The following is a 72089-nucleotide window of genomic DNA, read 5'->3' on the forward strand; positions in this document are numbered from 1 at the left end:
AAATAACAATGTCTTCTTTCTCTAGTAAAATCTGATGAAAGAGTTCTGCTCTGTTTCATCACTGAGCAACACAGGCTTTGTTTATTTTGTGATGCTACCATCTCAGGTCACCATGGTGGGGGAAGAGAAGAATGGAGAAGCGAGTTTAACTCTTACTTGCTATGATACATGTCACAGGCTGTTTCTGCTCACAGATTTATTCCTCAGTGGTCATCATGTCCCAGTTGTAGCTGAAGGCTGAAAAATGTAGAAGTCGCACATAGATAGTAGATAGACGGTCATAAGGACCTCTATAATCTTGTAGTAAGTATCCCCACCTTATCTTTCAAATCTAATAAAGATTTGAGGCCTCTTAACACCATTGTAATTACTGGTTGTACATAAAAGACTTTCATTGCTTACTACAGTCTATTTGGCTCTGTGGAGGAAACAAAGAAATATAGACCATAACTCCTATCCTCAAGGAACTTATAATGCAGTTAAGGAAGTAAGAATAGTCAAGAGTATAAGGCAATGTAGAATTAATTGCAGCTGAGTGCTACAGATAAGGAATTGTATACCCTTGGGCTCACTAGAGGAACCAATTTAATATGAAATATATGTATGATTATACAAAGAATTTACCAGATATACTTATAGCATTAGAAGTAGAAGAATGCCAGTGACCATCTGTCAGATCAGAAGAAGAATGCAAAATGGTCATCTATATGCTGGGGGGCCAGAAGACCCGGTGGAAGGCCTGGAGCTCACTGAAGAGTCCAGTGGAAGTCTGGATAAGAAATCCAAAGATTTTGCATTGGAAGGGTGAGAGTCTACATTGGAAGGCTGAAGAAACTGGACATGAATATCTATAGGTCAATGGTGGTGAACCTATGACACACGTATTATTTGTTTCTTTTGTTTCTTTTTTAAGATAAGAGATGTTAATGTATGAGTTGTTATATCTAAACTGAAACCTCAGTATTCATGTTTAATTGCACTCTAGGCACTTTGTGATAAACAAGTGGGTCTTAGGTTGTAGTTTGGCCCTGAACTCTGAAAGGTTCACCATCACTGCTATAGGCGATGGTGAAGACCAGGGCTCCTCCAAAGAAAACAAAGGGAAGACTTCCTTCTTCTTTCCCTTTCTAGTTTGTCTAAGACACAAGCCTATCAGTCATTGACACCCACATCTAGGGTAGGCCTTCTTCCCCTAGTTTGTAACCTACATGTCAACCTTCCACAGGCACACTAAACTTTACTAATCTGCTAGGTGGTTCTTATTCAAGTTGACACACCACAATTCACCGTTGCAGGTACTTTGATTGGAATCCATCATGGGCCCTAATGTTTGCCACTGTATTATCTTAGGTAAGTCACTTAATCTCTAACAGTATGTGTGTCTAAGTGTGATTTCTGTTGTTATAACATAAAATTTGAGACTATACAGTTTATAAAGAAAAGAAGTTTTATTTGGCTCATGCCTCTGGGACTGGGAAGAAATTGGCATCTACTTGGACTCTGGTGAGGGCCTCACGTAGCTTTAATTCATGGTAGAAAGTAGAAGAGTGTGTGGGTGTAAGCAAAAGAGGTAAAATGCATAGGCCACGCTTACTAAACTTACTTTCATGGTAACTAATCCAGTCCCACAAAAGTGAGAACTCACTCACGTAAGAAAAATTATAATTCATTCTTTGGGTCTCCAGCCTCATGACCCAAACCCTTCCTAGAAGTGCTACAACCTCTCAATATCATTACATCGAGAATCAAGTATCTACATGTTTTTTGGTGGAGATAAACCATATACAATCTAGGTGAGTGTGTATGTGTATCCTTAATAACTCAAATAATTCAAGAAGTAGTACTGTATTTCTTTTTTGTGTAACAAAATGTCCTCAGTGAAAAATAGCTTCTTTTATGTATGGGATAAAATAGGATGATCCCAGTTTTCCCTTTGGAAATCTATCGAATGGCAGACAAAAAGCAATAGGAAAAGTTAATTAATCTGAAATAGTTTCTTCTAGATGCTGTGTATCTAGCTATCTCTCATAAGTGATTTAGCACTTCCTCTCCCTTGGTGGAAACCCAGACCATTATAACTCAAGCTAAGCTCACAAGACAGTTTCTGTTGTGTTTCAGGGGAAAAACAATACTACAAGGGGCTGGAGATTTAGCTCAGTGGTTCCAGTGCCTGCCGTGCAAGCGCAAGGTCTTGAGTTCGATCCCCGATACCAAAAACTAACAAACAAACAATACTACAAAACCTATGGACACAACACTGCATTAGCAGTCAGCTAAGGATGCCCCTGCAGTGGTAAGCAGCACTAGATTTTATGTCTCACCCCTGCTGTCTACTGGTTCCATAGGGCACCTTCTCAGAGCTATAGCAGTTAGGATTAATTGTGCAACAGGCCACCTAAAATATGCAAGTAGCTAATGAGCTTTCCATTTTAACAACCACGACCCAAATTAGCAGCCTCCTAATCCTGGGGACAAAGTTTTACCTTTTCTCAAGGCCATTGCTGAAAGCGACCAAGTCATACTTTATTGAATTATTTCAAAACTTACAGAATAGGAGTTACTATCCACTTGGTCCTTTGGAAGATTCTGATTTCCAGTCTCAATTTACAACAGTAGATGTTATATCTCTGTTCCCAAGCCTTATCCATTCCAGATCAGAGACCCTGGGAACTGACTGAGGTGTTGACAGATATCCCATGTGCATTCTTGTCTTGGTCATTTTTGTGTCGCTGAGACACAACACCCAACACGGCAATTTAAAAGAAGAAAGGAATTTTTTTTTTTATCCTCATGGTTTATAGAGAGCTGCTTACCTCATAGCCGCCAGGGAGCAGAGAGAGAAGGGAGGAGTTGAGAAGGGAGATAAAACTGTCCTGGCCATGCTCCCCCTGCCCCTGGCACCCTTCTCCTCTGATCAGACCTAGCCTCCCAACAGTAAGCCAGCTATACCTCCCCATAATCCAATCACCTTCCAAACACGTGAGGCTGTGGGGGCCATTTTAGATCTAAACCCCAACAATTTTGGTCTGTGATAAAGGGGGTCTGATTGAGAGTTCTCACTGTCTGGTATCATACTACTGATCACAACAAACACTCCTGGATCCCTTTTTATTCGGCAAATATTTTCTACTGTTATGAATAAGAATATCCTCCTACCATCTCTCTCTGACCACAGAAGCAAATAGAAAAGAATCCTATCATTTTCACTGCACAAAGCTATCCATGACATTGTTCATCAGAGAGTTCAATTTTGCTGAATAATTCTCCATAGACACGAATGATAAAAGAGAGAATTATTACCCATCTGTTTACCCTCTTGGCTTTTGTCCAGCACTTACTGTCTTTTGAAGCTGGATGCATCTGATTGCTTTAGCTATGCAGGGAGACATCACCAAACATGAGCACATTCCCAGGACCTGGGAGTCTCCTGCCACACTGAGGCAGAGTGACACAGAGTATTTTGCCTTGGAGCATTTCAGCACATTGGGGCTAAAATAAGATGTTGAAAGTCAAAACCATGACATCTGTAGCTGGGAAAGGGCCAACAGAAATCATTTCATCTTCTGCTGTACACATGCAGTCTATTCATCACCAGGCACTAAGATTTTGACTGAGCAGCCAGGAAGGCACAGAGAGCTGAGCCTGGTCTCTGCTGTCAGGATTGCTGTTTATATTAGTTTGCCTTGTCTTTTTTCCTGCAATCTCATAGAAAGTTCTTTCAGGCATGGACAGAGCTTGGCTAAGATATTTGTGTCAAAAAGAGAAGTTTAGGAGTTGGACAAGGAAGAAGAGACTTGAGAGTATTATTTCTGATTTTGAGTTTGTAGAATTCATAACCGATTCTTTTTTGGGGGAAATGGGCATGATTGCTAAATTGTATAATCTAAACCAGAAAATAAAATAATTGCTTTTGATCAAACCACTTTCATTTAAACCCCATGTGAAGAACTCATCAACAACTCTCTTCTAACCTTCCATTCTTTGCAGTCTGAGCAGAGTTACAGATTATGATATACAGTTTAAATTACTCTAAGAACATTTTCACTGGTGAAAATTACTTTTCATTTATTTTGTGAAGTCTACCAGTCTTTCTATGGGCATTATTATTGATTGGAAATTGGATCTGTGCTTAATGTTTTCAACTCACATTCTTATAGCCAAGAGATGTGAAAGGGAAGTGATCCTGAGAGGTGTTGGAGAGTCAGGGTTCAGTTTTCGGCTGTGAAACTAGCCATTCTGTGTCCTTTAAATCTTAGGGCTTCCTTTACCTCTCATGTAAAATGATACAAGTCAGACAACATCGTTTGCTAAAGTCCTTTCTTATTCCCCAAATCTCTTTTCCTCCAAAGTATTTGCTTCCGTAGCATTTGAACTAGGTATTAACCATTTCTCTGTATTGATTTTGCAGCTAACCTATTAACTAGAAATGTGTTTATCTTTGTCTTCATAAGTGTAATAGAGGCTAAAATGGAGAAAGTGACATGACCTAGTCCCTTTAAAGACACACTATGCTGAGAAACTCCTGCACCACGCTCCTAATCTACTTTTTATTATACCTGTTGTTTGACTAAAGACTTGGCCGTAACAAACTCAGAAAGATGTTTATTATGATTTCATTTCCCAGTCCACCTATTTCCGCTGAAGAATGTATTGCTATGGTGTATGTACTTTGTAATTTACGTTTAATCTCTGTGACACCACCCTGACCAGGATTTCAGAGCATTTTCAAAACATCTTTGTCTTTTTTTGCAATGAACTGTTTTGATACTACCCATTTTCAAGGTGCCTGAAGCACACTCACAATGAGTCATAGTGATCAGAGTTAAAAGCAACCCAGCAACACCAGATTACTCACCCAAACTTTCTTACTGGGATCTGATTTTTCTTTTCAGACTCAGAGAACTGGCTTCAACCTGCACTTCTTCAGGGCTGAGAGAAATATGTAATAAAGCATAAACATCTTGCCTTGGATTTCTGCTCTTCTAAAGTTCTATATGATGATACTAGTATTTACATTTCTGAGGAATTAAGGGACAGAATTAAGGGACTGAGTGATGTACATTTATTAGTCTCTTCCATTATATTTTCCAAATACCATATTAGATGCCTTATAAACCCATTTATTTTCTAATTCTTCCCCAGCAATCTATGAAGTAGGAAGTGTTGTGTCATGCTATAGATAAGACATAAAGACTTAGAGAAACTGAAAATTTCTGAATATTATAATACAGGAAATGGAAACCAGGCTTGAAGTCACATCTATTTAGTTACCAAATCTATGTGGTAAGTTTGTGATTCTCTCATTTCAAAACTGTTTGCTCTCTCTATGTACTTCGTATCTTACATTCACTATTTCAATATCTAAGACATTGTTTTAATTTTCTACAATGGAATCATCCACAAATATGTTTACATCTTTTAAAGTTTGGTCTTCCCCTTTCTTGCAATTTCACAAGGAAGATCAAGGTTCTGCGGGCATTTTTACATCTACCAGGAAGTCTTGGCTGAGTCAACAATAAAGACCTATAATTCATGAGCCTAGAGTCCTTCCCTGATAAAGAGCTCATGTTTGCCCTATACTTTTCATGAAAATGAGGAACACGCTTCTTCTTTTCTCTTTTATTGCATCCACCCATCTGTTTGGATTTTATTTTTGGAGCAGTTTTATATTCACAGCAAAATGAAGAGGTATGCACAGAGATTTCCATTATGCCCTCTACTCCCACACATTAATAGCCTCCCTTATTATCAATGTCCTCTGCCAAAATGATATATGTGTTACAATTGATAAATCTATAATGACACTTTGTCTCCTAAATCCATAACTTACATTGTTTCACTCTTGCTGTTGTACATTTCATATTTTGAGAGAAATTTATAAAGATATGTATCTATCATTGCAACATTGTACAGAGTTCAAAATTTTCTGTGCCCTCCCACCTATTCATCACTTTCTCCCCAATGCTAGTAAATCTTGATCTTATTATTACCTCTGTCATTTTCCCTCTTGTAGAATGTCTGATAGTTGGAGTCATGCAGTACAGTTTTTCAGGTTGACTTTCTTCACTTAGCAATATGTATTTAAGGAAGATTTTGGGGTCCTTTCATGGTTTAATAGCTCATTTCTCCTTGGAGCTGAACAGTATTTCACTGTCTGGATATACTACAGTTTAGCCATTCACCTACGGTAGGACATCTTGGTTGTTTTTAAGTTTTGGCAATTATGAACAAAACTATTATAAACATCTGTGAGCAGATTTTATATGGACATATGTTTTCAACTCTATTGAGTAAATACTAAGGAACATTATTGCTAGATTGTATGGTAAGCACATGTTAGCTTTATAAGAAATTTACAATTGTCTTCCAAAATGGGTATATAAATTAAATTTTCATCAACAATAAAAGTGTCCGTTACTCAACATCCTTGTCCATGTTTGCCATTGTTCATGTCAGTACTTAAGAATTTGGGCATTCTATTAGGTGTGTAGTGTTATCTTCTGCTTGTTTCACTTGGCATTCATCTGATGATAAAAGTGGAGCATTTTTTCATATGCTTATTTTCCATCTATGTATCTTTGGTACTATGTCTGTTGAAATCTTTTGTTCCATTTTATTATCAGATTGATTGTTTTCTTATTGTTGAGTTTTAAAGTTTTTTGTGTAGCTTAAATAATAATCCTTCATCAGATATGTCTTTTGAAAATATTTTCTCCTTGGTTATTTTCTTTCTGTTGCCATTGTATTTCTCAGACATTAAGCTTTTGTTGTTGTTGAAGTTCAGTTATCACTTTTTCTTTCATGGCTTATGCCTTTGGAATTTTATCTAAAAAGTCATCATGATGCTCATGACATCTAGATTTTCTGTTATTTTATCTTCTAGGAGTTTTATAATTTTTCATTTTACATTTAGGTGTATGGTTCATTTTCAGTTAATTTTGTGAAGAGTGCAAGATCTTTGCCTACTTCAGTTTGTTTTTTGGGTTTTTTTTTTTTTGCAAATGAATATCTAATTGCTCCAGCACTATTTGTGAAACAGCCTATCTTTTGTTCATTATATTCCCTTTGCTCTTTTGTCAAAATTGGTTGCCTATATTTGTGTGGGTCTACTTCTGGACTCTCTCTTTTGTTCCATTGATTTTTTTAACTTTAAAAATGTATTGTAATAAAAGATTCATTGTCATTAAACCCCCTCAAAACATTACCTCTCACTTGGAACACACTTATACCATCATTTTTGCTATTTTCCTTCTTTTAATTTTTATTTTTTATTAGTACATGTCTCCTGTACATAATAATTATGTAGTTTTCTTTCCTCATGGTGAGCTGTTATATGTACATAACACGTTTTAATTGATTTTTTGTCTATTTCCCCTCTGCCCTCTTCTCTTCCCTCCATGTGTTAATCCTCTTCTCATTTGGAAAAAGATTTATCTCCCTACTTTCTATTATCTATCTTTTATTTTGCTCTTGATTATGTTTTACTTTTCTTATTTAAGAGAAATCATATGATTTTTAAGCTTGGGTATCTGATTTATTTAATATTATTGTCTCAAGGTACATAGGTCATTGTGTATAAGTACCACATTTTCTTTATCCATTCATCTGGTGATGGATATCTAGGCCACTTTCAATACATCTCCATTTTGACTTGTGCTGCTATAAACATGGATATGCATATATTACTATAATATGATGTCTTTATGTCTTGGGGAAGATACCTAGAAGGGGAACAAGTGAGTTTAATGGAATTTTCAGTTTTAGTTTTTTGAGGAATCTCCATATTGATTTCCATAATGGTTGTACTAGTTTATATTCCTACAAACAGTGTAGAAGAGTTCCTTTTCTCCACAGCCTCACCAGCATTTGTTATTATTTGATTTCTTGATGATAGCCATTATTTCTTGAGTAAAATGGAATCTTAATGTTTTAATTTGCATTTCTCCAGTGGCCAGAGATATTGAATAGTTTGTCATCTATTTATGGACCATTTGTACATCTTCTGACAAGTATTTATTCATTTTAGTTGCTTATTTTTGCTTGGGTCTTTTATTTTTCTTAATCTATTCTTTATCTAATATAAAGTTGTCTTGATCTCTGTAGCTTTATAGTACATTATGAAATCAGATAGTATTAGTTCTTCAACTTTATTATTTCTCTTTAATATTATCTTAGCATTTTTGTGTCTTTGCCTCTCCATATAAACTTTAGAATAAGTTTCTGGTGGGAATTGTGTTAAATATATAGATCAAGTTGGGAACAACTGTCATCTTGAAAATATTCATCGTTTTTATTTATGAACATGAAACATCTCTCCATTTATTTGATTCTTTGATTTCATTTACCAGAGTGTTATAGTTTTCCTTACATAATTCAGGAACATAATTTAGTAGATTTATACCTCAGTATTTCATTATTGGCATCCTAATATAAATGCTTATATTAACTTTGTATCCTGCATCTTAGAAAAGATTCTTGTTTAATTGTTTCAGTAAATTTCTGTTTGTTCACTTGATTCAGTTTTGTTTTAGTTTGCTTTTTAAAATGTTTTTTTTCATTAAGTTTATTAGTACATTTTAGATATAGAATACGATGACATATTGGAAATTTGTACCTTTACATGATGTATCTTGGTTCCTATTTTTTCTCCATTCCTCTGCCTTCCCTTCAACTCCTCCACCCTTCCCTATTTACAGAGACTTTGTTTCCATTTTTTTCTTTTCTCATATTTTTTCCTTTCCCTTATTTCCTTTCCACTAATCCTCGCACTTCCCCTAACCCTTTGCCCTTTTTTCCTATTTCACATTATCTATTATACCTTTTGGTCCTTATTTACACTTTCAGATTCTCACACCAGAAAAACTATTCAGTATTTACACATGTGTCCTATTTATTTCACTTAAGAGTATGACCTCAATGTGCATCCATTTAGCTATAAATGTCTGTAGTTTCTTGTTCTTTATGGCTGAGTAGTACTCCATTTTATAAGAAAAAACCCCACATCTTCTTTATCCAGTCTCCAGTTGATGGGCAATTGAGCTGTTTCCAAGCTTTAGCTATTACAAACTGTGCCGTTATAAACATGGGTGCACATATATTGCTGTGGTATGATGCTTTTATTTTGGGGGGAAAATACCCAGCCGGGGAATAGCTGGGTCAATTGGGACCTCTAATCTTAGTTCTTTGAGGTATGTCCATATTGATTTCCACAGGGCCTGCACCAGTCTGCACTCCCACCAACAATAGAGAAGGGTTCCTTTTTCCCACTAGCCCCTCCAGCATTTATTATTGGTTGATTTCTTGATAGCAGCCATTCTTTCAGGGGTGAGGTGGAATCTCAGAGTTGTTTTCATCTGCATCTCTTGAATGACCAGTGATGTTGAACATTTTTTCATATATTTATTTGCTATTTCTACTTCTTTGTCTGAGAAATGTCTGTTCATTTCAGATGCCCATTTTTAAATTGGGTCTTTATATTGGGGGAGTCTGATTTTTTTCAGTTCTTTATATATTCTAGATAGTAGTTCTTTGTTGTTGTAGATTGTCTCTTAGCTCTGTTGGCGGTTTCTCTTCCAGTGCAGAAGTTTTTAATAAGATGAGATCCCAGTTGATTCTTTTGACCGTTCTTCTAAATGTTTTATAGGTGATCATGTCATTTATAAACAAAAACGATTTTATTTTTCTTCCCAACCTCTATATTTTTATATCCTTAGTAGTATTTCTAGTGTTAAGTAATACATCCATCTAGTATAATCTTGAAAAACAGTTGTTTAGAGGGATATTCTTGTCTGTTACTGATATTCAAATGATTGAGAAAGCTTCAAGTTTCTCACCACTTAACATGATGTTGGCTGTAAGTTATTTAATAGATATTCTTTATAAAGTTAAGTAAGTTTTAGTGTCTTTAATCATAAATGGGGATTAGATTTTATATAATGACTTTTCTTTATGTATTGTCCTGTTAATGTAACAAATTATGCCCATTTATTTTTGAATGCTTATCCAGCCTTGTATAAATCTCACTTGGTGATAGTACATAATTCTTATTATCCATTATTGGATTTGATTTCCTATGATGTATGTATAGGATATTGTGTCTTTATTTCATAAGAGACACTGTTCTGTAAATTTTACGTTTTTTTTCTAGTTTTGGTACTGACGTGATTCTAGTCTCAGAATGAGTTAGGAAGAACTCCTTCCATTTCTATCTTCTGAGAGATTGTAGAAAATTATTATAGCATATTTCTTAAGTGATTTGTAGAATTCACCAGTGACCTATCTGGGCCTTGTGCTTTTTATTGGAAGGTTATTAATCTTGTGAGATTTTTGGTAAATTGTATCTCTCAAGAGATTGGAATATTTCAATTAAGATGTAAAATCTGTGGGCAAAGAGTTATTTATACTTTTCCTTTATTATCCCTTTAAGATCAATAAAAACTGTAGTGTTATCCCCTCTTTAATTTTTGATGTTTTAATTCATTAATTTCCTTTCTCTTTTTTCACTGTTTTGGTAGAGGCTTATCAAATTTTATTGGTATTTTTCAATAATTAGCTTTGGATTTTATTCCTTTTCCTTATTGTTTTCAAGTTTTCCATTTCATTGATCATTGCTTTAGTTATTTTAATTTCTTATTTTCTTGCTTATTTTGTATTTAACATGCTCTTTTTTTTCTGTTTTCCTAAGGTGAAAGTATAGATAGTAGATTTTAAATGTTTTTTATTTTCTAATATATGTATTCAATTCTATAAATTTCCACTAAGCTCTGCCTTTGCCACATCCCACAAATTTAAATAAGTTGTGTTTAGTTTCATTTAGTTCAAAAAATTTTTTAAAGTTCTCTTGAGATCTCTTCTTTGACCTATGCATTATTAACAAGGGTCTTGTTTAACTGATACATATCTTGGGATTTTTCCACTTATCTTTCTGTTGTTGATTTCTAGCTCAATTCCTTGTAGTCTGAGAACAGATGTTGTATATTTACATCTTTTTTAATTTATTTAAAATTATGTTTTACAGCCAAGGATGTGGCCTATCTTTGCGACTATTTCATATAAGCTTGAGAAGAATGAGTCTGCTGTTGTTGGGTAGAGTAATCCGTAGATATTTATGATACTCAGTTAATTTATGGTATTGTTGAATTTAACTATGTCCTTACTAATTTTCTACCTGCTGGATCTGTCCATTTCCAGAAGAGAGGTGCTGATGTCTCCAACTATGATAGTGGGTTCATTTGTTTCTCCTTGAATTTCTATTAGTTTTTCCTTCACATAGTTTGGCATTCTGTTATAAGGCAAATATATGTTAAAGATTGTTTTTATAGAATTGACTGCTTTCCTATTATACTTCTTTTTGTTCTGGACAACTTATTTTTCTTGAAATCAGTTGTACCTGAATTTAATATAACTACTCTGCTATTTTCCCATAAGGCAATTATGACATATTTTTCTCCATCCACTTACTTTAAACAGCACAGTTTATAATAGCTAACTCTTAGAAACAGCCCAAATGCTGATCAATTGATGAGTGGGTAAAGAAGATTTGGATCTTTTATACAAAGGAGTACTATTCTACCATAAAGAAGGACAAACATGAGACATTTTTAAGTAAATGGATGCACCTTGAGACCATACTCTTTAGTGAAATAAATCAGACATACATATTCAAATATTACATGGGTTTAATGATGTGAGAAACTGAAAGTGTAAATAAAGACCAACATGTATAATATATATTGTGAAATAGGAAGAAAATGTTCCATTGGGAAATGGAACTAGGGAGAGGGGATGGGGGAATAAAAGTAAGGGAAAAGCGGAAAGAAGGAAAAAATGGAAGCAAAGCTTTTGTAAATAAGGAAATGAAGAGAGGTTAAAGGGAAGGCATAGGAATGGGAAAAAAGAAGGATCAAGATATATCATGTACAGGTCCAAATTCTCTATGATGAATGTGATCATTATGTATATCTAAAATGTGCCATTAAAATTAAAAATTTTTGAAGAAAAACAAGTACAATAAACATGTAAAAAATGAAGTAAGAGGTAAGATTGCAGGATTTTTTTCTATCTTGGATACAGTTTTTATAATGTACAATTGCATATCAGTAAAATATTTGTTACTGTTTTCTATTTATTTTTTCTTATTGTTTGTTAATATTTTTCTCTCCTATTATTTTTCTTCCTTATATGGTTTTAATCAAGCATTGTATATGATTTCCTTTTTTCTCCTTTCTTAACCTATCAGCTAATTTTTTTTTAGTGGTTATCCCCAAGAGCTTGCAATGGATTTTAAAATGGATCCAACTCCACAAACGGCACTGTACTACTTCACAGATGGCACAATTACCTTATGATAACTAAATAATACTAATTCCTTCCTCCCATCTCTTAAATCAGTGTCATTTATTTTTTACTTATAATAACGTATAAATAAACATAAACAAATATATAATTGTTGACAGCCAAGGCCCCCCATCCAGCCCACCATCCTGCCTGCTGTGAGCACATTGTTCTGTGAACCCTGGATTCTCTTCCACTATGGCCAGTGGCCTGTACTGGGGGACTAGGACCCTGAGTCTGAGGGTAGAAGATGGCCAAGGATGTGGGGACCAAATCAAATGTTGACCATTCCTCAGGCATTTCCACCATAATGTTGGAACTGAACACGTTGGCTAAATAATGCTGAAATTTTACTACTGAAAAAAAAGAGAGCAGTGGCATGATTCTTAAGGGTGAACACACTTCCTCTTTTATCAGTCACCTTTTACCCATGTGAGAATAAGGTATTTCTGCCCTCCAGAGGAGGCAGCAAGCAAACCTTCACTAGTACCAGTATCCTAACCCTGGACTTCCAGTGCTCAGAACCATGAGCAGTAAATTTCAGTTCATGATGAATTACCTAATCTGTGGTAATCTGTTATAACACCACAAAATGGACTAAGGCACTGATCAAATACATTATTGCTATTGTTATTTGAAACAAACTCTGGTCTGTCAGGCTAATTAAAATAAGAAGCAGAATAGGTTTCATCCTGTGTTCACTTATTGCTTCTTCCATACCTTTCCTTTCTTTATGTAGATCTAAGATTCTGACCTACATTTTTTTTTTGTCTTCTCTTTTTACATTTCTTACCAGGCACAAATTTCTACTATATATTCTACTGTATAGTAGTTCTACAGGCAACAAATTTCCTAATTTTTCTTTTTCTGAGGAAGTCTTTATTTCTCTTTCCCCCTTTTTTTTTTTTTGATACCGGGGATCAAACTCGGGTCCTTGAGCTTGCACAGTCTCTTTCACTTTTGAAGGATAATTTTGCAGGATGTCAAATTCTAGGTTGATACTTTTTTTCCCTTTTTCAACACTTTAAATATCCCTTCTACTTTCTTCTTATTGTCACCGTTTCTGAGGAGTAATCAGATGTAATGTAATTCTTTTCTATATTTTTATATAAATAAGGTAGTTTTCCTCTGAACTTTTTCAGTTTTCCTTTCTTTTCTTTTGATAATTTGAACATCATATGCTTTGTATATAGATAAGTTTGTTTGTATATTTGTTGGTTTTTTACTGCTTGTTGTTCCCCAAACTTTCTGGAGCTGTTAGATTAATTTGCAAAGATTATCAATTGTCATTGTTTCAAGTATTTCTGCTGTTCCTTTCTCCTTCTGATGTTCCCATTACAGATATGTTACACCTTGAGTAATTGTCTCACAGACCTTGGATAATGTGTCCTTTTTTACAATTTCCCTTCCATTTGATTTTTTAGTTTTTGAAGTTTCTGTTGTTATATTCTTAAGGTCAGAGATTCTTTTCCTCATGCCTGGAAAGTCTAATGATCGATCCATCAAGCCTATTATTCATTTCAGCTAAAATCCTTTGGTAACTTTAGTATTACTCTCATTTTTTTCCTTAGGATTCCTATATCTTTGCATGAGTGGCTCATCTATTCTTCCAAGCTGTCTACTTTAGCCATTAGAAACCTCACCAATATTAATCATGATTGTTTTTTCCACTTATTTATTTGGTTTTATATTCATTAAGTTTTCGGTACATTTTAGGTATACAATATGATGACATTCATCATTGTGAATTTGTACCTTTACATGATATATCATAGTTCTTATTTTTTCCCCATTCCCCTGCCCTCCCTTCATAATTTGATAATTCCAGCATCCCTGCCATATCTGATGCTGCTCTGAGTCTTCAAGTTGGGTTGTTCTGTCTTCTAGCATGCCTTGAAGTTTTTGTCTTGATATCTGAATGTGATGCTCTAAGTAAAAGGAACTTCCATAAAAAGGCCTTCGGTAATGTGGTAGTAAAGTGTGTGTGGTTGGGGGGAAGAAACATATTCTGTAGTCCTACTATTCTCAGTCTTGTAGCGAGCCTGTGTGTCTGGACTTTGAATTTTACACAGTTTGTTGTGCCCCTCCTTGGGTGAGACAGAATGGCTAGATTGGGCTGGAGTTTAACACTTCTCTTTGTTTAAGGGTAAAGTTGTCTGGAGTTGAGTATTTTTCTTCTGCTGAGTCAGTTGAGAGTAATCAGTCAACAAGGTAAGCTGTCAGGAATTTTTCTGATATTTACTGTGGGCACTTGTTTAAGCTCCTGGAAATAAATCTCAAAAAAATTGTGACGGTCCCCTATGACCATGTTCCCTGAAATTTAGACTTGTCTGATCAGGGCCTCCAACAATTCATCTATACAAGGTCAGATATTCCTGCACAGGTATGGATATCCATGAAGGTTCTGCTCATGAGTCTCTAGTAAACCATGACCCCCTACACTTACCTGTCTCTCCAATCTTGGGGAAAGTGGTTTGCCTGTGACCTCATAGATCCAAGAAGAGTTGTGGCTGTTTTGATTTATTCAACATTTTACTTATTATTGAGTCAAAGTGGTGACTTCCAGGCTCATTACAATTATTACTGGAAGGCAATATAATTCTTAGGAATGAAGAACCCAGACAAATATATAAGAATTTTTGGTGCAAAATAACTACTGGACTCCTGTGAATATACTGCATCAGTTTAAAATTTTAATTTTTGAAATCTTCACAAAAGAGGTGAGATTGCAAGAATTTTTTCTACCTTGCGTATAATTTTTAAGATATATATTTGCATATAAGTAAAATATAAACATAGAGACTGAAAAACCTGATCAATTGACTTAATAACGGGGGAACTTTCTTGCAAGTGCTAGACCATGGAAAATCAACACAAGAGGATTCTACAAGCTGCATGCATGCTGAAAATACTAAAGATCACATGCATGTCATTTCATAAGATGCCCACATACATCAACAGAAACAACTTTCTTGGCAATGACTATGACAGGATGCTCTGGGGAAGAGAAATTTATACTCCACCTAAAGAAACATCCCTTGTCTTGTGTCATTGAATAGTCAGACTAAATATTCTTTCTACTCTTATTTAATTTCAATTAGAAAATATTCTAGTCATAATACCCATTTCCAAAAAATAGTAATTTGTATTATTAACAAGGTCTCACATGTACAGGAACAAGAAAGTCTTTGCAGTCTTTTTTCATCATGTCATGTTCTAATGCTGGAGCACTTTTTGGGTTTTCTACCTTTTTAACATTGCTAGTTACACTCCAGATACAGCAATGACCTTCTAAGATCTGCAAGTATTCTAAAGTTTCAGTATTTGGAAGCTGTTCTTATGAATGCAATGTATTTTATTTTTCTTCTTAACAGACTCGTATATCTGAGTTGTTTAGAATGGCATTATTGGCACTCACATTAAGTGATTTCCCAAGGGAAATGCTCTTGCTGTTTCTCAAAGAGATGATAATAATTTTTTTTTAATCTAGAAAGGAAAAATGCCAGATTTGTTTAAGTCCAGATTCCGGTTGGTATTTTGATACTGGGCTATGCTGTTCTTTATGCTAGGAACAAGAAAACATAGTCTTCAAAATGTTTTGAAGATAGTTTTATTGGTAGAAAAAAAATCTCACAGCAAAAGCCCTAGTTCACAAATAGGAATTAAAAGCCCATTTAAGAATTAAAGAAGTACCATCCTATTCTTTGTTTCACTATAGACCATTTGGAGGAAGAGACAGACTCCCTCAGTCCTTCTGAAACTTGACTGTACATTAGAGTCACATGGGGAGGATTGTAAACATGTTATTTTGGAGGAATCTTCTCACCTGTTAGGTTTTATTTCAAGTTTTCTGAGGTATAGCATGGGATTTCACTTGTAAAATTTGCCCTTGTGAGTCTAACTGATAGGAAGGCTTGAGAACCACTACAACTTTAGACAACTCTCATCAATGGATAGAACAGAGATGGAAGCCAAAAATCATCTGCAGCAGCCAGAGGGAGAGAGGAAAAGAGGCAAAGGAAAGGAAATGTCAGTTTGGTTTGAGCCCCTGAACGATTCTTGGAAATTAATGTTACTTTCTGTTCCTACTCCATGGCCATAGCATGGCAGAGTCAAGATATCCTTACCTTGTCATGGAATAAGTGAATGGGTCTCCAATGTCAGGGCCACCCCGTATCTCAGATTCACAAGCTCAGGAGAAGGCTGATCAGAGTTTAATAATACCACTTCTGCTATTAATACACTGAATGATGAGGGTAGGGTCAGATTCAAGCTGGTGCTGAGATTCGGAAACAAATCACAAAAATTTTTAAAATGTGCACTTAGAAAATTGACCTTTCCTTCCTCTAATTTATACCTTGCTAGTTACCTCCATTTTTCTCTGCCTGTGGCTCACAATTGGTGAATACCTGCTCTTCCAGTTTCTCTTTATCTCTCCTTCTGAAAAAAATTTCTACCCATCCCTACCTTATTCTCTTTTAACCTTCTGATCCCAATTAAGAAAATAAATATATTTCTTATCATCTCCTGGATCTGAAATGCTGCACCAACCCCCATTCTTTCTGTTGTCTTCTCCATCATCATGTTCATCGGTCCATTTCTATAGTGTTTTCTTTACTTCAGCTCACTGATCTGTTGCTAAAGTTTCTCATTTACCTCTAACCAAACAATCTAGAGGAAAGTGCTGTACCTCTCTACAAGCAGGGAATCTGGGCACCCAAAGAATTAGATGCTACAAAACAAAACATGTTTGTAAGACCAAAACCTGAGCCTGGCTTAAACAAAATATTAATAAAGTGGAAATAATAATGTCTGCTTGAAAGCTGTTTTAGAATTTACAATGAAATAATGAATTCCAAGCAGCTGCCATACGTCAGCACATTCTGAATTTTAAAGTCAACCTCCCCTGATTCTTAAGGGCAAGTTGCTCATCCAGATGGTTACAATTATTTAATAGCTCAGGTTTGGAACTTCTGGGATCTATTCCCATAATCCCAAAGAAAGAAGGGTGTGAAGTTTTTCTTAATTTTCAAAATTACTCAGGATCCTTTTACAAAATTTGTACCTATGTCTATATAATTTATTAATGACAAAATATTAGTGCTCTTTAACTTAGAAACAAAAATTTCCACAAGCAAATTTAAGAGCTGCACTTTTATGGATGAAATATGGATGGCACTGAGGATATTAACATCCACCCAAGGAAAACTCCGTCCCAGCCTCACACTCACCTCTGGCTGTCCTTTTAAATATACTTTCTTTTTATAGGAGCTTTAGGTTTGTAGCAAATGTGAGCAGGAAGGATTGAGTTCCCATATACACCTTCTACACACATGTATAGTTCTCCCCACATCACCTGGCACCAGGGTGGTACATTGGCTATGAGCAATGGGCCTACATACATTGACCCATCATATCACCCAAAGTCCACAGTTCCACTTTTCCTGTTGTGCATTCTATGGGTTTGGAAAAATGTACAAGGATGCCTATTCACCAGCATAGAATAGTTCCACTGTCATAAACATCCTCTGTGTTCTACCAATTCATCTTTCCCTTCCTCTCAACTCTGGCAAATACCAATCCATTTTCTGCCTCCATACTTCGACCTTTTCCAGAATGTCATACAGTTGCAATCATACAGTACACCCTTCTCAGACTGGCTTCTTTCCCTTTCTAGTATGCATTTTAATTTCCACCTTGTCTTTTCATGGCTTGATAACACATTTGTTTTTAGTGCTGAGTAATATTCCATTACCTGAGTGTATTAAGAGTTTATTTATTCACCCACTAAAGGACATCTTGGTTGCTTCCAAATTTTGACAAACCATGTACAGATTTTTGTTTGGACATAAGTTTTTGACTCATATGGGGAAATATTATGAAGTGCTGTTGCTAGATCATTAAAGTACATTTTCTGTTGTTTCAAAACTCACAGCTACTGACATTTACAATATGGTACATTAAATCCACTTCAGCATCATAACAGAACTTTCATTGTCTAGATCCAACTCTCAATTGCATTGCTTCACCCAAAAGATGGCTATTTTGGTCAAAACAAATGTCACAATTTCAGACATTTTGTGTGCTAGTACATGCAATGCAACGGAAGAGTCCCAGTGGATAAAGTCACTATTCTGCTTCTTCTGCTTTATGATCAGCAAAGTGATACACTGAAGCCTATATCCTGGATCCAACATGGTGGCAACTTCACTTCAAATATAAGTGATCAGAGAATGTTACTGACCTGGTAGGGCAAATCTGACAAAATTATATGGGGCTGGGAGAATATGGGGGCATGTTTTAGGAAAGGAGAAAGCTAAGTGAATGAGCTTACTATAATAGAGGTCATGAATGAAAAGATATAATTGTGAACAGAGCATGGTTCTTAGTTCTTGTGTCTTGTAACCCACCTCCCACTAGATGCATAAGTAGGGCAATGGGCAGCAGGGATTATATATTAAAACTGAAATTACTGTTACTCTATTTTTTCTTTAAGAATTTTGCAGAACATTGGAGTGTAAACAGCCTTACTTCAGGAACTCCAGACTATATTGTAACAAAAAGAAAAAGAAGCATTTTCTGCCACTTAGCCATGGTCAACCACACCAGAGTTATCAATCAAATGGCCATGGAGTGGCAGAGCCATGTAGTAACCATTGGTGCTGGTGTTCCACCTACTGGGGATCTAGCAGGAAGTAAAATGATGCACCAGGATGCTACCAGGTAGAGAGACAGGCTCTCGGCAGAGCGGACTTGTTCAAGAGCACATGTGTGGAAACATCTGGGAATTTCCAGCAATTAATAGTAAGACTTAAAAGAAAGGCAACACTGTAGGGAAGTGGAAACAAAAGATAGAAGCCTGGGTCCTTGGATGACCTCATGAAGGTGACCCAAAATGATAGCTCAGTTATCTCTTTGTAGGCCACTGAATGGAAAAGAAATGAAGTGGTCTCTGTTGCCATTGCTACTGTGGGTCTCTACTAATTGCAGTAGATGTTGCATTGCAGTCAACCTCTCTTTCTCAGTGAGAAACCTCCAAATCTCTCTTTCTATCCTCTGTCCTTCCCTGTCATTCCCTTCCTGAAAGCGAGTTTCAGTAGCTTTCCTTTCCTGTGAAAATATTTATGTGACTTGAGAAATTTACTGATGACTCTGATCAGGGTTTTCCTCAATATGCTGAACTTTTATAAGGGGTAAATCTTATTTACATTTTAAACAAATGTTCTTGTTATATTGGCAAAAGGAATGGATATTAGTAGGAATTATTAGCATGGTGACAGACCTATGGAGATGACACTTTTGTGCCCTGGAACCTGGAAGCATTTCTCAAATAATATCTTTTCATGTGCAGCCAGCATTACTCACTTATGTTTATGGCTGACCTTGGAGGGACAAATGCACAGCTGTCCCCTCCAGGTGCCCCACACAACAATCTCAGTACATGTCCTACAATATCACTAAGGTGAGTTGCTTCCACTCTGAGAACTACTTTTTCCACAAGTGAGGCCAAAGAAGTAAAAGTAACCAAAAAAGTAAATAACATTTGCATGGTCAATACCCAAGAGTATTCAGGCAAATACTGAATACAAATATGAAGCTATTTAATTCAACCCTAAATTGAGGTAGACTCTATGTGTCTATTGGCTATTTCTTCTGTTTCAGCATATACCTCCCGAGCCTTTGCTCTGCATGATCTAAGTTGTTATTACAGTGTTTTCCGCAATGATATGATTAACAAACATTATTAAATGAATGAGTGACTCTGATATAAGAACAATGCCATTAACTAGGTAAATATTCACTTGTTAAACTTTGTATGCATTTCTAGTTCCTAAGAACACTGCATATACAAATGCCATAGAACACACATCAGCTTGAAAAGAAATTTAAAAGGTCAATAAAAGGAAAAATGCTAGGGAGGAGAAAATGTAAACGAAAGAATTGATTCTCGATCCTATTAAGCTCAGTTCAAGAACTAAACGTGGGGAAAAGCAATAGTTAATAATCAGGAGTTTTTATTTTCTTCAAAAATGGGAAAGCCAACATAATTGACAATTTCTAGTAGTAGCTTGGAATGTGGTAGGAAGGACTCTAGGTGACCATGAGAGGCCTTGAGTGGGTGGGGTGCATTTTCATTCCTGGCTCCCTGTGCAAGCAAGAAGGTTCACTGAAGCTAATTCAAGCATTGCTGGCTACAAAGGGTAGATTTTTCATTGGATATGTGCCTGATGCATTGTTGATGGTTTGTTTTTATTTGATTGGCTTCTCCTAGGTTGTATCATATGGTCTTCTCTCCAATAGATCAAAAGAGAATTCTGACCAATGATCAGCCATTCATTCTGGTCTTTTAAGTTAGAACATGTCTGTTCTCAGTTGGTGCAATCTCCTCCAGTCCTGATTCTGTTGGCAAAGAGGGTGCTCCTCTCATGAAAGGATTCTTATATGATACCATTCTTCTTATTAATGCAACAGTTTGTGCTCAAGTGGAGTCTAAAGCAGATCAGTGGTATGCAAATAAATGGTCAACAACTGGCTTTGAGGTTGATAAACTGGTTTTGGGGGAAGGGGGGATCTGACATAGTGTTTGTTAATGTATAGGTAGTGAACACTATCCATCATGTCTTTTTCAAATTACCTATATGAGGCAACTGAACCCAGAGTTGGAAAGAGATGTGCACAGTTGGCTCTCTGGAGTCGGCATAAGCTGGCTCTGGCACACCTGTGTGTGTAGGTAATTACCCACCTCTCTGGTCCTTGACACCCACACTTCTGTGGCTTCGGAATTTGAATATCAAAATTTCTCTTAGGCTATAGACTTAGTTAGGTATTTTAACTACATAATTCTCCTCTTATAGACTTTCCACAAGGGTTGAGATATATTTGCTAAACCTTTCAACAACCTGACTCTGATCCTTCTACTGAAAACCATACTCCTCTGTACACAATCCCAACCTCTTCCTTGTCCCAGCTCTCCCCACCCCTCCTGCTGCCTTTCCTTCCATTACTCAGTCCCCCAGATCCTTCAGGCAAGGTCCTCTTTTACTGTTAATTGCCCTTTATTGTTTGTTTCACTGTTTTCCTTCACGTGATCTCCATGTTGAAGCAGTCTGTCCTCCCTAATCTCCCCACATGGATTCCATGTCTGTGGATTCAGCTAACACAGATAAAAAAAAATTAAGAATTATTCTTCTACTGAACATGTACAGACTTTTTTCTTGCCATTATTCCCTTAACAATGTAGTACAGCATCAATTTACATAATATTTATATTGTTGAATATTGTATGTAATCTAGAGATTCAAAGTGCACAAGAAGATGGGCACAGGTTATATGCAAATACTGTGCCATTTTTATAAGGGACTTGAACATCCTCACATTTTGGTGTCTTTGTGGTGTCCTGGAACCATCTCCCCATATACATGCAGGGAAGGACTAGCCCCTTCTCCTTACTACTTCTACTGCCCCTCTTGGCTAACCTACTAATGTGGCTTTTGTAGTACCTCTTATATTCTGATGTCATTTCACTCTATCCCTATTTCTCCTATCAGTAATTTTCAGGAAAGGCACCAAACTTCCATGAATGATTTAAGTACTGAGGTCATAAATCTTTACTCTCTCTCTTTCCTCATCTAATGATTTGAAGAACTCTCTTTTATAAGCCCAATTTTGGTTTCTCATCTTCTTGTGTCATTCATTCCAGCAAACGTGAACTATTTGTTTGATCAAATATACATTGTATTCTCTCCCATCTCAGAATCTAAAGTGGTTAGTCTCCTTTTGGTCCTACCCTTATTTGATCCCTATACAAACTGTGCTCCATGGAGTTGTCCATACTACCTGTGTCCCCAAGGCTCCCTGGCTCCCTTGTTTGTAATTGGGGTCCACTGATGAGAGTCCAGGCAGGAGATGAGAGAGTGGGGATAAAGAGCTTTGGGGATGTTGCGCATGTGCCCTCCCTGCATCACCATCACTGCTCTTACAATGGCTGTACCCTCCCCAGACTACGACTCTGTCAGGTGTCCTCTCTCCATTGTTCCCTTATTCACTGGCTCCTAGAATGCTCTTTCCTTGGTTTGACTTCTCACTCTTACTCATCTCTGGGTCTACAACTCTTCTAGCTTTCAAGCTGTTTTTGCCTCTAACTCTGGCAGCACAATTGTGAAAAAGTCTTTGCACAGTTCCATAGATTATACCTTAGGTTTGCTCAAGGACTCTCACTGCTATAGGACCATACATAATACCAATTACTCCAGTTGCTGCTATTTCATTCTTTTCAGTGAAGAGTGAATCAAGAAAACATGGGTGACATGAGATTCATAGGCCCAGATCAAGTACTGTGCACTATATAAAATGAGATTCCTGTGTGCCTCACACTTGGAAGTAATATCTCTCCTCTTAGAAATGGCAAGACATTTACCTGCAACTCTTAATGATAGATGTATATAACTCACCATATAAATATATCACTCATCATACCACCATTAGATCCTAGAGTACCAACACAATATCTTTCAATAAATATTCCACATGCATCTGTTGAATAAATGAGCAAGGTGTTGGTGCTATCATCTTTCATTCCTCCATCACTGATGTTTTGCTTAATTCATCTTAACTACTCATAGGCATTCCTTTGAGAGTTAATTTTGTGTTATATTTTCTGTTTTTGCTCTGTTTCAAAAATTACATTCCAATTTGTCTTTGTCTATGCAGGCTCATACATTAAAATGTTGCAGAATGACTTAAATGGTAAACGTGTTTCTCACAGTTCTGGAAGCTGGGCATTCTCAGGATCCAGGTGCCAGCAGATTCAGCTCCTGGTGAAGAGGGTAAGATTCCTCTTTTTGGTTTGCAGGCCTAGGCACCAGCTGTCTTGTAGTTGTGTCCTCATGTGGAATAGGTGGAGAGAGGAGGGGGGGGGGAAGAAGGAGGAGGAGGAGAAATGTGCAAAGATTCTGGTATTATTTTTGGATTAAATTCTTTTATTGGTACATTGTAGGTATACAAGACAATTACATTTCTCATTGGGAATTGTACCTTTACATTATGCATCTTGGTTCTGATTTTTTCCCCATTCCTAGCCCTCCCTTCACGCCCTCCACCCTTCCCTATTTACAAAGATTTATTTCCATTTTTTCCATTTCTCAGCATTTTTCCTTTCCCTTCTTTCCTTTCCCCTGCCCCTCCCACTACCCCTACCCCTTTGGACCTTTTCTTCCTATTTTACATTATCGATTATTCATTCTAATCATTGGTACATTTTAGGTATACAATATAATGACATTCATCATTGGAAATTTGCACCTTTACATATTCTCTCTTGGTTCTTATTTTTCATCCTTGCCCAGCCCTCCCTTCAACCCCTCCAGTCCTCTCTATTTATAAAGATTTTGTTTCTATTTTTCCATTTTCTCATATTAATCCCAGTCCCTTCTATCCTTTCCCCTAGCCCTCCTACTTCCTTCCCTTTTGCCCCTTTTCTTCCTATTTCACATGACCTATTATACATTTAGTCCTTATTTACACTTTCAGTTTCTCACACCAGAGAAACTATTCAGTATTTACACGTGAGTCCTATTTATTTCACTTAAGAGTATTGCCTCAATGTGCAACCACTTAGCTATAAATGTCTCTAATTTCTCATTTTTGATGCCTGAGTAGTAGTCCATTTTATAAAAAAACCACATTTTCTTTATCCCGTCTCCAGTTGATGGGCATTTGGGCTGTTTCCAAGTTTTAGCTATCACAAACTGTGCTGTTATGAACATGGGCACACATATATACTGTGGTATGATTCTTTTAATTCTTTGGGGAAGATCCCCAGCAGTGGAACAGCGGGGTCAAATGGGACTTCCAGTCCTAGTTCTTTGAGGTATCTCCATACTGATTTCCACAGTGTTTGCACCAGTCTACACTCCCACCAGCAGTGGAGCAGGGTTCCTCTTTCCCCACAGCCCTGCCAGCATTTGTTATTGGTTGATTTCATGATAGCAGCCATTCTTTCTGGAGTGAAGTGGAATCTCAGCATTGTTTTCATTTGCATCTCTTGAATGACCAGTGATGTTGAACATTTTTTCATGTATTTATTTGCTATTTGTACTTCTTTGTCTGAGAAAAGTCTGTTCATTTCAGATGCCCATTTTTGGATTGGGTCTTTAGATTTGGGAGATCTGATCTTTTTCAGTTCTTTATAGATTCGAGATAGTAGACCTTTGTCTGAGGAAGAGCAGGTGAAGATTTTTTCCCACATTGTGGGTTGTCTCTTCACACTGCTGGTGGTTTCTCCTGCTGTGCAGAAGCCTTTTAATAAGAAGAGATCCCATTTCTTGATTGTTTGTGCTAGTTCATGGGCAACTGAGGTTTTGTTCATAAAATGTTTTCCTACACCGATGTCTTCAAGGGTTCTACCTAACCTCTGTTCCAACTAGTTCAGAGTTTCTATTTTAATATTTAGATCTTTAATCCATTTTGATTTTAGTTTAGTGCATGGTGAGAGATACAGGTCTAGTTTTATCTTTGACAAGTTCAAGCCCAATTTTTCCAGCACCATTTATTAAAGAGGCTATCTTTCCTCCAGTGAGGATGTTTGGCTCTTTGTCAAAGATGAGAGATGGCTGAGTGTGTCTGGTATTGTTTCTGCGTCTTCTAATCTGTTCCACTGGTCCTCAAGTCTGTTTCTTTGCCAGTACCATGCTGTTTTTATCACAGTAGCTTTGTAGTAGAGTTGCAGGTTGGGGATTGTGATACCCCCTGCTATGTCTCTGTTACCTAGAATTGCTTTTGCTATTCTGGGTCTCTTCTTGTTCCAAATGAATTTTTGCATTGTTTTCTCAAGGTTTATGAAGTATGCTGCTGGGATCTCAATTGGAATTGCATTAAATCTATATAGGAGTTTTGGAAGTATGGCCATTTTCACTGTATTAATCCTTCCTACCCAGGAGCAGGGGATGTCTGTCCATTTTCGGATATCATCTTCAATCTCTCTTTTCAGAGTGCCATAGTTTTCAGAGAAGAGGTCTTTGATTTCTTTTGTTAGGATGATTCCTAGGTATTTCAGTTTTGTGGATGCTATTGTGAAAGGGACTATTTGCTCTATTTCTCACTCAGTGAGACTGTCATTGGTGTAGAAGAAAGCTCTTGATTTTTGTGTGTTGACCTTGTAACCAGCTACTTGACTGAATCTGGTTATTAAGTCTAGAAGACTTTTGGTGGAGTTCTTGGGGTCTTCTCTATAGAGTATTATGTCATCTGCAAATAATGACAATTTGACTTCTTCATTTCCTATCTTTATTCCTTTTATTTCTTTCTCTTGTCTAATTGCCATGGCTAATATTTCCAGAACTATATTGAACAAGAGTGGTGATAGTGGACATCTTTGTCTTGTTCCTGATTTTAGTGTGAAAGATTTCAGTTTTTGACCATTTAGTATGATATTGGCTGTTGGTTTTTCATAGATGGCTTCCATCAGTTTGAGGTAGAGACCATCTATTCCAATTTTTTGTAGGGTTTTTATCAAAAATGCATGTTGGATTTTGTCAAATGCTTTTTGTCTGTCTATGGAGATAATCATATGATTTTTGTCCCTGGCTCTATTGATATAGTGTATTCCATTGATTGATTTGGGTGTATTGAACCATCCCTGCATCCCTGGGATGAATCCCACTTGATCAGGGTGTATGATCTTGATGATCTTCTGCATTCTGTTTGCCATTATCTTATTAAGGATTTTTGCATCTATGTTCATTAGTGAGATTGGCCTACAGTTCTTTTTTTCAGTTGGGTCTTTCTCTGCTTTGGGGATCAAGGTGATGCTTGCTTCCAGGAATGAATTTGGGAGTATTGCTTCCCTTTCAATTTCACTGAAGATTTTAAACAGTAGTGGCAGCAGTTCCTCTCTAAATGTCTTACAGAATTCAGCAGTGAAGCCATCAGGGCCTGGGCTTTTCTTAGTTGATAAGTTTTTAATTACATTTTCAATTTCAGTGGTTGATATTGGGTTGTTCAGAATTTTTAGGTCTTCTTCATTGAACTTTGGTAATTCATATGTATCTAGGAATCTGTCCATTTCTTCTGTGTTGTCCATCTTATTGGCGTATAGGTTCTGGAAGTAGGTATTGATGATCCTCAATCCTCAGGTATTGATAATATGATCCTCAGGTATTGATAATTTCACCCTTTTCATTCCTAATTGCATGGATTTGGGCCTTTTCTTTCCTTTTTCTGACAAGGTTGGCTAAAGGTTTGCCAATTTTGTTGATTCTTTTGAAGAACCAACTCTTGGCTTCACCGATTTTTTGTATCATTCTCTTAGTCTCCATTGCATTGATTTCTCCTCTGATCTTTATGATTTCCTCCCTTGTATGAGCTTTGGTGTTGTCCTGCTCTTCTTTTTTTAAAAGCTTGAGGTTCAGCATCAGGTTGATTAATTGGGCTCATTCTGTTTTCCTAATATGAGTATTCACTGCTATGAATTTCCCTCGTAAGGCTGCTTTCATTGTGTCCCATAGATTCTGATATGTTGTATTGTCATTGTCATTTAATTGAAGGAACTGTCTGATTTCTTCTTTAATTTCCTCTGTGACCCATTGGTTATTCCGAAGTGTGTTGTTCAATTTCCATGTGTTTATGAAATTTTTTGAGTTTCTTTTGCTATGGATCTCCAATTTCATCGCACTATGGTCTGATAATACACAGGGGATAACTTCAATTCCTTTGCACTTACTTAAACATGTTCTATGTGTGAGTATGTGGTCTATTTTGGAGAATGACCCATGTGCAGCCGAGAAGAATGTGTATTCTGATTTTGTGGGGTGGGAGACTCTGTAAACATCTGTTAAGTTCATTTGTTCAAGAGTTTGATTGAGTTCTAGTATTTCATTACTTATTTTTAGTCTAGTTGATCTATCTATTTGTGACAGTAGGGTGTTGACGTCCCCCACTACAATTGTATTAGTGCATATATGATTTTTCATGTCTGTTAGTATTTGTTTTATATAGTTGGGTGCACTAGTGTTTGGTGCATAGATATTTATGATTGTCATCTCTTCCTCTTGGATTCTTCCCTTTACAAGGATGTAGTGTCCTTCTTTGTCTCTCTTAATCAGTGTTGGTTTGAAATCTACTTGATCTGCAAAGAGGATAGCTACTCCTGCTTTTTTTCGGGTTCATGTCACGTGGAGTATTGTTTTCCACCCTTTAACTTTCAGTCTATGAGTTTCCTTTTGAAGTAACTGTGTTTCTTGTATGCAGCATATTGTTGGATATTGCTTCTTGACCCATTCTGCCAGTCTATTTCTTTTGATTGGTGAATTGAGACCACTAACGTTGATGGTGATAACTGAAACGTATTGACTTGTCATTGCCATGACTTTTTCTTTTTGTTGTGTTCTCCCCCTTCACATTTAATTTCTTGTTGTTCCAGATGGGTTCATTCTGCTTTGCTTCCTGGGGTTGTGATCCTCAATGTCTGTTCCTAGGATATTGTGTAAAATTTTTTGGAGTGCTGGTTTGGTATTCACGAAGTTCCTAAGGTGCTCTTTGTCATGAAAGTATCTTATTTCTCCATCCATTTTGAAAGATACTTTTGCAGGGTACATCAATTTGGGTTGGAGGCTGTTTTCTTTTAGGGCTTGGAATATGTCACTCCAAGCACTTCTTGCCTTGATGGTTTGTATTGAGAAGCCTGCTGTGAATCTGATGGGCTTTCCTTTGTATGTGATTTGTTTCTTTTCTCTGACTGCTTGGAGAACTTTGTTCTTCTGTTGTGTTTCTGGAATCTTAACAACTATATGCCTATCTGTAGTTTTGTTGGATCAAGGCTATTTGGAGTCCTATATGCCTCACTTATCTGTATGTCAAGTTCTTTTCCCCTGCTTGAGAAGTTTACTGCCATTATTTCTGTGAAGAGATTTTTTATGTCATCTCCACTCTCTCCTGTTTCTTCATTGAGCCCAATCAGTCTTATGTTATTCTTCTTTGCATCATGTAGCAGCTGTTGGATTGATTTGTTATGTTCCCTTATAATTTTGAAGCAATTTTTCTTTTCCTGGTCACTAATTGCAAACTTATCTTCTATATCTGAAATTCTGTCCTCACATTGGCTCATTCTGCTGTGTAGACTTTCAATGGAGTTTTTCACGTCCTGGAAATCTATTTGCATCTGTTTTATGGATTCTATTTGTTTCCTATGTTGGGATTCCATCACGTTCCTGAGCTCCCCTCTAGATTTATTAATCATGTCTTGCACTAGGGGCCCAATTTCTCCTGTTATCTGAGAAATTCTTTCTGATTTCATTTTTTCCAGATACCCTTTTGTTGCCAGTTCAGTGGGTCCAGGTGGTTGAGTATCAGAGTGTTCCATCTCATTTCCCTTTGGGGTTGCTGTAGGTGATCTGGAAGTCTGGTTTTGAGACTTATTTATGTGTTTTCTCATTTCGACTGGGCCAGGGGGCTGTTAGTGCCTGCACATATTACCTCCTCTGAGCTGGGTGAGGTGGGGCAGGGGCTGCGAGCAGCGGTAGGGATGTTGACCCCAAAGCCCTTACCTGTGTGCTGGGAGCAGCGGGAGGGATGGTGGCCTGGAAGCCCCTTCCTCTGGACCAGGAGCAGTGGGATGGTGGCTCAGAAGCCCCTCCCTCTGGGCCGGAGTGGTGGGAGAGATGGTGGCCTGGAAGCCCCTTCCTCTGGGCCAGGAGCAGCGGGACAGAATTTGGCTCAAAGCCCTTTCCTCTGGGCTGGGAGCAGCAGGAGGGATGGTGGCTGGGAAGCCCCATCCTCTGGACCAGGAGCAGTGGGACGGCGGCTCAGAAGCCCCTACCTCTGGGCCGGGAGCAGCGGGACTCAGTACCTTGGTCTGGTGGTCTGGTGTCCTCTGCGTCTTTGTAGTGTGGAACCAAGTGGCTGCCTGTCTGCAGTGGGGTGATTCAGTGTCTTCCGCGTGACCAAGATTCTGTTTTTTTTAAAAAAGTCATTGTTATATGGGCACTAATCCCACCATGAGGACTCAATCCCTGTGTCTTCATCTAACCTTAATTACCCCTCAAAGCCATCCTCCCCAAGTATCTTCACATCAACATATGAATGGAATGGCACAATTAAGTCCATTGTTCACTTCTATAGTTCAATAATCACTTTCATAAGTTGACTCCTAAATTTCTTATATTTTCCTTTTGTAGTATGGGACTTGCATTTCTCCCTGCCAAATGTTTATTCACTGTATACAGGCATCACTACCTTAAGCTTCCAATATCCCATGTTGATATAATAATCCTGCTTTCAAAATACCTCCTGGGCTTGATTTTCACACTTCTTCTGAAAGTCGTCTGTACTCTTCTAATAACCCCAATTCAGAAACTTGGAATCATCTTGGAATGTAATTTCTCCTATTTCTTCATCCTTTCTCTGTGAGTTCCTTTACGCATAAATTTTTTCTATAAGTACTTCAATCACCATAATTCCTTCCATTTACTTCTGCCAAAAACATTGCTACATAGTAAAGTCTCTAAATTTCACATTTTCCTCACTACAATGTATATATCTATGCTATAGGAAAGCTAGAATGGATATCAGAGGCCAAGTTCACCACACTCATTTTACAGTGAGCTTAATGGGATCAAAGGTGGTTGCCTGACTCATATGTCTGAGTAGGACAGCAAAACTGAACCAAGGTGCCAAGCCACCTAGCGTGGCATTTTTTTCCATTTTCCAGGATTCAATCCCTATCCTGCTGTCAGATTTGTGTTTATCTTTACCACCTCTGTTCACATCAAGGTTGTTCATACCCTTCTATTCTCCCTTAGCTTGTGTGGGTGAGTCACTCTAATATTCAGTCACCTACATCCCATCTCCACACTTCAGTTTCAGCCTTTTTCCTTCATACCCCCACATGTAAAAGTATATGCTTATTATACAGATTGTTTCCAACTTTATTTTAGGCATTTTGACTTCCATGTTGAATGCTGTCCCTTTATTTGATATGACTTACCTTCTTCCATAACTACCTTTGGAATATATTATCAATTGCATGTTTTCCATTGTGTCTTTTGCTTGTCCCTTAACTGGATACACTCTCCTTCCTTTAACTCATCTTTACATTCTGTTTGTGATTTGTTATTGAAAGTACTTAAAGCTACCTTGCAGAATGGCCAATGCATATTTGCCTCTTTCCATTTCACTGTCTCTACTTGCTTACTCATCTTTATGTCTCTCATACCACTAGGCCCAGTTTCTTGTACAAATTGGACCTTTGGTCATTGATGGTAAATGTTGATATTGGGTAGTTTCAGACACTGAGTATATTTCTCGTGCTTGTTTACTTATTTTTAATACGTTATTATATTTGCTCTAATCTCTTAAGATGCATATCTCACAAATACATTCAAAAGTAACTTGGAAGTTGTGGTGTAAAGTTTCCCTCCTCCAATACACAACAGCAAAACAATAGCAACCCTGCAGTAGAAAGCAATGAGGAATGATTACAAGCTGAGAATACTGGGTGACTAATGGAGCGGTAGCATATACAGCATAGATACAATGGGCATAAAAAGGGCTCGTACTTTCAGTGGAAAGGCAAAACATTCTTCACACTACTCAGAATAGTGCACACTTTCAAATGTATAAATTAGTTTTGGAAATTTCCATTTAACATTGTAAGACTCCAGTTGTCCACAGGTAAATGAATCCACAGAAAGCAGGACTACAGATAAAGGAAGACCACTGGGCTGTTTCACATGAAGAGGAGTGGGATGAAGTAGATATGCATGGGAAAATCAAGATAAAACACTAAGCAGATGATGAACTAACCACATCTGGACCTTGGCAGAAGCAGAAGGGCCCCTGATTCTCTTGCTCCAGTACATAGCGCTAAATTGGAAGAGTGAGCCAAAGCCCAAAAGAATTGAATTCATGCCAGGGTAAGTGGATTGGAGGCCAAGAAAGGATATCTGTTGGGATCTGCATAACACGAGTGAACCCAGGACCTCAGCAAAGACTGTGATGAGCCTTATCTGTGCTTACCTCTCTCTGCACCCTGCTTTCTGTACCCATTCACAGGGAACGTCCCAGAGCTCACAGGGAAGACATGTGATCCCTGACAAGGGGAAAGTGGGTGCTGGAGAAACTACTGGTAACATTTCAGAATGTAAATAAGGTCTGACCAAAGACAGAAAAGAAAAAGAAATGGTTCGAGAGCTATTAAAATATAGCCAAACATGAGTGGAGAAAGGCACTGATTTTAAATGATAACACAGATAATCCACATTGAAGGAATATAAAATCCCAGGAACCAATGTGGGTTCCCTGCCAGTGCTCTGCATTCATTGGATAATCCAATAAAGACACAGAAACAAGCAGTATAAATAAATTAGAAGCAAGGCACAAAAATAACAGAAATAAGGCTTTATTTAGTTATAGTGAATAAAAATAAAGGGACAGAAACTTAAAATAATTAGAAAAACAACACATTAAGAAACTATAGTCTATTCACCATAGGGTGTTTGATATTCCTAAAGTAAAGGCTCGAGCAAGTAGGACAAAAAATAATCAGAGATACAACAGAGGAAAATTTACCTACAGTAAATGAATGAATTTTCCAGTTGATAGGGAACATCACATGCTAAGAAAAGTTAATAAAAGCTAATGATATAAAAATAGATTTAGTCAAGTTACCAAATTTCAAAAATAAATAAAACATTTTTCAAATTGCAAGAAGAGAAATCCAACTGGCCTTAGAATGAATGCTTATTTCAGACACCATGTAATGAAATCTCCATTACATCAAGTCAACTCTCTATTTAGATATAAACATGGCAGAAAAACATTTCTATACATCAAATAACAGGTTCAATGAGAATCAACAGCAATTAGTTTTTTAATAAAAACTTTGAAATTTAAATGCAGTTAAATAAGAGGTGAATCATAGTACAGGTTTTAGAACTGAGAAACGATAGTAATAGGATAGAGAACCAAACATTTAATTCACTTAAGTATGGTCCCAAAATAAAACAACTGAAGTAAGTATTGCAAAATACAACAGACATATAAAACATTACAAATTAAATATTTTAAAAACAACAAACTCTGAAGAGAAGAGGAATAGAAGTTACTAATCATCTCATTTTAATAGAAGTTAATGAAGGTGATTAAAATTAATATATGTAATTTAAATAATTCTGTATAACTATAATTTGCAGATCATTTTAATAGATTTTCTTTAAATTTGAAAAGATCTTTTAGTGTCTACAACCTCATATAATGAGAAAAGCCTGAAGTTCTACAATTCTTTCACTCATCATAATTCCTTTTTCTCCCATTATATGCATGTCAAATTAAAATTGTTTTAAAATAGATGGTATTTTGAAATAACTATGTAATTCTATTGTGAAATTTGTCTTTTCCTCTTTCTGTATTGAATTTTGCTTCATTTTTTCTTTATGTAAGGAATAAGACAAATATGTCAGTCCTTGCTACTTTTATTTATTATTTTTATATTGGAAGTTCTGGCCAGGGCAATTAAACAGCAGCATGAAATTTAAGGCATCCAAATTGGAAAGGATAAAAAAAACTCTACTTCTAAAGAGGTGATCTTGTTATGGAAAATCCTACTGAGTTCACAAAATAAAACAAAACAAAACCTTCAAAGCTAAAATATCTAAAAAACCCTAAATCTTCATGACCCTGTTTTAAGCAATCTCTCTCTCCCTCCCTCCCTCCCTCCCTCCTCCAGAATAGATGTCAAACCATCAGAATTTCAAAATTTTATGAAAGCAGATGAAGCAACTATCAAAACATTGAAAATATAAACTTATTTATAAATTATATATCTGTAAAGTCTATCCAGAAAGTTCCAAAGAGTTTCATCTTTTTACATGTCAACTAAAAAACGGGTAAAGGGTATGAACAGACATATCTCCTACAAAGATATACAAATGTCCATAAGCCTATGAAAAGATGTTCAATGTCATTAGCCATTAGAGAGATGGAAACAAAAACCATGGTGAAATACTGCTTCACTCCCAATAGAATGACTAAAAATGAGAAACAGGATATCAAGCTTGAGATTATTGGAAGTTTCATAGCTTGCTGATGGGATTGTACAATCGAGTAACACAGTGGAAAAAATTTTAGCAGTTCCTCAAATATAGTCTTATCTTATCCCAAATTGAGTATCCCCCAATGACTCAGTAATTCCAATCCTGGCACATATGCAAGAGAAATACTAACATACAAGTGTATATTCTCACAAACTCTTTTGCATGAATAGTCACAGTCCCATCATACACAACAGCTAAGAAATGCACACAATCAAAACTCCTATTGATTGATATATGAATACACAAAATTTGGTATTGTATATCTATACAGTCAAATATTCAATGTTAAAATAAAATTAAGCATTAATATATGCTACAAAATGAATGAATTTTAAAAACATTAAGCCCTGTGAGAAAAGGCAGTCCCAAAAGGCCATAGATTATAGTTATATAAAATGTCAAGAATGGGCAAATTGACCATCCCCCCCACCCAGAGGAAGGGGCTTCCAGGCCACCATCCCTCCTGCTGCTCCAGGCCCAGAGGAAGGGGTTTCTGAGCCACTATCCCACCACTCCCAGCTCAGAGGAGGTGAGCCAACAGCACCCCCTCACCCTGTTGAACTGAGAAGACACATAAACAAGTCTGAAAACCAGACTTCCAGATCACTGAAAGCAAGCCCAAAGGGAAATAAGATGGAACACTCTGATACTCAACCACCTGGACCCACTGAACTGGCAACAAAAGGGGATCTAGAAAAAATGAAATCAGAAATAATTTCTCAGATAACAGCAGAGATTGTGCTCGTAGTGAAAAACATGATTGCTAAATCTAGAGAGAAGCTGAGGAACATGATGGAATACCAACACAGGAAACAAATGGAATTCATAAAACACATGGAAACAGATTTCCAGGAGATCAAAAACTCCATTGAAAGTCTACACAGCAGAATGAGCCAATGTGAGGACAGAATTTCAGATATAGAAGATAAGTTTGCAATTAGTGACCAGGAAAAAAAATTGCTTCAAAATTGTAAGGAACCATGAGAAATCAGTCCAACAGCTGCTAGACGATGTAAAAAAGAATAGCATAAGACTGATTGGAGTCAAAGAAGAAACAGGAGAGAGTGCAGACGACATAAAAAAACTGTTCACGGGAGTAATGGAAGCAAACTTCCCAAGCATGGGAAAAGAACTTGACATACAGATAAGTGAGTCATATAGGACTCCAAATAGCCTTGATCAAAAAAAAATCTACACATAGGCATATAATTGTTAAGATTCCAGGAACTCAACAGAAGAACAAAATTCTACAAGCAGTTAGAGAAAAAAAAGAAACAAATCACATACAAAGAAAAGCCCATCAGAATCACAGCAGACTTCTCAACGCAAACTGTTAAGGCAAGAAGAGCTTGGAGTGATGTATTCCAAGTCCTAAAGGAAAACAGCCTCCAAACCAGATTGATGTACCCTGCAAAACTATCTTTCAAAATTGATGGAGAAATAAGATACTTTCATGACAAAGAGCACCTTAAGAACTTCATGGAAACCAAACCAGCATTCTAAAAAATTTTAGACAATATCCTAGGAACAGAAAATGAGAATCACAAACCCAGGAAGCACAACAGAATGAAACCACTGGACAGGATAAGAAATTAAATGTAAAGGGGGAGAATACAACAAAAAGAAAAAGTCATGACAATGATAAGTCAATACATTTCAGTTATAATCATCAATGTTAATGGTCTCAATTCACCAATCAAAACAAATAGACTGGCAGAATGGGCAAGAAGCAAAATCCAACAATAAGCTGCATACTTAATTCAAAACAAAACTCATAGACTGTAAGTTAATGGGTGGAAAAAACAATACTCCATGTGACAGGAACCTGATAAAAAGCAGGAGTAGCTATCCTCTTTGCAGATCAAGCAGATTTCAAACCCACATTGATTAAGAGAGACAAAGAAGGACACTACATCCTTGTAAAGAGAACAATCCAACAGGAAGAGATGACAATCATAAATATCTATGCACCAAACACTAGTGCGCCCAACTATATAAAACAAATACTAGCTCATATGAAAAATCATATAAGCACTAATACAATAGTAGTGGGGGACCTCAGTACCCCATTGTCACAAATAGATAGATCAACTAGATAAAAACAAGTAATGAAATACTAGAACTCAATCAAACTCTTGAACAAATGAACTTAACAGATGTTTACAGAGAGCTCCACCCCACAAAATCAGAATAAACATTCTTCTCAGCTGCACATGGGTCATTCTCCAAAATAGACCACATACTCACACATAGAACATGTTTAAGTAAGTGCCAAGGAATTGAAGTTATCCCCTGTATATTATCAGACCATAGTGTGATGAAATTGGAGATCACTAGCAAAAGAATTCTCATGAATTTCATAAACACATGGAAATTGAACAACACACTTCTGAAAAACCAAAGGTTCACAGAGGAAATTAAAGAAGAAATCAGATAGTTCCTTCAATTAAATGACAATGACAATACAACATATCAGAATCTATGGGACACAATGAAAGTAGTCTTACGAGGGAAATTCATAGAAGTGAATACACATATTAGAAAACAGAATGAGCCCAATTAAACAACCTGATGCTGAACCTCAAGCTTCTAGAAAAAGAAGAGCAGGACAAACCCAAAGATCATACAAGGGAGGAAATTATAAAGATAAGAGCAGAAATCAAATCAATGGAGACTAAGAGAATTATACAAAAAAATCAATGAAGCCAAGAGTTGGTTCTTCACAAGAATAAACAAAATTGGCAAACCCTTAGCCAACCTTATCAGAAAAAGGAAAGAAAAGGCCCAAATCCATGCAATTAGGAATGAAAAGGGTGAAATTACAACATACCCAGCAGAAATCCAGAGGATCATCAATACCCACTTCCAGAACCTATATGCCAATAAGATGGAAAACACAGAAGAAATGGACAGATTCCTAGATACATATGAATTATCAAAGTTGAATGAAGAAGACCTAAAAATTCTAAATAACCCAATATCAACCAATGAAATTAAAAATGTAATAAAAAACTTACCAACTAAGAAAAGTTCAGTTCCTGATGGCTTCACTGCTGAATTCTACAAGATATTTACAGAGGAACTACTGCCACTACTGTTTAAACTCTTCAATGAAATTGAAAGGGAAGCAATACTCCTGAATTCATTCCTGGAAGCAAGCATCACCTTGATCCCCAAAGCAGAGAAAGACCCAACTGAAAAAAAGAACTATAGGCCAATCTCACTAATGAACATAGATGCAAAAATCCTTAATAAGATACTGGCAAACAGAATGCAGAAGATCATCAAGAAGATCATACACCCTGACCAAGTGAAATTCATCCCGTCGATGTAGGGATGGTTCAACATACACAAATCAATCAATGTAATACACTATATCAATAGAGCCAAGGACAAAAACCATATGATCATCTCAATAGATGCAGAAAAAGCATTTGACAAAATCCAACATGCATTTATGATAAAAACCCTACAAAAATTTGGAATAAGTGGTCTCTACCTCAATCTGATAAAAGCCATCTATGAAAAACCAAGAGCTAATACCACACTAAATGGTCAAAAACTGAAATCCTTCATACTAAAATCAGGAACAAGACAAGGATGTCCACTATCACCACTCCTGTTCCATACAGTTTTGGAAACATTAGCCACAGCAATTAGACAAGAGAAAGAAATAAAAGGAATGAAGATAGGAAATGAAGAAGTCAAATTGTCATTATTTGCAGATGCCATGATACTCTATATAGAAGACCCCAAGAACGCCACCAAAAGTCTTCTAGACTTAATAACTAAATTCAGTAAAGTAGCTGGATACAAGCTCAACACACAAAAATCAATAGCTTTCTTTTACACAAACAACAGGCTCACTGAGAGAGAAATAGGGCAAATAATTCCTTTCACAATAGCATCCAAAAAACTGAAATACATAGGAATCAACCTAATGAAAGAAATCAAAGAACTTTTCCCTGAAAACTATAGCACTCTGAAAAGAGAGATCGAAGATGATATCCGAAAATGGACAGACATCCCCTGCTCCTGGGTAGGAAGGATTAATACAGTGAAAATGGCCATACTGCCAAAACTGCTATATAGATTCAATGCAATCCCAATTGAAATCCCAGCAGCATATTTCATGGACCTTGAGAAAACAATCCAAAAATTCATTTGGAGCAAGAAGATACCCAGAATAGTAAAAGCAATTCTAAGTAACAGAGACATGGCAGGGGGTATCACAATCCCCAACTTGAAACTATACTACAAAGCTACTGTGATAAAAAAAAAAAAACAAAACAAAAAACAGCATGGTACCTGAAAAGAAACAGACCTGTGGACCAGTGGAACAGATTAGAAGATGCAGAAACAACTCCAGTCCCACTCAGCCATCTCATCTTTGATAAAGGAGCCAAACACCCTCACTGGAGGAAACATAGCCTCTTTAATAAATGGTGCTGGAAAAATTGGGTTTCAACTTGCCAAAGATTAAAACTAGACCTGTATCTCTCACCATGCACTAAACTAAAATAGAAATGGATTAAAGATCTAAATAGTAAAACAGAAACATTGAACCAGTTGGAACAGAGGTCAGGTAGAACTCTTGAAGACATTTGTGTAGGAAAAGATTTTATGAAAAAACCTCAGTTGCCTGTGAACTAGCACAATCAACAAGTGGGATCTCTTCTTATTACAAAGCTTCTGAACAGCAAGAGAAACCAGCAGCAGTGTGAAGAGACAACCCACCATGTGGGAAAAAATTTTCACCTCCTGTTTCTCAGACAAAGGTCTACTATCTAGAATCTATAAAGAGCTTAAAAAAATCAGACCTCCCAAATTTAAAGACCCAATCCAAAAATGGGCATCTGAAATGAACGACATTTCTCACACAAAGAAGTAGAAATAGCAAATAAAGACACGAAAAAATGTTCAACATCACTGGTCCTTCGAGAGATGCAAATGAAAACAACACTGAGATTCCACCTCCAGAAAGAATGGCTGCTATCAGGAAATCAACCAACAACAAATGCTGGCGTGGCTGTGGGGAAATAGGAACCCTGGTCCACTGCAGGCAGGAGTGTAAACTGGAGCGACCACTGTGGAAATCAGTGTGGAGATACCTCAAAGAACTAGGACTGGAAGTCTTATTTGACCCTACTATTCCCTGATGGGTATCTTCCCAAAAGAATTAAAAGAATCATACCAAGGTGACATATGTGTACCCATGTTCATAGCAGTAGAATTTGTAATAGCTAAAACTTGGAGGCAGCCAAATTACCCATCAACTGGAGACTGGATAAAGAAAATGTGTTTTTTTAATAAAGTGGAGTACTACTCAGCCATTAAAAATGAGAAATTAGAGACATTTATAGCTAAATGGATGCATATTGAGGCAATACTCTTAAGTGAAATAAATAAGACACACATGTGTAAATACTGAATAATTTCTCTAGTGTGGGAAACTGAAAGTGTAAATAAGAACCAAAAGGTATAATAGATAATGTGAAATAGGAAGAAAAGGGGCAAAGGGGAAGGGGAAGTGGGAGGGGTAGGGGAAAGGGAAGAAGGGAATGGAATTAATATGATAAAATGGAAAAATGGAAACAGAGCCTTTGTAAATAGGGAGGCATGGTGGGGTTGAAAGGAGGGCAGGGGAATGGGGAAAAATAAGAACCAAGAGAGACTATGTAAAGGTGTAAATTTCCAATGCTGAATCTCATTATATTGTATACCTAAAATGTACCAATGATTAGAATGAATAATTGATAATGTGAAATAGGAAGAAAAGGTCCAAAGGTGTAGGGGAAGTGGGAAGGGTAGGGGATAGGAAAGAAGGGAAAGGAAAAATTATGAGAAATGGAAAAAAAGGAAAGAAAGTCTTTATAAATAGGGAAGGGTAGAGGGGGTGAAGGGAGGGCAGGCAATGGGGAAAAAATGAGAACCAAGACACATCATGTAAAGGTACAAGTTTCCAAAGATAAATGTAAATATATTGTATACCTAAGATGTACCAATAAAAGAATTTAAGGTAAAAAAAGATTCTTAGGGCTCAAACAGCACTGCTTTTATTTACAATTTTAACATTAGTTAATTCTAAAAATTTTCATTAGGATATAGATGAATCACTTAACTTACCAAGATTCATTTACTCAAAAAACACTAGTCACGGTCCTCCAAATAATAAACAGATAATCCGAACACAGACTGAGGCAGGCATGAGGACATTTGAGACTATGTAGCATGTATGGGATATGTGACGCTTATAAACTAAAATGAGTGAGAGGCCCTGAAATCTTGACAGGCCTATAGAAGTTTGGGTTTTTCTGTCTGTGTTAATCACCTTGCCAATGCTAGGACAAAATACCTGATGCGCACAACTTAAAAGAGAAGAAGTTTATTTCAGCTCACAGAGGTTCAGTCCATGGTCAGCTGGCTCCAAGGCAGAAACATCACGGTAGAAGGGCATGGAAGAGGAGAGCTGTTTACCACATGGCAGCCAGGAAGCAGAGAAAGCAAATGAGCCAGAGAGGAGGGCAAATAAAAGAATGGGCAAATTTATATAGGCAGAAATGATATTAATATTTTTAGGCACTACAGGAAGAAATAATGAGAAGACAACTGCTATAGGAATAAGTGGCTTCTTTTTTGGGTGATAAAAATGTTCTATAATGTTATTGATGGAAATACTGTACAATGTATGAGTACAAAATTCTGATGATAATCAAGTCCCTTACATAAATTGGCATCTTATTTGCATGTAACCTGTACTCATCCCCCTGTATACTTTAATTTGTCTCTAGATTACTTATAATACTGTATACAGTATAAATGCTAGGTGTTATACTGTATTATTTTGGCAATAATGAGGAAAAATATCTGGCTATGTTCAATACACAAAGTTTTTATCAGCAGTTGGTTGAATTCTGGGATATGAAATCTACAGATACAGAGAGACAACTGTATATATATTTGTAACCTGTGAGTGTTATGTAAGAAGAACATATTCATATGTTATGCAAAACTAAACAAAAATTAATAACGTTAGAAGGGATGGAAAATGAACATTGTTTTACCCCATTTTCAATACCAAACAAGTTTTTTCCATTCTATGAAATCACCTCGGAACTGTTATATCATTGATTGATTTGGTTTATCTATATTTTTACATCCCCCCATGATATGCTATATAATTTAGAGCTTAACTATACAGTGAACCAGTTGCATTTGAGAACATTACTAAACTGCAAAACACAATATAAATGTCATAGCAACATTGTCATGTTGAGCAATGTCTTTTGACAATGTCAATGTGAAATTAAGGACAGCCGAGCCAAAAATGGAGGCAAAAGTCAGAAGTTAGCAAGAACTAGAGGTGGATGCCAAACTTAAGTTCATAAAATAATAGTGATGTCAGAAATCAAAGTAAGATTACTTTAGGCTGACATGAATACAAAACTCAATTTAGCAATTTCTGTGCAAATCTAAGTAAGCAGTGTTTGATAAGATCTTTGACAAATGGCAAGGGGACTAAGAAATGTTGGGAGGGAAAGGGAATGTAAAACAAATCAAGGTGTGTTATATACATTTTCCAGTTACTCATGATGAATGTATTCACTTTGTACTGCAACACATGTATTTTCTTTAAAGTTACAAAAAGAAAAAAATCATTTTAAAAGTCCAGAATTCACACAGAACAACAACAATAGCAATAACAAAGTCCTAAGTGGATAAGTACATTTCCTAACAGCCTCAGAGGCAAGGTTTTTATACATAGTCTTGTTTTTATCTCTGTATTCATGTTTCTTATATGTTATTCTCTGCTTCCTACAAAGAGTGCAAGATTAAAACCTATCAAGATTGAAAGACTTGGGGAAAATGTACATACTTATTGTGTAGCCTGTAGATTATTGGACTGCATATCTAATTAGTTTTATTGATTTTACTGATATGTAATGACAGCAGGGGGTGAAAATGGAAATTAGTTTTCCAAAAATATTATGCACTGCTCCAACTAAAGCAATATATTGAATGGATGTGATCATCTAATAACACATGTACAGGGGACCCTCAAGTTATGACCTTCCTGACATACAAACAACTTGGGTTACTACTGAAATTTTAGTTTTAACTTACGAAGTCTTGAGTTAAAATGTTGGCTGTTTGTCCTCCCCAATGGTCTCAGATACAGATTTAACCCTTAAAGAGTTCTACAAGGAACATTACAACATCCTTTCCTATGTGAGGGTAAGAAACCCTAGGCTAATGTCTAAGGACACTGAGGTCTCTGCCTGTATATAGGAGAGAGACTGAAGGCTATGTAAAGAAGACTGACCCTTCAGTTGACCAACGTGAGTTATAACCAGTCCTCAGGAACAAATTGAGTTTGTAAGTCAAGGGTCCACTGGTACCAGTCTCACAGAAGTCATGATAAATATGACATGGCAAGTAAAATAAAGGAGAATTTTACTGATGCCTAGTATTATGTGACTGTCTCAAGCAGCCAAAATGTCTTATTAGACTCTTTAAAATAAGCTCTCTTCCTAATTTCCACTAATGTTATTTTGAATATCAATGCACTAATGACAGATATCATGTATTAAAGGTGTTCCTTGCATTATGTGTTGAGTTAAGCATTTAAATATACAGTGCCTCATTGAAAAATAACATACTGTTGAGATGAGAAAGTTGAGATTGAGTGAGAATAAACAGCATGATCCTGACTACACATCTAGTAGGTGGTAAAAATGTGATTCATTTTCAAGTCTAATTCCCAAATTTTGAAACACTGCTTAAAAAAAAATTTTGTAAAACAAGTGATATAATGAAAAAAGGAATAAGAAATAAAAACACAGCAAAAGATAGAAACTAGGCTACTCCCAAGAAATTAAAGTTTATTGAGCTTAAAAATCAGAAGTGATGCTAAATAAAGAAAATTGATTCACATAAATCAGAAAAGAAAAATCCCTGTTAATGAAGAGAAGCACAGAGACAGAAACTGCACGGCACAGAACAATGAATTACACATGCTCCTACATTTTGGCTAAACCATAGAGAGCAAGAGAAAAAAATTGATAGCAACACTTGCAGCTGAAATAACTCTTGAAGGAATAAATTCCTCTTTTTTCATGTTACATCTTCTCTTTCATATCCCTCTTGGTATAGGAGAATTTAAAATGTCAGCTTTACCTTTCACTGAGTTGCCTTGATGTCTCTCCACAGTTCTCAGATATTATTGAGCATACTCCTAGATTTCCTTCTATATCTTTTTATTCACAGCTGAAAGACACCCATCTCAAAGCTTCTGGAAGTTCACTCTACATCCATCAACACAGATCTGTAGACTATATTACTGTGATGATGCAGTGCATCTGTTTCCTCTTACCCCATATTGTCCAATTTTTAAAGTTATAACTACATATTATTAGGAACAGGAGTTATAAGCATTCTATGTATTCCCCTTCCCCACAGCCCTACTCAGACATGTTTCTGCTATTTGAATTACAACCTCATTTGTAAGTTAGCAATGGAAAAAAAATTCTGGTTTTCTTTTTTGTCTTTTTCTGTTTTTTTTCCCCCCCTAATGGTTCTAACGCCAGCAGGGAATCTTCATTAAAATTCACCATAAGGCCCATTTGTTTGTCATTTCCCTTTCCCCAAATCCCATACCCCTCCTACCCTACTGAGAAATGTGCAGAGCTGAGGAATGACCCGTGGAAATCTCATTGCCACAAGGAGTCACTAAACCTCGAGAGCCATTCCATACTGTCTCTCTCAAACAAAAATGATAAATATTTACTGTCTCTGGACACTCTTCCAGGTACTTTCATATTCACAATATTATTTTATTCTCTATTTTAGGAAATAAGATTTCTTTCCTCCTGAGCAGGTGCAAATACTGCTGACATTTAGAACGCTCTTCAAAGATAGTGACTAAGGGAGGATCCAGGCTTGTACAATGTCAGCTCTTATTAGAGATCAATATCAGAGGAATTTTTGGTGGTTATTATTGTTGTTTGTTATTGCATCTTCCTCTCCATCCCAATGAGACATAACTATGCCAGAGTCATACTTCATATTCATCTACAGGAACATCTGGCCCATGTCTAACATTTAATTTCCACACCATTAGAGTCAAACAATACATGTACATCAGTAGATAATGTAATGCATTGTCACGCAAGGCAGAGAGTAGCAATTTATTAGCCTAATTTAAAATAGCCTTCAGCAAAAAATAGTGCATCTTAATTCAGAGTTCTGAATGGAATGACATGTTTTCCAGTAAAACTCAAAGGTATATATTCAGACATGCTTTGGAAAAACTTTCCTGCACATATTATCTTCTGCATTGTTCAAGGGTAAAAAAATCAATTCATTTTTTAAGTTCTAAACCAATTTCATCCCTAATAATACAAAAAGAGATAACTGTCTTTGGAGAAGGGAAAAAAAGAATTGCTTGGAACATGAGCAGACACCACATCTTTATTTCTTAGAAATTACAACTTTAATATGCAGGTTAGTCAGAATTTCTTTGCACATATATAAAATCACAGAAAATTGCTTGCTTTGAACCTAGTGTGAATTTTGCATCTATTTCATCTCTTAAAGACATTTTCATTATGACTTTAGGTTTATAGACAACGCATATACCTCAATTCTTCATGGGCCTTTGTGGGAGAATATTATAAATTTTACAAGGAGTTAGGTGATATAATCTTAGAAAATAGCTTGAACTATGCAGCCTGCACAAATCATTGTAATTAAAAGCAGACATTCAAATATCTTCTCTTTTATCTCTTAACACACATAATAATATAGAAAAGTGCACAGTGCTTATAAACATGAGCAGAAAACTTTTCATCTCCCTGAATGTAATAAATGAGAAACACACAATACATACTTATAATACGTATATGTTAGTGTTCTGTAGCTATGAGTTCTATGGCTCTCTCCAAAGCACAATCCTAATCCACATGACATAAAGCAACTCAGCCTCAAAAATGATGGGAAGAATTTGTCATTGTGGTGTTCAGGTAGCAGTTAATCTTCTATTTGAACCTTCTTCCACTAAGGATGTGCAAGGGACATGGCCAAGTTTTGTGCCAAGTTATATATCATAATATTTACGAGCTCACAAATTAATGGATGAAGTAAGATGCACAAATACCTGGAGAACATAGTACAAAGTGCTCCATGCCATAAGAAAATTGGGGGAAAATATTTTGGAAATGAAAGAAAGATTATTTTTGGATATGGACAACATAAAGGCTTCCAGAAGAGTCAGCTTTGTGCTGAAATTTGGAGGACAAGTTGACATACACAGACTGTCCCTGGCTCAAGATGGTTCAACTTGATTTTTTGACATTACCATGGTGATTGTACTTTTGTATTTTGAATTTGGATTTGTTCCCAGGCTCATGATATGTGGTATGATACTCTCTCTAGAGGCCGGCCAAATCATTAAAGCAACTGGCATTTATTGAATTCTTATTATTTTTTAGGGACTATATATTTTTCTCAAAACAATACTATTAGGTTCCAGTATCAAACCCATTTTATAAGTGGGGATGAGAATGTAAAAGGAGTAAAGAAGACTAAAGAAGATAACTAAATTAATTAGCTGCTGCATAATGGATTTAAGACTCAAGCTAGGTCTAAGGCACCATGCATGCATGTTAACTAAGAAAGGAAAATGAAAGTAAAGGGATCAATTGGGTTCCACCTGTTAACAGCACATTTAGCTAATAACATCGTTGGATTAATCCACTGAAGAGTATGTGTCCCCATGAACCAATCACCTCTCAAGGAGTCTCTTAATTCAGTTGAGTTGACAGTTAAGGTTAGCTGTCACCAAAGAATAGTACATACGCTATGAATTACTATGTACTGTACTTGCTAATGGCAGAACATAAATTGGAATAAAGGTTTATAGGAGTGAAAAATATCTGATCACTAGTCTCAGTATCTACTCCCAGCATCCCTTAGGTAAAACCAATTACTCAACTATTCTTGATAGCATTACCACTGAAAACATTCTACTTAGAGTTTGTGTGGAGTAGGTCTTGCGTAATTGTATATATACAAAGGCTGATCAAAAAGTATAGTGAATGTTTAATTAAAAAAAAAACTTATTATATTAAAAGACACATTGCCAAGAATTATAGGGTGCATCCAAAGTGAGGGCAAGTATTTTGAGGAAGATTAATGACAATGTGTTTTTTAGTGTAATAAATTTTTTCTTTTTTTGGTACCAGGGATCAAACTTGGGCCCTTGCACTTCAAAGGCAGACAGCGGAACCACTGAGGTAAAGCCCCGGCCCTACTGTAATAAATTTTAAAAAATTTAACCATTCACCACATTTTTATCTATGTTTATATCTTTTTCTATATTTATCTGTATCTATATCTCTATCATTCTATGTCATCTATCTTTATATGCTAAAATTGCTGAGCATTTACTCCAATCTAGAAACTTTATGTACATTTTATCCTTAATCCTTTTCACCCTATAGTTTGAACGCTATTATTATTTTCACTCTACATATGGAAAAAAACAAGATTTGGGGATTCTGGATAACATGCCTAGGTAATATAGCTATTAAGTGATAATGTCATGATTAAATTCAGATAGTCAAATGCAACTTGTAATCAATGTTCTATGGTGCTGCCAATGTCTAACTTATTAATAGTAGGCTTATAGGTGTTTTATGGTGCTACTTTTTATAGAACCACTATGTATAAGTGTGTTCCAAAACACAAGAGAGGTTTAGTTTTTTAAATGTTTTCAGCAGCTAAGAGCCAATGTAATGGAAAGTGGCAGGAAATTTTCAACTAAATTTAGGGATAGATTTTAGTGTTTAGAGCAACTTCTCAGCATGGGGAATAAATGCACAAATGTGATGATGATGCAAAAGAGCAAACAAAACAAGCACACAAACAAAAATAACCCCAAAAGCCAGCAATTTATAGTATTTCTTTTTTTTCCCTTAAACTCTTTTATTGGTACATTTTAGGTATACAATACGTTTACATTTATCATTGGGTGCTTGTACCTGTACATGATGTATCTTGGTTCTTATTTTTTCCCCATTACCTGTGTGCCCTTCACCCCTCCATCCTTCCCTATTTACATAGATTTCATTTCCATTTTTTTTTCTTTTCTCATAACTTTTCCCTTTCCCTTCTTTCCTTTCCCATTCCCCTCCCACCACCCCTACCCTTTGGACCTTTGGTTCCTATTTCAAATTATCAATTATTCATTTTAATCATTTTAACTCTTATTTACACTTTCAGTTTCTCACACTAGAGAAACTATTTGCTATTTACACGTGTGTCCTAGTTATTTCACTTAAGAGTGTGGCCTCAATATGCATCAATTTAGCTATAAATGTCTCCAATTTCTTATTCTTTATGGCTGAGTAGTACTCCATTTTATAAAAAAACCCACATCTTCTTTATCCAGTCTCCAGTTGATGGGCACTTGGATTGCTTCCAAGCTTTAGCTATTACAAATTGTACCACTATAAACACGGGTGCACATATATTGCTGTGGTATGATTCTTTTAATTCTTTTGGGAAGATACTCAGCAGGGAAATAGCTGGGTCAAATGGGACCTCTAGTCCTAGTTCTTTGAGGTATCTCCATACTGATTACCAGAGTGGTTGCACCAGTCTGCACTCCCACCATCAATGGAGAAGGGTTCCTTTCTCTGCACACCCCCGCCAGCATTTGTTATTGGTTGATTTCTTGATAGCAGCCATTCTTTCTGGGGTGAGGTGAAATCTCAGAGTTGTTTTCATCTGCATCTCTCAAATGAACGGTAATGTTGAACATTTTTTCATATATTTATTTAGTGCTTTTGCTTTTTTGTCTGAGAAATGTCTGTTCATTTCAGATGCCCATTTTTGAATTGGGTCTTTGAATTTTGGGGGTCTGATTTTTTTCAGTTGTTCATATGTTCTAGATAGTAGTCCTTTATCTGAGGTACAGCTGCTAAATATTTCTTTCCATATTGTAGGTTGTCTCTTAGGTCTGTTGGTGGTTTCTCTTGCAGTGCAGAAGCTTTTTAATAAGATGAGATCCCAGTTGTTGATTCTTTGTGCTAGTTCCCATGCTACTGAGGTTTTGTTCAGAAAGTCTTTTCCGATGCTAATGACTTCAAGAGTTCTACCTAACTTCTCTTCCAGCAAGTTTAGTGTTTCTGTCTTAATATTTTGATCTTTAATCCACTTAGATCTTAGTTTAGTGCATGGTGATAGGTATGGGTCTAGTTTTAATCTTTGGCAGGTTGAAATCCAGTTTTTCCAACACCATTTATTAAATAGGCTATCTTTCTTCCAAAGAGGGTGGTTGGCTCCTTTGTCAGAGATGAGGTGGCTGAGTATGTCTGGAGTTATTTCTGCATCTTCTAATCTATTCTACTGATCCTTGGGTATGTTTCTTTGCCAGTACCATGCTGTTTTTATCACAGTAGCTTTGTAGTATAGTTTCAAATTGGGGATTGTGATTCCCCCTGCCATGTCTCTGTTGTCCAGAATTGCTTTAGCTATTCTAGGTCTCTTCTTGTTCCAAATGAATTTTTGGATTGTTTTCTCTAGTTCTGTGAGGTATATTGAAATTTGAATTGTCATTCCATTAAATCTATATAGTAGTTTTGGAAGTATGGCTATTTTCACTATATTGGTTCTTCCTACCCAGGAACAAAGAATGTCTTTCCATTTTCCTATATACTCCTTGATCTCCTTTTTCAGAGTGCTATAGTTTTCAGTGTAGAGGACTTTTGCTTCTTTTGTTAGGTTGATTCCTAGATATTTCATTTTTTTGGATGCTATTGTAAAAGGGATTATTTCCCTAATTTCTCTCTCAGTGACTCTGTTATTTGTGTACAAGAAGGCTATTGTTTTTTGAGTGTTGACCTTATATCCAGCTACTCTACTGAATCTGTCAATTAAGTCTAGAGGTCTTTTGGCTGCTTTTGGGGGGTCATCTATGTAAAGTATTATATCATCAGCAAATAATGACAGTTTAACTTCTACCTTTCCTATCTTTGTTCCTTTTATTTCTTTCTCTTTTTTAACTGCTGTGGCTAATGTTTCCAGAACAATATTGAACAGGAGTGGTGATAGTGGGCATCCTTGTCTTGTTCCTGATTTTAGTGTGAAGGTTTTTCGTTTTTGACCATTTAATGTGATGTTGGCTGTTGCTTTTTCATAGATAGCCTTAATCAGGTTGAGATAAAGACCTTCTATTCCAAATTTCTGTAGGTTTTTTTTTTTCATCATGAATGGATGTTGGATTTTGTTGAATGCCTTTTCTGCATCTATTAAGATGATCATATGGTTTTTGTCCTTGATTTTGTTAATATAGTGTATTACATTTATTGATTTACAAATGTTGAACCATCCTTGCATCCCTGGTATAAATCTGACTTGGTCAGGGAGTATGATCTTCTTGATGACCCTCTGTATTCTGTTTCCCAGTGTCTTGTTGAGGATTTTAACCTCTATGTTCATTAGGGAAATTGGCCTGTAGTTCTCTTTTTTGGTTAGATCTTTCCCTGGTTTTGGAATCAAGTAACACTTGATTCCATGAATGAATTTGGACGCCTTGCTTCCCTTTCAATTTCCTTAATGTGTTTAAAGAGTAATGGCAATAGTTCTTCTTTAAATATCTTGTAGAGTTCAGCAGTGAAGCCATCAGGACCTGGGCTTTTCTTTGTTGGTAAATATTTTATTACATTTTCTATTTCACTCATTGTATTTGGGATGTTTAGAATTTCTATATCTTCTTCATTTAACTTTGGCCATTTGTATGTATCTAGGAATCTGTCCATTTGTTCTGTTTTCCATTTTATTAGAGTGCAGGTTCTCAAAGTAAGTGTTGATGATCCTCTGGATTACTTCTGGGTCTGTTTTGACATTTTTGTTCTTAATTGCATGGATTTGAGCCTTTTCTTTCCTTTTTTTGATAAGGTTGGCTAAAAGTTTTTTGATTTTATTTATTCTTTCAAAAAACCAACTCTTTGATTCATTGATTTTTTTGTATTGTTCTCTTAGTCTCCATTGCATTCATTTCTTCTCTGATCTTTATAATTTGCTCTCCTGTACTAGCTTTGGGTTTGCTATTCTCTTCTCTTTCTAGGAGCTTGAGGTTCTGCATTAGGTTATTTATTTGAGTTCCCTCTGTTTCCTAATATGGGCATTCACTGCTATGAATTTCCTGCCTACAACTGCTTTCATTGTGTCCCATACATTCCTGTATGTTGCACTGGCATTATCATTTACTTGTAGAAACTGTCTAATTTCTCCTTTAATTTCCTCTGTGACCCACTGGTTGTTCAGGAGGGGTTTTTTCAGTTTCCATGTGTTTGTGAGGGTTTTATGTTATTGATCTCCAATTTTATTGCACTATGATCTGATAATATACAAGGGGTAACTTCAATTCTTTTGCATTTACTTAGACATGTACTATGAGCTAGCATATGGTCTATTTTGGAGAATGACCTGTGTTTTGCCAAAAAGAATGTGTATTCTGATTTTGTGGTGTGGAACACTTTGTAAACATCTATTAAGTCCATTTGTTCAATATCTTGGTTCAGTTCTAGAATTTCATTGTTAATTTTTTGTCTAGTTGATCTGTCTATTTGTGATAGTGGGGTATTGAGGTCCCCCACTACAACTGTATTAGTGCTTATTTGGTTTTTTATGTCAATTAATATTTCTTTTGTATAGTTGGGGCACTCGTATTTGGTGCATATATATTGATGATTGTCATCTCTTCCTGTTGGATTGTTTCCTTCACAAGGATGAAGTGACCATCTTTGTCGCTCTTAATTAGTTTTGGTTTGAAATCTACTTTTTTATTATTAAATTCTTTTATTGGTACATTGTAGGTTTACAAGACAATTACATTTCTCATTGGGAATTGTACCTTTACATAATGCATCTTCGTTTTTATTTTTTTCCCATTCCTAGCCCTCCCTTCACTCCCTCCACCCTTCCCTATTTACAAAGACTTTATTTCCATTTTTTCCATTTCTCATCACTTTTCCTTTCCCTTCTTTCCTTTCCCCTGCCCCTTCCTGAAATCTACTTTATCTGCAAATAAGATTGCTACCCCTGCTTTTTTCTGGGTTCCTGTGGCATGGAGAATTGTTTCCCATCCTTTTTCTTTCTGTCTATGAATTTCTTTCTGAGTTAGGTGTGTTTCTTTGTATGCAGCATATTGCTGGATTTTGCTTCTTAAACCATTCTGCCAGTCTATTTCTTTTGAATGGTGAATTGAGGTCATTAACATTGGTGGTTATAATTGATAGATATTGACTCATCCTTGTCATGATGTTTCACTTTTGTTGGCTCTTTTATATCTTATTTTTCCCCCTTTCCCTTTAGTGTCTTACCTTGACTGTTGGCTTCCCTCTGTTGGGCCTCATGGAGTTGTGACCTTCATTGTTTTTTTCTAGGATATTGTTTAGAATTGTTTGTAGTGCTGGTTTGGTGTTCATGAAATTTCTCAGGTGTTCTTTGTCGTGGAAGTATTTAATTTCCCCATCAATTTTGAAAGACAATTTTGCAGGATACAACAGTCTAGGTTGGAAGTTATTTTCTTTTAGGGCTTGAAATACTTCACTCCAGGCTCTCCTTGAGTTGAGGCTTTGTGTTGAGAAGTCTACTGTGATTCTGATGGGTTTTCCTTTGTAGGTGATTTGTTTCTTTTCTCTAACTGCTTGTAGGATTTTGTTTTTCTGTTGGATTTCTGGGATCATAAGTATTATATGTCTATTGTAGATTTTTTTTTTGATCATGGCTAGTTGGAGTTCTATATGCCTCACTTATCTGTATGTCCAATTCTCTACCTCTGTCTGGGAAGTTTTCAACTATTACTTCTGTGAACAGTTTTTTTATGTCAATTGTACTTTCTTCTGTTTTTTTGTGAACTCCTATCAGTCTTATGTTATTTTTCTTTGCATCATCTGCCAGCTGCTGGGTTGATTTCTCATTGTCCCTTACTATTTTTAAGAAATCTCTGTTTTCATGGTCATTAACCACAATCCTGTCTTCTATATCTGATATTCTATCTTTACATTCCCTTAATCTGATGTGCATACTTTCAATGGAGTTTTTAATCTGAATATATTTTTGAATCTGTTTCATGGATTCCATTTCTTTCTTATGTTGGACTATCATGGTTTCCAATTCTTTTTTATGCCAAAACCAGCAACTTAGATGTATGCTTCATGGCCTTCCAAGGGGCCCTAAGACATAAAGGAATGTATTATGTATCAAAAATATTAAAATGATAAGAGTGAAAAATCCTTAAAGTTTCCATTAGGCAATAATTAAAAATATAAAAAGTTGAGAAATAACAGTTAAGAAAAATAGATGGACCACATGTTCTTTAGATTATTTTCATAGTGTTATTTCTCCAACCTGCAAATTTGGTAACTATGGAGCTTCAGCACATTTCATATTGCTTTCTCTGATTTTACTAAAAGTACAGGTATCCTGCCACTATTTGAATACAAATATTTATGCCCAAAGAAGTATCTGCAAAGGAGTAGTTTTGACATTTTTATAGCACAACTGATAAAACCAATAAGGACCCCAATGCTGCTTCTGCTATAGGGTGCTAATTTTATAGACCATGCCAAGATTCAGCTTATGTGGATCCAAAATCATCTTATATCATTTAAACACATAAGTCATCAAAGGTCAAAATTCTATTTCCAATAGGCTAATATTAGTCTTGGTAAATAACTAAGTATAATTATTGTTATGACATATATCTAGATGCCACCCCACAACCCAAAGGCTCAGACACTCATAGGTAGGCCTTTTGGCAGTGACTGGATCATAGACATGTGATACTTGCTGATATTTGTGTGATACTGGCTTAGTCCAGTGATTGGCTTAGCATAATTCTGGGTATGAATGGTGGATTGACTGAAGAGGGAAGACCCACCCTGTGTGTGGGTGGCACCAAACAATAGGCTTGTAGCCTGGATGGAATAAAAATGGAAAGAGAGAAGGAAGTCTGCTTTCTGGTTTCTGCCTACCATTCCATATACAGTTTCTCCTCTGTCATGCATCCTGCCTTGGAGCCAACTGACTATGAACTGAAAACTCTGCAAACGTGAACGAAAAGAAACCTTTCCTCCTATAACTTTTGGGTGTTGGGTATTTTGTCCCAACAAAGAGAAAATAACTAAGGCATTTAACATTTAAGCAATGCTTACCTCCTCTTACTTTTTTGTGTGTCCTTTATTTTAATTTTTGGCAGTCCTGGAAACTGAACCCAGGGCCTTCACACTGGACTACTTCCCAGCATTTTTTATGTTTTATTTTGAAAGAGGTCCTTTGTGATCCTCCTATCTCACCTCCCAGAGCGCATCGTGACATATAGCTTTAAAAAGTATTACTTGTTCAGGGAACATCATCCACCAAAGTAATAGCTTCTGATTTAGAAAAATGAAATCTCAGCTTTCTTTCTGAAAAGTTCATGCTACAGTTTTGGTGGTCTATAAATGCCAATCATAAAAGCATACTGGAGTGAATCAGTCCAGTTTTCTTCTCTTTGATATAGGATCTTAACTTGTAAGCTAATAAATAAGCCTGTTACTGCTCATGAACGGTGAAGGAAATACAAGAGTACTGAATTAGAGATGAAGAACTATATATGCCCAAGCACATTTGCCTCAGTTTCTCCTTGTCCCCGATTTCCCACAGGGGTGATCCTGAGAGTCTATATTTGTGTTAGACATGCCATTGCTTTGCAAAGGAACACTGAAATTGGAATTTTGTGTTTTACTGCAAGCCAAATCTCATTCTCAGAGGGACATGTTATCTTTTCACTCCAGGTTGCTTTTTCAAAAAGAACACTGAAAATGGCCAAGTAAGGAGTACTTAGGTGTTTGAATTATTTGCATAATCAAGAAGAGATTAGTATCAAAAGATGTTCATGGAGAAGTTTCTTTAAACAACTCCATAGTCTGAGTTCAATGGGTTGGGGTTCTTCCAAAGAAGGTATAGATACATTTTATTCTCATACTTATTTCCTTGTCCCAATTATTTTATTTCCTTTGTGCTTTCTTTGAATCAAGGAAAGGCACTCCAAAGAATAAGCTGTCATAATTATTCACTTGATTATATATTTATTAATTTCCCAAATATAAACTAACTTATTGACCTTGTATAGTCATGCTCAAAGATTTGAGAAAGGATGCAGCCTCTATATTTGAGTACCATCAAAATTCAGAAACACTGAGGATTACACAGAAACACATTTCCAAATTAACTTTAGCCAATATTGTGAAGGGGATCTCTAACTGCAAAGGAAGTTAGGCAACGTCAATTCTGAGCTCTGAATTTTGGGTTTCTTTGATATTTTTAAGGGTCAATACCCCATATAAATTTTCAAACTGTTATTTGTGATTGTTCTTACCCACTCATTCTTTCCAAAAATAACAATTTTCTTAGTAGGAAGAGAGTGTTTGATTAATAGTATTGAAATGATCTTTTTATCAATATCATGATATCCTTCCTTACATAAATACAAGTTTTAATACCCCTATTTTCTTATTGAGCACTATCAATTATTAAACGTTCAATTTTAATTATATAGGTTTACTAACAGTTTAAACATAAACAGCTAAATAACCAAAATAATTTTTGTCTGTAGGAAGCAAAGGGAGTAGAAAGGAAGTTACAATAGTTTTCAAGATCCTGTCTAGAATCTCTGCATCAGGAAATGCTTGAGGCAAGTGCTTGAGTCAGAAAGAAAAATAGGACCCTCAGATCCCAGGAGAATTTCTATTTAAATTAAAATATAAGTTTCTGTTGCCCATGATCATATTTATCATAACACTCTTTGTGACTCTCATGTTTCTAAAATGATTTCTTTGCACCTTATAGTGTATATATAAGGTCTGATGGAATCAGATGATCAAATATTAGGGTCTTGTTCTTTGTGAATTTTATAGGCATGGACTCATATAGAAGTTTGCATTTGTTCTTCTTGGAATGGAAATTTTTGTATTCTTGCTTTGATTTTATAACCATTTTGAGCTCCTGTTTAGAAATTGTGGTCAACAAACCAAAAATTCAAGTTCCAAAGCACATTAGACTCATAAAACAGGTATGGTCACACACCTGAATCCTTTAGAGTGCAATAATAAAGACAAAGAGAAGGTGCTTAAGTTAAAGCTGCCTTGGGGCACTAGCAAGTTATGGGTTGGTGGGTTTTATAAGACTACTCACTATGCTATTTAATTAAAAAAGAGCAGTTACCATAGCAACATCACATCTAATGGTGCTTATGCTACCTCTGAGATAGAAAACACCTTCTTCCAGGGAAACATTGACCAATACAGCCTATTATGGCAAGTGTTATACCTAATGTTAGACTTACAGGAAGAAAAATTCATTTCAATAATATGAAGCACATACGTACACATACGTAATCTTAATTTCCAACATTCAAATATTAACACATTTTAAACTCATTTTTTCTTCTTCCTGTACTTTTAAATATCAAACTGTTTTTGCTGAACTTCAGAGAAAATAAATTTCATTTAAGGATGATATGTATAAATGAAGTTCTCCTGATACATGGATGTGGAGGTATTTTTAATTTTACCCTGAAAGCCACTAAATTTATATAATTTTCTATGGGACCAACACTTTGACCTTCTAACTATTAATATAAGAATTTGGATACTATTTGTGTTTGAGTAAATTATATGTTAATTCCTGGTGAGAAAATCATGTTATCATTCTGGTTTTCCAGATATTTTGGAGTGTTGCACCCAAATCCAATGGCAGAGCAGGAAGAAAATACTGAATTAAGGCCGATGTACCACATCTTCCTCACTCCATAAAAGGATTGTATTTACCTATTTGCTGTTCATCTCTCACTTCTGAAAATAAGACCTAATGTAGTTGTTGCATGAATCTTAGAGTATTCTTATTATGAACTTGCTAAGAATTCATATATAGGTCTCCATCAATATAAAAATACTTTTGAACTAAAAACTTGTTGGGAAGGAAAAACTGTATTTTGACCATGCATCATATTTTCATAGAGAAACAATGTAATAAAAACAATTTAGGCTCCCTGGAAGGCTCATAAAGCCTACTTGATCTAGAATATAACAGGACTGCTTTAAACATGCAATAAAATATAATTGGCTACACAACATATGTAATCAAGATATAAAGCTGAAGAATAAATAATTTTTATTACAAATGTTAATGCTTAAGAAATTAGATTTTATTTCAACAAAATGATAGATTAATTATAACCTTTTTTAGTTTTGGAGGAAATTTCAGAGCCATTTCAAAAATTTACTTATTCAGTAATTATTCACAGAGTATCTACTCTGGTTGAATATTGCTCTAGTAGCTTCAAGAGTAAACAAAATAGACAAAGTTCCTGAAATATTTTTACAGTGGCATAAGTAAACAATATACAGGTAAAATGCAATAAAAACAAAAACATATCTTATTGTCACATATGCTGCCAAGTAAATAAACTAAATGACCTAAGAGAAAGAACTGGGGGAAGCTACTTCAAACAGAGCAGAGAGATAATTGTTGAATTGGTGTTTAGAGGAGGAAGCTAAAGAGATGAGAAAGTAGGATTCATGAAGAGCAGGCATGAAGCCAGTTTTCTGTCCTGAAGGTCATACTTGGAATGTCAGCAAAGTGGTAGAACAGGAAGTTCCAGCCCTCAAGCTCCCACAGAAACACTGGTTTTAACAACCACTCATAATGAAAGTATGTTTATGGGAGCCCAGGTGTTTCAACTGCAAAGTTCTCGATCACCAATTTAGAAAAAAAATGAAAAACAAATACATTGAAGAGGGTAAAAAGAATGATTTCCCTTTAACCAGGTCACTTCTCCCCTATGGCAACATAGATCAGTGCCAAGACCTTAAGGCAGGGTGCGAGGTGAAAGCGGTGTGTCTGACTTACCTATATTCTGTGGGGGCTGTGCACAGCCCCACTTGGTATGCAGCATGATTGAGTCATCTGGGGGTGATGAGGAGCAGGGAAGAGGGGAAGAAGTTTGTAGTTTCTGAAAACCAACTGCAGGTCTCAGTGCTGCAAGTCTCACTGGGCTTCTGGGCTCCACCAGGATACCTTCTCAGGAGCCTGGTAGGTGCTTCACCTAAGGATACTCTAACTAATGATGTTTATCCAGCCCAGTGCTCCACAGCCAGCTCCACTCTGCTGGACTGGGAGAAGGCGCATGGCTTTGAACTTTCAGGTTACTGACCTACAGAAAATAAACAGAAGGCTCTAGGAAAAAGGCTGGGTTTGTGAGGTTGAAAGAAGTCTCAAAATTCCAAGACTCCACCTCAAAAGGGAACAAAAGGAGTGAAGAACCAGACCAAGAGATGGAGGGAGTAGGGAGAGAAGGGCATGGAAGAGGAGGAATAAAATAATTCAGATGTGTTTATGTATATGTACCAACTGTCCACAACGAATGTAATCATTATATACTGAAACATATACTAGTAAAAATACAGGTAGTAAAGGTTGGAGAAGACAACACAATTCTTCAAAGAATGTGGCAAGCACAAAGGAAAAAATGTGAAAAATAAAAGAAATGTGGCAACAACATAGGAAAATAATTCAAAGATCTGACTCCACAGAAATAAATATTTATATATCTATGAGTTGTATAACAGAGAATTCAAAATAATTCTCTTAAACTCAAGTGAGCTACAAGAGAACAGAAATAGAGAAATAAATAAAAATCAGGAAAAAGAATACATCAACAAGATGAGAAGTTCAACAAAGAAATGTAAAACATACAAAAAAGGGAGAAAAGCAGATATTGTGCAACTGAAGAATACAGTGACTGGGCTGCAACCTTACATTGAGAACTTCAATAACAAAGTCAGTCGAGCAGAAGAAATAAGTGAAATTAAAGACCAGTACTTTGGAAATTACCCAATCAAAGAAACAAGAAGAAAAAGAATTTAAAAGAATAAAGAGCGCCTACATTTATGGAATGCTATAAAGCAAACAAACGTGTGACTTATGGGACTCCAAGGAGAACACAGAAAGTAAAAGCAATAGAAAGTTTATTTTTTAAAAAAGAATGGCCAAAAATTCCTCATATATAGGGAGGATATGGGCATCCAGATATATGAAGAAAGAACCACAAATTAATATAAGATTTAAACAGACCAAAAAACAAGAGAGTTAAATCGATAATAAAGTCTCCCATCCAAGAAAAACCTAGCACCAGTTAAATTCACTGCAGCATTCTACCAAACATTTAAACATGAAATAATACTGATTCTTCTCAAATTCTTCCAAGAATTTAAAAGAAAATTCTTGAAATTTGTTCAGAGTGCAGCATTAACCTCATAGCAAACCCAGAGCACTACAAGAATAAAAAGCCCTCAACAAAATGTTAGCAGACTGAATTCAATAACAAAAAGAATCATTTACTATAATCACATAGAATTTATCCTTAGAATACAAAGATGATTCTACAAAAAACAATTGGTAAATATGATATACCATATTAACACAAGAAAAGTAAAACTCATATGGCCATTCAATATATACAGAAAAAGCAGTTAATAAAATTAAACGTCTTTCATGATAAAAATACTCAACAAATTAGCAATAAAAGGAATATGTCTCAGCACAATAAAAGTCATATGTATGACCAACCCAGAGTTAAGATCACACTCAATTTTAAAATGATGAGGGTTTTTCCTTGAGAAAACCAGGAAGTGTTCCTAGTCTCACTATTTCTATTAAACATTGTAATAGAAATCCTATCTAGACTGACTAGGAAGAAAAAAAATGCATAAAACACCTCCAAATAAAAACTGGAGTGGCAAGATTAACTCTCTTTGGTGAAGACATTATCTTATATAGGGAAAACTTTAAAGAAACAAAATAAAGAAATAAATACATTTTTAAAACTATTAGAACCAATTTTAAAAATTCAGTAGAGTTTCAGGATACAAAATAAACATACAAAACTTAGTAATGTTTCTGTGCTCTAATAATGAATAATCTCTTCCAAATAAGAAAAAGGGAGCAATCCCATTTAAACTGGCATGAAAGATACTTTCAAAGTAATTTAACCAAGGGCATGAAAGATTTGTACAGTGAAAACTATGAAATATTGATTAAAAAAAATTGAACACAACACAAATGAATGAAGAAATGTCCCACATTTATGGATTGAAATAATTAAAATAGTTTAAACTGTCCATGGTAGCCAAAATAATGTACAGATTCAAAGCAATCCTTATCAAAATATCAGTGACATTCTTCACTATAGTAGAAAAGTTCCTTAGGTTTGTGTGAAACCACAAAAATACCTCACTGAAGCAATCTTGAGCAAAGGTTGTTGTATAGGCCATAGTGAGTATAGTGAGTACTGAGCATGATGGAAAGGTACTGAAGCTAAGATATAAAGCTACTCAAAGGGCAGCAACACCATCAGAGCACAACACCACTTCTTAGAACAAACTACTTATGACTCAGGCCCCTCACTCGTGGAAAAGAAATGTTTGGATTGTTTTCTTATTTGTAAATATTTCTCAGATTATGTCCCCTATTCTCAGCTCATACCCACAATCCTTGCATTTTAGGAATGATTGTGTTGGAGCCATGTATAGACTTGACAGAGTCATGTTGGGAAGTCTACAGTGACCCAGGTACAGTACTATGTTCTATTTCAGTTCTATTTCGGATATGGAGAAGTTAAAGGATTCAGCTTATATTTTGTGGGCAACAGAAAGGAGAGAATGTGAAGGTGACTCCTAGGTTTATTTCTTTACCAACTAGGTGGATGCTGGTGTCATTTAAAATCGAGAAGTCAGGAGAAGGACTAATTGAATGGTATGGGAATGGGAAGGAAGGACAAAAGTTCTGCTTGTGCTATATTAATAATGAAACTGCTAGGGCCTGGGATTTAGCTCAGTGGTTTTGTTGCCTGCTGCACAAGCACAAGGACCCGAGTTCGATCCCAGGTACCAAAAAAAAAAAAAAAAAAAATGAAACTACTATTAGACTTTCCTTTTTATTGGTAATACTTGTAGTGGATAATACTTATGTTCATTTTGGGAACTGATACATATATATCGTGTCTTGATAAATTTTTATTCATTTCTCCCCCACCCTCCTTATTTCCCCTGAGTCCCTTTCCCATATCCAAAATGTCTACCTCCCTGTTTCTTACTATCTCTCCTTTATTTTACTCTTTAGCCTATTTGGGTTTCTCATGTAAGAGACACCAAGTGATACCTAACTTTCTGCATTTGACTTATTGCACTTAGCATTATGATCTCAAGATCCATCCATTTTCCTGCAAATGACATGAATTTCTACAGGCGTTATCAGCTAAGCAGTAGGATAAAGCAGTCTGGAGCTATGTTAGCTTTCCATGACTGTAGCAATATACCTGGGATAATCCACGTATGAAGTGAAAAGGCTTACTTGGATCACGGTTTCAGAGATTTTAGTCCACGATCAGATAGTCCCATAGCGTTGGGCCTGTCATGGGACAATACAAGATGGTGGGAGGACATGGTAGAGCAAACACACTCATGGCCCAGAGGTAAGAGAAAAAGAAAAAGATCAGGGCCCTGCAGTCTCTTCAAGAACACACCACTGTGATCTAAGAATGTCTGACTAGACCCTGTTTCTTAAAGTTCCCACCAACTCTCAGTACCTAGCACCACCCTGGGACCAGACCTTTAAAACATGGGTCTTTGAAGTACAATACTGAAATTGTAGCAAAAACTCTGAAGAGGTGGTGTATATTTTGATCCAATTGAGATTAGAATTAAGAGTTTACTAACTGGATAGCTAGTGTATAATAATATAAACCATTTCAGACTAGAACAATTTTGAGGGCTAAATGTTGCTACTCATTGTTATCTAAGGATAACTGGCAAAAATACAGAACTGGGTTGTCAACTACTGATGCAAAATGGGGAGAAAAATTGTTGGACATCTTTGAAAGGAAATGCTCATAGTGGTGAGTAGGAAATCTAATGAAGAAAATGAAGCAAAAAATCATGACAATTTAAGGTGATGGAAACAATGGATTTGAAATCTGATCAGTTTAAAAAGTATTAGACCTTAGTCACTTTCTCTCTGTGGAGACAAAATACCTAACACTCACAACTTACAGGAGGAGAGGTTTAACTTGGCTCAAGGTTTCAGAAGTTTCCATTCATGTTCACCAGGATTAAACTGGGCAGAAGAAAGCTGCTCACATCATGGTATTCAGGAAGCAGAGAGACAACGGAGGAGCCAGGGATGAAAATAGATCCTTCCATTCCACACCTCCAACGACCTGCTTATCTCTATCTATAATGAACATTTTTCATTTGGTAACAGATGAGGAGCACAGGGAAATGAGGGGAAATGATGGAAAGACAGAGAAACTGAAGATTTATGTCTATCCAAAAACCTGCACATAGATATTTATAGTAGCTTTAGTCAAAATGTCAAACTTGGAAGCAACCAAAATGTATTTCAATAGAATGGATACATAGGATAAATACTTGCAGACAATGACGTATTTCTGAGTGACAAAAAGAAATGTTCTATGAAACTATGAAAATACAGGCAGGAAACTTAAATGCATATTACTAAATGAAAGAAGCCATCTAAAAATGCATACTGTATGATTCCAACATTATATTTTGGAAAAGGCGAAACTATGGAGAAAATAAAAAGATTGTGGCCTCCAGGAGACAGGCAGAAGGGAGGGATGGTTAGACAAAGCACAAAGTGGTTTTAGGGCATTAAAACTACTGCATACAGTATTGCAGTGGTGGGCACATATTGTTATGCATATGTCAAAATTCTTAGTATGCACAAAAGCAGCAGTGACCCGTAGTGTACACTGCGGACTTTGGATAATCATGTGTCAATGTACAGGGAGGCTGATCGATTATAAGAGATATACCACTGTGCTCCAGGATGTTGATAGTGGGGAGGATGCACTTATGTGAGGACACAGAGTATATGAGGACTTGGAAAACTCTCTATATACACAATTTTGCATTGAACTTAAAACTGCTCTAAAAAACTAAAGACTATTAAAAAAAAGAGAGAGAGAGAGAGAGCCTATGATTTTGTCCCCACTGCTGCACTGACCCAGCAATGAAAAGGTGAGTGAGTCTGGGAGTTGCTCCAAAGCCCAGGTACTGAGGTAAGGGAGCAACTGGCTCCTGCTACCTGCCACCAGCTGTCAGAGAGCCTGTCAATCAGTTAGCTTCCTGCTGTACAGAAAGTGAGCAACACAGCTGCCAGCTCTGGAGTCGGTAAACACGTACCTACCTTACATTGCACCCCTCTTCTGATAAGCCTGCCATATCGACTCTCCACTTACATGCAGATTTCTTTTTTCTTATTTCTATGCCTTTCTGTAGATAATTTTTGTTTGTGGGTTTTTTTCCTGGTTCTCAGATTTTATTTTCCTTAGAAAGTGGACCAAACGTAGAAATCAAGAGAGGTCCTTAGAATTATTTCAAACATTAATTTCAAAAACACTGCATTGCTCCATACCCCAGATAATAAAGTGGGTTTTTTTTCCCCCACAGGGGCACATGTTGACAATTCTGCACTTGCTGTTTCTGTGCCCTGGAACTGAGTAATAAAGGAGTTGGATGGCAGAGAGTAGAAGCCATGTGTCCTACCATTGCAGAGGGGGCTTATAAATAGTCAAGAGAAGGAGGCTAGAATGGTCCATATGGTGGTGGGTTAGATTTGGAGACTTCAGTATGAGCTCATGTTTAGCTTAGTATGAAGAGTATTACTTATATAAATATACATGAAAATATGCATAAATATAGTTTATTATAAACACATCTATTTATTTGCTCTGTCAGTTGAGGTGGCCTAAAAGCAACAGTATAACTGGCACCTAGATCTTTGTTTCTAATGGCATCCTCCAATCAAAGGAACCAGGCCTAGTTGACCAAATGGCTGGTACAAGAATTGAAACTGGAAATATACTAGATGAGCCTCAAGTATCTTGTACTATCAAAGAGTAAAGAAATGTTAACATGTATACAAAACCCTTTTATAGTAAAGGTGTGCCAAGATAAACAAAGCCAACTGAAGGAGCTCTCAGTGGCCAAAACTGAAACAATCAGAGGAAAAAAATGAGTAGTAAATTCAACCCAAAGTATAAAATAAGTACTATGAGTTTATACTGATTTAAGTGACTACTTCAATAAAGAAATAGGGAGATGAGACAAATCTCTCCTGAAAAATGATTACATAAGATTTTTTTTTTCTTTTGCAGAGCTGGGGATTAAATTCAGGCTCTCACCATGCTAGGCAAGTTCTCTAGTCCATGAGAATAGTTCCAAATAAATTATTTATCCTAAATGATGGCCAGAAACTCCTCATTAGTAAGTGTGACTGGCATAATGACTTCCATCTAAATGGCACAGTAAGGAAGGAGGGGGAAATGAGTAATGCTGCTATGGAGAAACTGCACAAATGCCACTAACATCAAAAGTGATAAGTCATTTCAATAGTATGTATATTTGCTGGGATGTGATGAAAATAGCCCTTTACTTCTATGCCCTTCCTCTACTGAGAAAAACATCAGCCAGGTCCCAATTCAGGTACAATCTACAAAATACATGACCAGCAGTCTGCAAAACTGTCAAGGTCATCACAATGTCATCACAAGGTCATCACAATACCTGACCAATAGTCCATAAAACTGTCAAGGTCATTTTAAGTCTAAGAAACTATAGCAGCCAAGTGAAACCTCAGAGAGCCATGATTTATGAATGTGCCATCCTTCTAAGATTTTGGAGGAGTGAAAACACAAAATTATGGAAAGTGTGGATTGTACTTGATATCAGTGTATCGATATTTATTTATTAATGTTACAAATTTACCTTAGTAATATTACAGGTTGCCAAGAGGAGAACCTGGATTCTAGGTTTGTGGGAATGCACTGTATTGTCTTTACAATATTTCTGTAAGCATCAAACTGTTTAAAAATAAGAGTTTGCTTGAAAAACATAGCATTTTCTTGCTTGAGGGAAAATTACATATAAAGGAATGCGCCCTAACTTATACCTGTAATGTTCTTGCAGAAAGAGAAAGAGTTACTTAGAAGTGACTTTGAAAAAGTGTGGTTTTAAGAGACAAGTAAATGAATGAGAATTGCTACTTAGAAAATAAAGAGAGGTTTGTGTTTTAAGTGTTTAGACACACGATAATGGCAATCTTTAAAATGAAGGGAAGATTCTCAAGAGAACAGGAATATAAACCAATGAGAAAGCATTATATGAGTAAACTTTAGACTTCCCTCTAGGAAAGAACTCTCTTTGGATAAAGAACTATGTTTCCAAGTCCATCTGTGCAGAATTTTAAGAAAGTCCATTTGCCCACATTAGTAGCAGATTTTCACCAAGTAGTGATGATGAAAGTGATGTCTCAGAGAATATGTCCCAAACAATGGCTTGGGAAATGCAGAACAATGGACAGCAAAACCAATCAGAATTAGGTGACCGTGCAGATAAGCAACACAGTTATGCAGCAAAGAGGATGAGTGTATTAGTACACACAATCTCAGATGGGGAAGTCTAATATCTGGGAACACATAGAGGAAGGAGAGCTATTGAAGTTCTAGACCCAACCTGAAATTAAGACCTTGGGATCTTAAGTTTCATCTGTGTCCATCATTTGTTGTTATATCTTACCAGCTCTGAAACTTTTGACAAGTTACAGTAATTCTGCCCTTTACTTCACCACTTGAAAAATGGGTATAATAAGAGTGCATACCTCAAAAGGCTGTTGTGAATATTAAACGATGTATAGTTTTAAGTGCTGTAATAGTGTTTTCTTTGTAAGCATACTTAATAAAATGGAGCTGCTATTATTATAATTATATTTCTGCTCATAAGATCTCAAAAGATGCCTGTGGGGGCCAACAGTCAAGGAGGAAGTACTAAGATATTTTCTGGCACAAACTAGAAACAGTATTTCCTTTTTTCTTTATGTGAATGGACATTCAACACTAATTATCATATCACTAATTATCATAAATTGCTTGAATTTTTAACTTTTAAACTCATGATGGTAGCCATTCAAAGTTGCACTGAGTTATGTATTCTTTTTCCATCAAATCAGGGGAAAGGGAAGAAGGGAAAGGAAAAATTATGAGAAAGAAAAAAAAATGGAAACAAAGTCTATGTAAATAGGGAAGGGTGGTGGGGGTGAAGGGCCCATAGGTAATGGGGGAAAAAATAAGAACTAAGATACATCATGTTCAGGTACAAACACCCAATGATAAATGTAAATGTACTGTATAAAATGTACCAATTAATATATAAATAAAAAAATTGTTTGATGTACAATACACATACATTTTATATTTCCAAATGGGAAATAATTTCTCTTTCACTGAAGAAAAAAGTAGTATCCAGTAAAATATTTTCATTTGTTTTATTCTGCTTCTAGGTTTAATGAGTCTTGAAGAAATAATAAAATGAAAATAATCATATTTTCAAATCGTAATTTGTATTATTTGCGAAACTCTCCTCTGGGACAGAGAAACAGAAAGGTGCATTTTGAAGTTACAAAGCTAAAGTTTAAGATTTTAATCTGCTTCTAGCCTAGTAGGTATGTCTCCTAGTCTGGATTCTCCTGAAAGCAGACTAAAGTTACATCTTATGCAAGATAGTTGAGGGAGTTTGATAGACAATGTGATGGCAAGGAGCAAGAACAAAAGGCAGGAGGAAAAAAATTAGAAAGAAGGAAAGGGTATATGAAATATATTATCAACTTGACTATTAAAAAGAGGGGCTAAAATTCTACCCTATGAGAACTTCACAGTAATGTTATGAAATGGGTCTCAAAAAAAAAAAAAAAAGAATGAAACATGTATCTCCTGGCACCCACACCTGTACGTGTCAAGTTCCCTGCACTTATGGCCTGCACAGGCATGAGTGCTAGGCAGGTCACAAGAGGTGCTTCATATGTGGGCATCAGAGAAGTCTTAGGTTAAGACAAGAAGTGTAAGGTGTGTAACAGGGCTTTGCCTATTATATCTGTGTAAATCTGGTGAAATCAGCATGGGGATGGTCAAAGCAATGAGTGAAATGTAGTAATGGATTAAAGATGGTAGATATACTGTATAAAGTCACTGAGGCGCTTAACTTCCCCAGGGGTCAGTTTTCTCATGTATTAAATACAGCTTAATTTAACCCAGCAATTAAACATGGAAACCCATTGTTCCACCAGCAGTTGTTACAGTTGTTAGACCAAAATCATGGAGAGAATTGAGTTCGTGAACTGAAGTACCACTGTAGTTGAACAAAATCTAGATTTGCAATCATAGATTCCATTTGTGTCAAAAGAAATCTTATGGAAGCCTTTTAAACAATTAGATAAAAGTATAGCTGCATAAACTGGCAGTTCCAAACCTACATATAAGGGAACCTAAGACCCTAGAACTCAGAGAAGCTCAATTTAGATACACCGAACCAGGTGCCCACTGAGTTCATTTCATGCTCTGCGTTATGCAATGCCATGTGACCCAGAAGGACTGGTTCCTAAAGAGATGGCATAGGCCATAGATACTGACACACCTTCCTTATCATTTAACTTGGGTATTTCAGAGAGGCAACTCAAACTTAAATTATGATCTGTCAAAAAATATCTCTTGAATCATATTCACATAATATTATCCTTGAACTTGAGTATCAATGAGCAGAAAAACTTCTTAAGAGCATGTGAAGCAAACTACCAAAAAGTGGTAGAATATATTTGCAATACATGTGTTTAACTCAGGAATATGTTTGAAAAGTCAATAGAAGAGATAAGAAAACTTATAGGCAAAAAGAACTGAGATGTTACAAAGAACATATGAAAATGGCCAATTATAAAAGATGTTCAGTTTCATTACTAAAGCAAAGAAGAGCAAATTAAAACCAAAATGTGGTATAACTTCACACCACCAGAAAAATAAAAATGAAAACAGAATGAGAATGCCAAATGTTGATGAAGTAGCAGTACACTTAGAATTTCCACATTCCATAGTTGACAGTATAAATTAAAACAACCACACAGGAAAAGTATTCAGAAATATCTTCAAAGGCTTGCGCTATACATGTCTTGAGATGCAGCAATTCCACTTTGACACACATTCTAGTGAAATGTATGAATGTGGTCACCAAAAGGACATGAATGGTCATAGCAATACCACCCTTTACAGCAGCAAACTAGAAACATCCAAAATGTTTGTGGCGTTTAGAATGGACAAGTCAAAAATGAAATTTTGATATTGACATTACATAATTTTGTAAATCAATGAGAATAAGAAAACTACAACTAGACACAACAATGTGGATGAACCTTAGAAATGTAATACTGGGCCACACTTGAAAGAGTACATGTTATATTGTGCTATTATGATGTTAGTCTTGACTGTAAACTTGATTATTTTGAGAGATGCCTAGGAGATTAGTAAAATGCGTGTCAGGTAGGTCTAAATGGGTCATGAGGGCATCACTTTGGGTACTTTACCTGTCCCTTGTTAATTTTCTCTGATTGTTCCCCTGTGCTGTTTCCAGGCTGCCATGGGGTGAGCAGCTTTCCTCTGTGGTGGTCTTCTGTCATGATGTCCCCATGTTGAAGTCAGCTGACCATGACTAAAGCCTCCAAAACCGTAAGCCAAAATAAACCTTAGCTTCTTTAAGTTGGGCATGACAAATGTTTTTCCCAGCAACAGAAATCTAACCAATACATTCATCTAGATAAAGTTTTAAAACAGGAAACATTAACATATACTATTAGAAATCAAGGTAATGGTTACCCTTATAAAGGTAATGTGAGCAATGGGGTATGAGGAGACTTCTGCAGCACTAGTGATATCCCGTCTTTTCATTTGTGCACTGGTCACATGTATGTACTCACTTTATGAAAGCCAATGGAACTGTACATTTGTGATAAACTTAGTAAAATTTATAAGCACAGTGCACATATGCAGGCATACATGACCACACATATACTCATACAGAACTCAACTGTCTGAGAGAAAGATCCTTTTCCTCAGCTAAGTACAAGCCTTAAAATCACTGAAAAACTTGACTTGACTCTTTCTCAAATTGAAGATCTGCCTGGAAAAAATTTACATAATAGATTGAGAAATATAAATTTGATGGTTTGCAATAAGAAAGTATCTTTTTATTTATGAATATAGGTAATTCACTCAGTCATTGTAATCAATAAGTATTGGTCTAATGAGCCTGTTTGTCACTAGACGTTATAACTAGGAATTTAGGATGATTAAAAATAAAACAAGCAAAGAGTTTTGTCTTCAGCGAGCTTACAGATTTATTGGGAAGCTAAGAAATTCATGCTATGAAGTAGAAAGCACTCAATACCATAAATGAAGTACAATAGATATTGCAAGAGTTTAGAAGTAGAAGAAGTCACTCATGTCTAAGAGACTATGACGTTTTGTTGGTTGAAGGAGCATTTTGAGTTATGCTTTTGCAGTGTAGTTTAAACATATAGAGACGGTGGGTAGGACCAACCAAGGGCCATATGGAGACAGGAAGACAGGAAAATAGGACAACCACAGAGCTTCAGAGTGAGTAGATTCATTCATCTAATATGCATAGATCCATTTATTTATTAGTTAGTTTGAGAGAGGTTTATTAAGTCCTCCTATGGGCCAGGACTGGAAATACAACCGTGAATATATTTTCTGTTCTCTTTGCTTGGGTACATTTTAAAGCTTAAGGGAAGTAAACAAGTAAATGAGTCATTAGTTATGATGGGGGATGGGTTTGTGAGAGCTAGGAACAGGGCTGGCCAATCCCATTGTGGGTTCCCAGAAAGACTCCCAGAAGAAAAGTCGCACCATGCTAGCTAAGAACTGAATAGTGAATCTTTGCTGTTAGGCTGCCAGGCAGAGAAATTTGAACAGTATGAAACAAATTATTCTGTTTACATTGAAATTTGAAAAAAGAAATCACATAATCCAAATGGTTTTCAATTGTTTTCCTCTTCCTATTACATTGGATGAATGTAAGGGAGGAATAAAGAGCAAGGGAGACCAGTTATCAAATGCAGGTGAGAAATATTAAGGATCTGAGCAAGTTCTGTTAGAAAAATTTAGTGACAGATGCTTGAGGTGTTGAGGTTAGCTGGCTTTACTTTGGATAAGTAAATGAAAAAGAATGCCATGACTGTGTGTGCTAGTTAGCTTCTGTCATTTGCAAAGAGAAAACTCAAGGGAGTTATATTCCCAGTCCTAGCCCATAGAAGGAGAAATGAATGGTTCTAGACACAGTAAGTAAATAAAGGCCTCTACTCACTCTGAACCCCTGTGGTTCTGGACAAAATGACTCATTGTCCCAGTACACTCACTTCCATGACTTGATATAGTCCTTAGTTGATCCTACCTACAGCCTCGATATGGGTACATTAGCTCACACTGACAGAAGCATAGCTCACAATGCTCCTTCCATCCAGAAACCATTTCTGAGTCTCTGGGTTATGAATGACCTGTGACACTTCTAAATGCTTGCATCTTTGGTATAGATAGGATATGGGTGAGGTGGCAGCTGCACAGGAGAAGAAAAATGGTGACAGCAGCTTTGCAGGTACTGACTTCAAGAAGGACAACTTGATCAGGTGTTTTAGACAGATTGAGTGTTAAGAGTTTGGGAGAGTATACTGGAGTTCAAAATATAAATTTAGGAGTCTTGCACCAAATGGAAATATTTATCAAATCCTTGAAACCAGATGAGATTGTCAAATTACATTATACATAGAGAGAAATAAGAAAAGAAAATGTTGGTGGCCTCTCTAAAGGGAGACCCGAGACCCCGGAGAGCACCGACCTTTAAAGAAAGAAAAGGAGACAGCCTGGGGGATCAACAGCAGTTTATTTCTCCGACACTGTTCGACAATCACAAAGGAAAGAAGTAAGGCTTTTATACATGTAGGAAAGCAGCTTAGTTATTTTAGCTATCGTCTTTCTGATTTTAACTTCTGGTGACAAGTAACTTTAAGTGACTCATAAAAGCTACAGGTGAATTTACAAGTCCCCCATTTCCATTCGCTAATCCCATACATCAAAGAGCTCACCGCAGCCCTCTTCTTATCAGATGGTATCAAGAGAGCAGGGCGACTTCAGCTGAAATCAAGCCCACCGGCCCACCACTTACATCACAGATGTGCATAGTGAGTTGTATCTCTCTCACCACCTGTAGAGTCATTGGGTAGTGGTCCTCTGATCCTGGGCAATGGTAAATAAGAAAACTAGGAAAACCTGTTTTTCTCCCGTGAAACTTTTACAATGTCTCTTAAAGTTTCCTGGAGTTCTTTTAACAAACAGAGTTGTGGAATTTCCCAGAAACTGCTTAATTTTCTCAGTTAACAAACTTCTTGTGATCAATTCTTATAACTAGATAGCTAAATTCTACAATTTCCCACAAGAAAACAGAAGAAATTGGAGGTGAGGTGGGGCAACATTCAGAAGGTGTGGGAGAGAAGGTAGGTATGACAGAGGAGGAAAGAGAGATAGGAAAAAAGTGCCAGAAAGTCATGAGAGTAAATTTTCAGAAAGAGAAAGGAATAGTCTACAGTGTCAGTATGACAGGAGGTTCATAATTTTCAAGGGTTCCTTAAAAAAAAGGCTGTTATACATATATTGCGGTGAGTCAGGCAATGTGTGAAAATAAAAGACAGAATTGCTAACATGATATGTGATATTTCCCCCAAAGTCAGCCTCTTGTATATTGAGATAACTGATATTTTAAGTCAACTGGTATGAGCATATTTTCCCAAAAGTCACGATTTCAAGAGACACACGCAAACCATTTACAAATAATCATTGGGGAGCAAAGACATCGCAGTTTTGCCTTAGAATGCTTATATACAACAGCTTACTTTATTGACAGTTTAAACCCAAAAGGCCATAAGCAATGTAAAAGCAAAATGTCCATAACTTAAAAAGAAAAAAACAAGCTTATGACTGCACAAAATGAATCTTAGAGACAGGTGTTAAAGACCAGCAAAGCCATGTGGATGCCAAAGTTTTAAGCAATTATTCATCTCAAGCACATGAGATGAAATGCCCCTCTGAGGGCAGAAATCTCTCTTTAAGAAAAAACACTTGTATTAAAATCTTGGATATGCTGTCATATATTAATGGCCAAGTGCCTCCAGATCTGTCATTTCTCCTTCCAGACAGATGCACATTCATTACCAGAAGCTTTCTTAAGGAATATGCTCATATATCCCATTTGTGCTGCTCTCCTGGTGTGATTATCAGGAGCATCTCCTTGCACTTTCAAACATGTCCCCGAGAGGATGTTAAATCCTATGTTCACTCTACACCTAGGTCTCTCATACACTTACCAGAGAATAATGATTCAGTGTAAGGACTCTGGTCTCAGGTGAACCAGATTTTGAAGTCAGATTCCATTATATTTTGTATCTAATTTTTGACAAACTGTGCTACTGGGCAAGTTTTGTCCTCCCTCTATCTCAGTCTCCTCAAACAATAAAGGAGAATAAATACAGAACTTATCAAGCAGGATGATTATAGTAAGATGTGCACAAAGAATTGAGCACATTGCCAGGAACATACAGAAATACCAAATAATTGTTACTAGTTATCACACTCATTGTCATTCGTGCCATGTCCTGTCTAGAGTAGCACCACAGAGTGGGGTTAATGTGAGCTATGATGACTTTTGAAGTTAATGATCTCCTCATTTCTAGAGGAGTGTCCATTTTTCAGTACCAGGACTCCACTCTGAGTAGCATCTTCCCTGGTGTTAGGTGCAGGAGAGAGGCCCTAAATGGTCTTTTTCCCACGTGGGGTCACCCTTGATCTTACTGTAGGCTCATGGTAATCAGCAATCACTCCTGGACCCAGTCAGAAGAGAGGACAGAAACAGAAGTGACACACTCAACAAGCCACACAACCAACACTATATACACTTATAAAGCACACTGTTATCTTCACATGTATTATGTGTATAACAATATGAGTCTTGAAACAATAGTCTGTTTTTACTTTTAGTTCTGAAATTCTATTTTATTATCTGAAATATAAATCTAATTCTCTTCATGCTACCTCTTCAGGGGGTGCAATCATTCAGACACCCAAATACTGAACCAAATTAATGTATCTACCTTTGCACAGATTCTGAACTCACAAAACAAAACAAAATCCTCTTTTGCCTTATGTAAAATTCCACTGGTGGTTTGTGCCACAAATCTGGGTCTCAAAATTTGTTTGCAATCAATGCAATATGTGATGCAATAATACTGTAACTCCTCTTGCTTTCTTAAGACTTTTTCTGCATATAGTCTTATTACAAATTCTCTTTAGTTGATAAAAATTAGATCAATACAATCACACTTAAGGAAAAGTGTTGCTTCAGCATCAACAATCATTAACCTTTGGCCTGATTTTTAGAAACCTGTAGGATTTCTCTGTGTATCTGCACATCACTGAGTGTGGTTTTGAAGCTCTATATGTCTGTGTTTTTAGTTTCTACTATATGTCATCCACATAGATGATGATGTTCCTGGGTGTTTGTGTTTGCCTCTGAGAAGGGCACTGAGATGTTTTCTTATTAAGTCTGTTGCTGATTGGTTTCACCTGGGGGTCAATCAGAAAACCCCTGTGTATTA

This window comes from Heterocephalus glaber, unplaced genomic scaffold (genome assembly GCF_053883595.1).
Source record: "Heterocephalus glaber isolate CG9 unplaced genomic scaffold, H.glaber_assembly_v1.0 deba00001472, whole genome shotgun sequence".
Lineage (NCBI taxonomy): Eukaryota > Metazoa > Chordata > Mammalia > Rodentia > Bathyergidae > Heterocephalus > Heterocephalus glaber.